Source organism: Silene latifolia, chromosome 9, assembly GCF_048544455.1.
Source record: "Silene latifolia isolate original U9 population chromosome 9, ASM4854445v1, whole genome shotgun sequence".
NCBI lineage: Eukaryota > Viridiplantae > Streptophyta > Magnoliopsida > Caryophyllales > Caryophyllaceae > Silene > Silene latifolia.
Window position 1 is genome coordinate 138,893,794 of NC_133534.1, and position 72,089 is coordinate 138,965,882.

A 72,089-nucleotide genomic window follows, 5' to 3' on the forward strand; every position below is an offset into this window, starting at 1 on the left:
TTAATTAGCAAGGCTTAGGCAAAAACAAATGCAAATGCAATGTCATCATGGAAATACTACCGTTCTGACTCGACCTATATGCTAAAATAAACGTGCATTTTTGTTTGAATTTTTTCAATTTTTTCAATTTTTTTTGATTTTATGATATATATGAAGAAATAAACAATGCAAGGCAATAATGTAAACGTGAATGCAAGCAAATGATATGCGACGCAAAACCCTTCCCCAAACCAAATCGCACAATGTCCCCATTGTGCAAAATCATGTAATGAAATAAAAGAGAAACGGGAATTTGCGATAAAATCAAATAGATAAAAATGACATGAAGTGGAAATCGGGAACTCACAAGACTTTAAGTGCAGCAAAGGAAACCTCCCCAAACCAGCGTGAGCTAGGAGGTTTCAGTAGCCAGCAGTGCTACTAATAAGTACCTGAAAGTCAAAACAAAACCCACGCATAAAATCGAGAAGACAATTTTAAAGCGGTAAAATTGTGCACAATTAAGAAAATAGAAGAAATAAATAAAATGACGGAAAATAAATTGGGGTAGAAAACTCCCTTAATTCCGCAAATCGACCAAACATAGCAGGAGAGAGGCCGTGAACAGGTACAGCAGTGCAGTGCGGTCGATCGACCACACCACTCAGTCGATCGACCAAGTGAACAGGAATAGAAGCTCCTGGAAACCGCAGACTAGTCGATCGACCAACCAGACCAGTCGATCGACTGGAAATACTGCTGTAACTTCTTATTTCTTCGTATTCGCTCAATTTCTTGAGCTAATGAGGTCTAAAAACCTGCAAGTGCGCAATAATACGCGCCCAAAATTGCGCAAAACCCAAAGTAAAGTCTAAAGCATATAAAATCCTAAGAAAGCAAAATAAAATGCGAAGTTTCGCGCACACAAAAGCAATAAAAAGTGTTTAAAAACAATAAAATGTTTGATAAGCAATGTGACCAACTAGTAGTTGATAAAAAACGGCCACGGTATGGCCCACTTCGTCGGCTTCTGGCTACTAGAGGTAGCCTCAACTGTGCTTATCTTGTCATCTGCACCCTTCTTAGCTTCCATGTCCGTATGGCTCAATGGATCAACACTTTCATCATCTCCCCAGTAAATGATCTCTTCAGACTCGTCAGAATCCAAATCGGACTTTCTTGCCTTGACCGGCTCGTCATCAACTTCCTCATCGGTGGCATAGCTAAGGCAACCAAGACCTCCTCGTGAGATGATTGGCTTCTTCGCAGCTAGAGTGACTTGCAGCTCTTCCTTCCCCAAACCAGCTCCTGCAATATCAGAAATAGACAAATCTTCCTCCAATTTGCTCCCAATCTGGGGCGGAGGGGTTACAACAGGAATAGAGATAGGCATATCTGAAGGAAATGTAGATCCATATACATATATAAACATACTCATATATGTCTAAATAATTTGTCATAAAATTACAACGGATTTTATGCATGCAAACATTAATAAAATAGAAGAGAAATAATGTCCTTACATTCAATATTTCGGCTATATTGGGCACAAGAGAGATCACCTTTCTCTTCTTGTTCTTGAGCTATTCCAATGGATGAACAAGATCTAAGAATAAGATCTCTCCCTAAGCTTTATACCCAAGGCTTTCACTTAATCTAATTAATATTACAATACTAGTATAATATTAATCTTAGTAGAAAATTGAACCAAAACTTTTATAAAACTCTTATGAGTTTCGGTTTTGAAGAGAGATAAAGAGAGGATTTTATTTCTCTAGAACTTGTGTTTTTGGATGAGTGAATGAATGAGAAAATAATACACTAGCTTTTAGTATATTACTTGGTAAAATTATAAGAAAAACAATGACATATTGCCTTCCCCAAAACCGTGTAAGAGGAGGCTTATTGGGGAGCCAATGCATGAAAAATTTGTTCTTCACAAGGAACAATAGGCATGCATGGCTAGGTTGCTTTATCATCATTGTGTTTTTCCACTAATTGCACACAACTTATAATTAGCTAAAACACCTTCTAATTTTCGGCCCTTTGCATAATATGGTGTCCATATTATTTTTGTCAATTGTCTATATGTTACATGTCACATGTCACATATATTTGTTATGTATTTTTAACATATTAAAAATCAACGTATTAATAAAAATACGTCACATACAAAAATTGACTTAGTAATTTCATAATTACTTGTGCCAAAAATATTTTACCATTTATAAATCACAACAGATTGTATTTATAACAGTTCATTCAAATTTAATTGTTACATTAAACAATTTATTTCATCCGAGTAATTATACAATTTAATTACTCAGACCGTATCTTATTTAATCACATTTCAATATGATACGTAAATTTTACTTCCAAAATCGTCCGTCAATTTTCAAGTAATTTAATTAACTCGTAACATTATACGATTAATTAAATAATCAATTAAGAGTATTGCCCTTTAGGTATGACCTAGGGGGTCAACTGATCACCACCGTCACACGACAGTAACGTCAAACTCTAGTCAGCCAATCATTACCGATATATGTTGACCAGTTGACAGTAACAATATTACTTCCCAATTGTATTCTTAAAATGAGATTTAATAATGATATTTAAATCATGTGATCGCACTATTGTTGAGGACACATTTCCCAACAATCTCCCACTTGTCCTCGACAAGTGTGCGTCACCAATTCTCTTGTCCTATTACTATCTCCCACTCAATGCAAGGTGTCTTTCGGGTCGTACTTGCAAGTGATCATATCGAGAGTGGTTTCCTCGATCTGGAGAATAACTGATTGACCGGATTTATCCACTCTGGATACCTTCCGAGCGTGGCCACGCATTTACAGTTCATTACTCCTCGAGTGGCCCTGAGATATTGTTACAACCCTGACAAGGGGATGGACAATTCCTATCGCACTCATTCCCTTCGACTAGCCACAGCCATCATAACCCAAAATATGCCCATTTGACCCCATTTACGAAGGTCGTAGTAACACAAATCAAAGTTAATCTGAAACTGTGCCATCTTAGGTGAATAGTCTTTAGTCAAAAGAATCGACTCATTAGAGTACTATAGCAGCTCTCGCCACGACCAGGCTATATAAATTTGCCAGAACTCTATAAGCGGTCATTAGGCCCGACAAAAAGTTCCTAACAGTCTGCCTATGTGATCGACTAGTCATCTCACATGACTCTATGGCATTTGAACTTGCCATCAATCGCATCACACTCTAGTCACTTCGAGACGTCACCTCATATAAGTGACTATGGGCGAATACAATGTTAATCCGTGTTCACTTTAACGGGGTTCAATTGTCTCCACAACCCGTTTTGATGTAACAAAGTATAATAAAAGAGTTTTAAAGTAAAACTCGAACGACAAATGCGATTATCACATATGAATAGTCAATACCTGATTACTATTTCATGTTCTATAATCTAATTTGATCTTGTACGTAGTTGTTCATTTCAATTCAATTGAAATGACATGACTCATCATGTTTAGCCTTTGAGAAGGCTTTGGTTAGTAGGTTTTATCAATTTCTTGTACCTTACTCAACCTTACTACATACTTATTTTCCTTTGTAATGTATACATTTGCATCACAAAAACTTTAAGTACGTGTCGAGATCCAATCAAGACATAGGCCCTCTTAGCCTAAGAATAGCTCCCACTTTGTTTTCACAAAGTGTCCGGGACTCATCCTCTTGCACATCTCATGATTGCAAGTGTACTCAATTTCCGTTATAAATATCTCTCATTGTTCTTTATTGCCTAGAACGATTCTAGAAAATCTACTTCTTAATTAACATTGCCACAATGGTATCTTAACCATCCTAATGTGTTTTGATTATGGTTTTGTCGGAAACCATGCGCAATCTCAATTGTCAATTGTCACTTGTGTAACGCCCTTACACAAAATTGCATCATAAACACTTTGCTTTACTTCCTTAATGCTTCTGCAAGCACTTAAGGGTAATCTTTATATACTAGGTAAAGATTACTTAAATTCGATTTTGAAAACAATTCATCATACTCAAAGCATATGAAGTGTTATACATCATTTCTCATTTAATTGATCCGGCAGCGGAAGCAAATGGAATCAATCAAATATGTTCAATTTAATTGAACTGGTCATGAATCTTATCAACATAAGACTTCTTACTGACGCTAATATCATGTGGATTTATCTTCATAAATCTGGATATTAAAGATGTATTATAATACTCCAAAAGTCTTAAATCATTCTCAATGATCAATATGTCATCCACATATCGGACTAATTAAAATTTCCGTAACTCCCACTAAACTCCATGTATAAACACAACTTCTTGACTTATCGAGAAATGTTTTATCACATGAATAAAATGTTGATTACAACTCATTGATGTTCTACTTAAGACTCTCTCTTAAGTTTCACATTATCTTAGGATTGCAAGAATCTACAAAACTCAAGACATGTATTGAATACATCACTTCTAATTGAAGAAGTGGGTTTTAGATTCACTCGCTATGTATTTCATAATAATGAAACACAATCCCTAAGAAGATCCAAATAGACTTAAGCATTTCAATTGGTGTAAAAACCCTTTACAACCAATCAACCTTGAAATCTCACTTTATTAGTGCAAAACCCTTTGCAACTAATCAAGCCTTGAAATCTCTCTTTATCGATGCAAAACCCTTTGCAACTAATCAAGCCTTTTTATTTCGGATTTTCATGGCTCTAAGCCTTAGTATTGAGTTGTGACTTAAACACTCTTATGTAAGTCATTTGTTGATTACCTTCTAGAAGTAATCAACTTGAATCAAACAATTTCTTTTGTAAGTTATAAGCTCTTTACTTTCTTAAAAGTAGCATGAATTCATCATCTTTAACAAGTGACGAATTTAACCTCCTAGGTTTTAAAGAAACAACGTCTTACACAAAACGTCTCATGTAGTCAAGAAAGTCCAGTTTCTCGCGACATAACATTCTTTGTGGCTCTTGAATAAATTCTCCCACTCTGTCTTCTAGAAATAAACTTGTATTTTAGAAAGACAAATTCACGAGCCGCAAAACCCGTCGTACTCGTGGTAATTGAAAAGGGAAAAATGAGCATTTGTTTCTTGTGAAAACTTACAAACATGGTACCCTTACCATTTCATATCTCATATGATTCGATTTAGTGGAAAAATAATTTAGACAAAAATGATAAAATCCCCAAAAGGATCAAGTAACTCAAAGTAACTTGATTGAAATCCAAACCATATCGAATAGCGTTTGAATACTTATCCAATCATACATTATCCCATAATGCGTGCTAAGAGAGATTAACTTATGATACTATATCACATTTGCTTTGGCTTATATCAAAGTCTTCACTTTGATAATCCCATCACGACTAAATCGTGATTCCTTGAACTTTTGAACTTCTTCAAAAATTTCCCTATTTACCTTATTAAGTGAACACACTAGTGTCAACTTAAATCGTTGGTAAAAAAAATGATCAACCTATTTTGGATCAATGATTTACAACCTCGATCTCCTTTTCAACCAAAAGGCACGAGACATCTTGCTTTGAATACAAGATACGCATATACCATTAACAATCTAATGGTTTCAAGAGTACTCGATAACTCTTTGCGTTCATCATTCCAAAATTTAAGGTTTAATCTTGGGTTACCAATTTGAATCTTACATCATCTACATGATATATCATTCTAGTTTGGTTTTGAATATAATCACCTTGATGATGGGCTAGCCATACATCAAATCATGGTGTATAGGGTCACAAAAGTGAAAACCTCTTTTGTATCTTAACAAGTTTATATTCTTATTTAGAGTTTATGCACTTAATAGTCATAACTAAGTACAACTTTAAATCCAAAACTAGATCGAGTACACAATTACTCTATCTCTCGACATTATTGTTGCTAGTCGTCATATTCTAATCATCCTATGTATCAAGTACAATGATGAAAACCTCCATTGGTTTCTAATATTGACGAAGTAGTACTAGCAAAATTTATGTTTAATCAAATAAACATTTAAAGAAGAAGGTCCCATTAGATGTCCCACAACTAACTTGTTGATTCTTCAATAATTTGGGGTAGTTTCCTTTCTCGTGTCCAACATTTAAGACAATGGAAACTATATCGGTCGGGATTGATAGGTTTAGCATCGTCACTCTCAACAACTTTACCTTTAACATTACCTTGTATCAATTCCTTTTACTTCTTGCACCTCGTCCTCATCTTAACAGTTTAAGAGAATGCTCCCACTTATTTCAATGAGTCTTTGCTTTGAGAAGCAAAATTGAATTCACGAAGATCACTCTTCATTTGTTCGTTTTAGTCTTAAAACTTTCATTGAAGTGGTTGCGTTATTTTGGTCAATTACGAATTCTGAAAATCTAATCACCAAAATAATTTATCGTTTCAAGGTACTTAATTCAATTAAGTATATGAATAACAATCCATTGCAAGTAGATGTGTTAGTCAAGAATCAAAAACCTGTTTGATAATGAATAACTTTAATCTATACTCTTTACAAGAGATCCTTAGCAATGGTTCATTTGAGGTTTTTAGAAGCAAATTCATATTTGTCTTTAGTTACGATGTTTTAATGGAGATTTGAATCAAAAACGAAATGATATCGTATATGAATTGTGGTAAAGAAATAGAACAATATGATAACGGAATAGTGGAAAACAAAACATTCATCGTTATATTAATACTTGTAAACAAGTATAGCATTTACATAGTGACCTCTACCCAACTATGATAAATGATTCCAAGATCCAAATTCATATTAACTTGGGCACGGGGTAGCCGATGAAACCCTTATCAATATAACTCGGTGGATTAACTCTTTAATCGATTCTACTTTTAGAACTCTCGGTCGATAAAATTACTCTAATATTTATCTATAGCCCAAAACACATCAACAAGGGCACGGGGTAGCCGATGAAACCCTTATCAATTACTTTTGTTGAGTTCAATCCAAATTTCGAATAAATGTGTCCATTATCCAAACCCACATTAACTTAGGCACGGGGTAGCCGATGAAACCCTCATCAACATGAATTCGGTGGATTAACATTTATCACCCACTTCCCCTACGTAACAAGGTTTGTACCCCGGGGTAGCCGAGTGCACTCCCTCGCGAAATAGGTTTTCATGGTTTCTACTATTTGGTAAGGCTATGTCTCAATTGTTTATTTTAGCGAGAGGTCATGTCAATTTATTATCTATCACGTTTTAAGTGAACTAAAGCGGTGAACTACGATAATTAAAATTGACACGGTCGATAAACTCGATAAAAACAATGCATGTTTAGTTATGGCGATTTAGCGATGCATGTGACATAAAATAAAATGCAAGCATAAAATAAATATCCTAGTATGGCCTTTCCTAAAATAGAAAAACTATTAATCTATTACATATTCGGAAACCAACTCCATTGGTCCCTTGAACTTCGGTTGTGACACGCATCTCGAGGTAACACCGTCTTTATGTATCGCCATTCTTGAAGTAATCCGTCTTTTGGAACTCCTAATAAATAAAATTACATAATAAATTACATAATTTCCTATTATACATTTGTAACTAAAATAAAATAAATCTATTAAATTACAAAACGGTGATACGAGATCACAATAAAATTACAACCGAATCGATATTCCCATACATTTCGGGAAATATCAATTAAAATCTAAGGCCATACTAAGTAAAATTACATAATCCGAAATTACATAAATTAAAATTATGACAATCATAAAGAAAAATGCAGCATTATAATATGTATGAACATGCTCAATTTTTATGCTAAATCGCCTTTTAATTAGCCAATATCGTATATTACTCGGTTTTTACGGATTTGCGTGATTTCAACATTTTATAATCACAAAAAATGCACAAACTCATATTTATGCATAAGTTAATTACCCTAACCTCTTAGGACTCAAAATATAGTCTCCACTAGTAATTTGACCATAATTAACTTTTATTTACAAAATTGTTCATAAATGGACAAAAATTACAAAAATAAGCTATTAAACTTCAAATAAATCACAAAAATTTCAAATAAATTCAAAATTTGAAATTTAAATTCATGAACATTCTGGAAAAAAAATCCATGACACTCATAATGTTCAAAATCTTAGGTTAAAAATTTCGAAAAATTTTTCGGAAAACAATGTTGCGGTTTATCGATATTTAATAAAATAATCATAAAAACATGGAAAAATTATTTTCATTAACTTTTCAATTTTAGATCTGAAAAATATAATAAAATGCAACATTAGACGTTTTTCCCAAGTCATAGATTATGTTTTATTAATTTTCACTAATAATATCACTATTTATGTCATTTTTCTTCAAAAATTCATAAATCATGCTAAAAGACTTCTTTATAGCCAATTATTTTACACACATCTTGTAAAATTGCATGTGACAACATATAAATTTTCTATGACCAGATTCGAAATTTAACTCATATTAACCTATTTTTCTCTTAAATCCGAATTTAATAATGAAAAATTCATTTTTCGAGCATAACAAGTGCAAAAATTATGAAAATTTACAGGTTATCTCAAAATAATATATGTAACAACATATCCAAAAACCAAGTGAAAATTCGAAGTATAGCTAATTTTCGACCAAAAATGACATTTTTACTCATAAAATCACATTTAAATGTCATTATTATTAAATATGAACAATAAAAATCCGAAAAATTAACCAAAAATTCCTAAAACACTTTAGGACCAGAAATATTATCATGCATGTAATTATTTCGTGATATATCATAATAACACAAATTTTACAAGTTTTATTTTGTTATTCATATAACTCGGAAAAACTTTTAACCAATTTGCATGCAAACAACCGTGGCTCATGATACCGATTGAAGGAAATGTAGATCCATATACATATATAAACATACTCATATATGTCTAAATAATTTGTCATAAAATTACAACGGATTTTATGCATGCAAACATTAATAAAATAGAAGAGAAATAATGTCCTTACATTCAATATTTCGGCTATATTGGGCACAAGAGAGATCACCTTTCTCTTCTTGTTCTTGAGCTATTCCAATGGATGAACAAGATCTAAGAATAAGATCTCTCCCTAAGCTTTATACCCAAGGCTTTCACTTAATCTAATTAATATTACAATACTAGTATAATATTAATCTTAGTAGAAAATTGAACCAAAACTTTTATAAAACTCTTATGAGTTTCGGTTTTGAAGAGAGATAAAGAGAGGATTTTATTTCTCTAGAACTTGTGTTTTTGGATGAGTGAATGAATGAGAAAATAATACACTAGCTTTTAGTATATTACTTGGTAAAATTATAAGAAAAACAATGACATATTGCCTTCCCCAAAACCGTGTAAGAGGAGGCTTATTGGGGAGCCAATGCATGAAAAATTTGTTCTTCACAAGGAACAATAGGCATGCATGGCTAGGTTGCTTTATCATCATTGTGTTTTTCCACTAATTGCACACAACTTATAATTAGCTAAAACACCTTCTAATTTTCGGCCCTTTGCATAATATGGTGTCCATATTATTTTTGTCAATTGTCTATATGTTACATGTCACATGTCACATATATTTGTTATGTATTTTTAACATATTAAAAATCAACGTATTAATAAAAATACGTCACATACAAAAATTGACTTAGTAATTTCATAATTACTTGTGCCAAAAATATTTTACCATTTATAAATCACAACAGATTGTATTTATAACAGTTCATTCAAATTTAATTGTTACATTAAACAATTTATTTCATCCGAGTAATTATACAATTTAATTACTCAGACCGTATCTTATTTAATCACATTTCAATATGATACGTAAATTTTACTTCCAAAATCGTCCGTCAATTTTCAAGTAATTTAATTAACTCGTAACATTATACGATTAATTAAATAATCAATTAAGAGTATTGCCCTTTAGGTATGACCTAGGGGGTCAACTGATCACCACCGTCACACGACAGTAACGTCAAACTCTAGTCAGCCAATCATTACCGATATATGTTGACCAGTTGACAGTAACAATATTACTTCCCAATTGTATTCTTAAAATGAGATTTAATAATGATATTTAAATCATGTGATCGCACTATTGTTGAGGACACATTTCCCAACAATATCAGGAAGCACAAAGTACGATTTCTTGTCAGAAACCGTATTACAAGTCACAAGCCACATGGGGTCCTTTTTCTTAGACGGCTGGGCAAAGACAATAGAATGCTTGCCCATTTTGAAGGTCAAGGTTTCTAGACCAACATCTATGACTGCACCAGCAGTGTGCAGAAATGGCCTACCCAAAATAATGGGAATATGGGCATCCTCAGGCATGTCAAGTACAACGAAGTCGACGAGGAAGAAAAACATCCCTATTTGGACAGGAATGTCCTCTAAGACTCCTATTGGCTGGACCGCAGATCGATCAGCCATCTATACTGTCATATCTGTCACTGCGAACCTAGTCAGTTTGAGCTTCCTAGCTAGACTCAGGGGCATGACACTTATACTAGCTCCTAAGTCACATAATGCCTTCTCAATAGAGAAGGTGCCTATATTGCAAGGAACAGAAAAGCTACCCGTGTCCTCTAGCTTATGGGGTGTAGTGTGGGACAAATAAGAGCATGACTCTTTGGTTAATGCGACAGTATGCACATTTTCAAGTGACTTTTTCTTAGACAAGAGTTGTTTCATGAATTTAGTGTAGGCAGGCACTTGATTGACCAACTCAAGGAAAGGAACTTGTACATTCAAACTACGAATAACCTTTTCAAATTTATTGAAAGATACCTGTTCCTTTGTCGGCACTAGTCTCTCTGGATATGGGGCTGAGAGAAGTACCTTAGCCCTCTCTTCTAAGTCTCGCATGCCGGCATCCGTGGACTTAGGCTGAAAGTCCACCACCTTCTCCTTATTGAAGCTTGAACTCTTCTCAGATTGCTCAAATGTGAGCCATTGACCGACATTGGGTCGAACTTCGGAATCGGGACGGACCCATCAGCACTCGGGTCTTGCCCCAATACTTTCGGAGTTGTCGTGCCCCGGAACAAATGGTCTCTCAAGTTATCGGGCATCGGAGGACGGAAAATCTCACTATCAGCAGCGATCTCAGTCGATCGACCAGTGATGTCAGTCGATCGACTGAGTTGAACAGGACCAGAAGCTTTTGTAACCCGCACTTCAGTAGATCGACTGGGTATATCAGTCGATCGACTGATATACCTGGTAGACGCCTTTTTCTTTCCTTTGCTCGTTCCAGCTTTGTTTTGACTCGGTTTCGCCTCATCTTTTGCAGCATCATCCTCGACCATGGCAGGCCCCTCCAGGGTGGACCCACTCCTCAAAGTAATGGCATTTAGGGTCTCTTTCTGGTCAGTTTGGGTTGGTAAGTGTCCGGGAGCCCGAGTGGTACTCTTACTAGCCAATTGAGCAATTTGGCTCTCTAGTAGCTTCATCGCGGCTTCTCTAGCTTGGGACTCCTTCAGCAACAAGTTTTTAAACTCAGTAAAATCAGAATTTTGAGTTTGTTGCTGCTGCGGCACATAGGGAGGTTTTTGATACTGTTGTTGCTTATGAGGAGGCACATAAGCTTGCTGCTGCTGCTGTTGTGGAGGTTGAGTCGGATTCAAGACATTCTGGCTACTCCACCTCAAGTTGGGGTGGACATTCGGCTCATAGTACGTATTTGTCTGCCTATAGTGTTGAAAGGCAGCACAAGATTCAAAGGGGGCAGAACAATTCTCTGAGACATGCCCCTCAGCTCCACATCTTCTACAGACGAAAGGACCGTCTGAAACAGCGTTAACATGGTACATCCCTCCTTTAGAAGCTCCTCCCAACTCATATTTGTCAAACCTCGCAGTGAGAGCTTCTAATGCAGCTACAGAGGAAGATTCAGCAGCTCTCCTCTGGTTTCCTCTCAAGTTCCCATATTCAGCCTTATGAGTGGCCAAATCATCGATGATCTTCCACCCCTTAGTCTCTCCTATATTCTCAGCAAATTGGCCATTGGCTGCAGCATCCAAAATGGCCCTCTGATCGTCATACAGCCCATTGTAGAACTGGTTGCAAAGACTCCATTTTTCGAACCCGTGGTGCGGTATGGTTCGCACCAGCTTCTTGAAACGGACCCATGCTTCATGAAAGTTCTCATCTGGCCCTTGCTTAAAGCTCGTGATCTGAGCTCTAATGGCATTAGTCTTCGAGGCAGAGAAGTACTTTTTGTAGAATGCCAATGCCAAAGAATTCCAGTCGGTGATCCCGTGAGCAGTTCGATCCAGATCTCTGTACCACTCCCTCGCAGCATCGCGGAGTGAGAATATAAACATAGTTTCTTTTATCCGGTCCTGGTCACACCGGTCGGCGGGGTATAGAGCAGCAATAATCGATAAATATTTCTATATGCTTGGCTGCATCTTCAGTTGCAGCTCCCCCGAATTGGTTTTTCTCAACCAAACTGATATAAGAAGGCTTCGGTTCGAATTTCCTATCAGCTCCAGGTAATTCGAACCCCTTGTATAGATTTGCAGCTGTCGGCTCAGAATGACTTGCTATAGATGCTTCTTCAGCCATGACTGGAATTTCTGGAGAAGTGATTGTCTCACCTGAAGAATTAGAAACAGGAGATGTAGGTGGGTCTTCTTCGAACAGAGCGTTCTCGTAATAACTTGGCAGAGTACTCAGCTTTTCCTATGTCGGCAATACCCTTTGTGATCGTCTCAACTCGCGCAAAGATTTCTCAATCTCGATTGAACGGTACTAGTTCACCACCCCGTGACTGCGCAAAAGAAGAAACTACAAAAAGAATATAAGAAAAGTCTAAGGAACGGATGTTCCTTAAACTAAGAAAGACTAAAATAAAACAACTAAAAATTAGAACAATTGCCTCCCCGGCAACGGCGCCAAAATTTGATACCCGTCGTGAGGTGTCAAAAATAAATTTATAATCTCCAACTACAACTATAGCTAGCGGCAGTCGGGTCGAACCACAGAGAGGCAGACGTAATTTCTAGTTGTTTAAATTCGGTCTAAGGTAACAAAAGGTGGGGGTTTGATTGGATTTGGTCTATAGCTAATAACAATAAAAGAAAAGTAAACTAACGAAATATATAGAATCAAATATAAAAAGAGGTACTAGGATGGTCGGTTCACTATAGTTTCGGCGGCAGCATACTAAACAGGTCTAAATCAAACACATGAGGCAGGAAATAAAGAGGTCCTCTCGGTCCACTCTTAACAAATAGCATCTTTCGATCTCGCTATAGGTCCCTAATATCACTAATACTAACTTTCGTCCTGAAAAGTGACTAACGGTCTAAACTTTACCTATCTTTCGATCTCAGCATAGTTTAGTCATTTTAATTGGTGATCTAACAACTGTCCCTATCTCTCGATCTAATGGGTCAGTCATATCCTAAACATTTAACTAGTCGTGTGCACTCGATTCGTCGAATAAAGAATTAAAACAATTAAAACGAAAATAAAACCTCACGTGGTCAGTCGATCGACCGGTTAGGGTGGTCGATCGACCAACACGCGAATCAGGTCGTGTTCATTATATTGCCGCCTACACTACAATTCCCCTACATCCTAGCACAATTGATTTAACTACTCATACTAATGATGATAACAACAATGAAATGAACGAAATAGACAGAAGATTTCATGCTTAAAACGAATGAACAAACAATTAACAACAAGGATAATTCGGTTTCGGGAGACTAACTAACAATTTCCATACTATCAATGCAGTAAAGATGAACTGAAAATAGAGCAAGTGAATACCGAAATTGCAGAAGGATCGTAACGGAATGATTGAAAGCACGACGAAAATCCAATGCAAAATAGTTTCCCAAACCCTAATTATTTCTAAAGAACTGTATGTAAAACTTAATGTGAAAAACTTGATGATAAACTGATGTTTCTAGGTTACGTTATATATAAAATATACGTAACAATTACTATCCAAACCTAAACTCAATGGGCTTGCGTTTCCTCGATCTTTTAATTCTCGTCTGGGATAGCGGCTTGGTCGATCGACTGCTAGGACTGGTCGATCGACTTAATAGCAATGAACAGTAGCTTCTGGAACCCGATGGTTGGTCGATCGACTGAAGGTAGTGGTCGATCGACCGAATGAGCTGCTACTTGACTTTTATACTCTCTCGTGGATTTGTCTTTTGGGCCTTGGAATGCGCACCAAGCCTGTTCCTTAAGTGAATTCTTCACGTCAAAATGCAATGCAGGATACTCGGGGATGGATTTAGCTTGATTTCCGCTGGATTCTTCACATTTCTGCAATAAAGTACAAAAACACGAAAGTAGACGGAAATGGGGGAAATGGTAGCTTAAACTACACAAATGAGCTCTGAAATGCGTGTAAAATGAGGTGCAAAACATCATATAAATGACACGCATCATGGAGCTAAATAAACAGTTGAATGATTTGGTGGATAAGGGATACATTAGATCAAGTGTATCGCCGTGGGGTGCACCAGTCTTGTTTATGAAGAAGAAAGATGGCAGCTTGAGGTTGTGTATAGACTACAGGGAGTTGAACCGTGTCATAGTAAAGAACAATTATCCTTTACCAAGGATAGATGATCTTTTTGACCAGTTGAGTGGAGCAGGTGTCTTTTCAAAGATTCATCTAAGGTCGGGGTACCATCAGGTTTGGATTCGGGATGAAGACATACCAAAGACAGCTTTTCGATCGAGGTATGGTCAATATGAGTATGCGGTGATGCCGTTTGGGTTGACTAATGCGCCAGCAGTGTTTATGGATCTGATGAACCAGGTTTTTAGCCAGTACTTAGATCGGTTTATGGTGGTGTTTATAGATGATATCTTAGTCTAATCCAAGACTAAGGAGGCGCATTTAAGATTGGTGTTGCAAACTCTCCGTGACAACAATTGTATGCTAAGTTATCTAAGTGTGAGTTCTGGTTAGAGAAAGTGGCTTTTCTGGGTCATGTGATCTCTAAAGAGGGTGTAGTTGTGGATCCTTGCAAGATTGAGGCGGTGTCTAACTGGGAGGCACCAAAGAATGTTGCCGAGATCAGGAGTTTCTTGGGTCTGGCAGGGTACTATCGACGGTTCGTGAAAGACTTTTCCAAGATCTCCAGACCTATGACAGCGTTGATGAGGAAAGAGAACAGGTTTCGTTGGGATGAAAGTTGTGAGACGGCGTTCCAAACATTAAAGGAGCGTTTGACCACAGCTCCAGTCTTAGCTTTACCTGAAGGGAGTGAGAACTTCGAGGTGTCTACAGATGCTTCGAAGAACGGGTTGGGTTGTGTATTGATGCAAAACGGGAAAGTCATTGCCTATGCTTCTTGGCAATTAAAGTCTTATGAGGAGAAATATCCATCCCACGCATGATCTAAAGTTGGGTGCAGTTGTGTTTGCTCTCAAGATTTGGAGACACTATCTTTCTGAGCCAACCTTAAAGGTGTTTTCTGATCACAAGAGTCTCAAGGACATCTTTACTCAAAAGGAGTTGAACATGAGACAGAGGAGGTGGATGGAGCTTATAGGAGACTATGACATGGATATCATATACCATGAAGGAAAGGCTAATGTTGTGGCCGATGCATTGATCAGGAAGAGCGTGTATTCTCTATGCACAGATATGTCACTGATGAGGCTGAAAGATTAATTGACCAATATGGGAATACATGTGATCCAGAAAAGGGATGCTAGAGGTGATTTGACAGTTCAGCCGAATCTTTATGATGATATTCGTAGGAAATAGGCTCTTGATACCAAGATTCAGAAGTGGCGAGCTGGAGTAGAGAAAGGGACTCTGTCTTGGTTCTCTATTCATTCTGATGGGAGTGTTCGATTTGATAGGAGATGGTGTGTACCTAAGGATGAGCTGTGGAAAAAGATAATCATGACAGAAGCTCATTGCACACCGTATTCAGTACATCCAGACGGTGACAAGCTTTATAGAGTTCTTAAGAACATGTTTTGGTGGCCTGGGATGAAGAGGGAGAGAGCTGAGTTTGTGGCTAGATGTTTGACTTGCCAGAGAGTTAAGGGGGAGCAGCGAAGACCGGAAGGTAAGATTCAGTCTCTTCAGGTACCTGAGTGGAAATGGGAATCTATCTCCATGGATTTCATCGTGGGTTTACCATGGAGCCAGCAAGGTAATAACATGATATGGGTGATCGTAGATTGTTTGACAAAGTCAGCTCATTTTATTCCCATGAAAGATACGTGGAGTAAGGTGCAGTTGGCAAATGGCTACAGGAAGAATGTAGTAAGATTACATGGAGTGCCAAAGGACATTTTGTCAGATCGAGATGCGAGGTTTATTTCTTGGGTTTGGCAAGAGTTGAAGGAATTAATGGGGACTACCTTGAAGATGAGTACTGCTTTTCATCTTGCAACAGATGGGCAGACAGAGAGGACAATCAAGACCTTGGAAGACATGTTGAGGGCTTGTGTGATGGAGTTTGGTTGTAGCTGGGAAGACAGGTTGGATCTGATAGAGTTTTCTTACAACAACAGTTAGCACACGAGTATTGGGATGGCTCCGTTTGAGGCTTTGTATGGGAGGAGATGCAGGAGTCCGATTTGCTGGGCTGATAGCACTGAGGTAGTGGTTTTAGGTCCACAAATGGTACAGGATATGGTTGAACATGTGAAGTTGATTCAACAAAAGATGAAAGCAGCACAAGATCGACAAAAGAGTTATGCAGACTTACATCGTCGGGACATTGAGTTCCAAGTTGGGGACAAGGTTCTTTTGAAAGTGTCACCTATGTGTGGGGTGATGCGATTTGGTAAGAAAGGGAAGCTAAGCCAAAAGTTCATTGGTCCTTATGAGATTTTGGATCGTGTGGGAGAGGTTGCTTATCGGTTAGCTTTACCACCAGTTTTGGATCGGGTACATAATGTGTTTCATGTGTCTCAACTACGGAAGTATGTGAGTGACCCTTCTCATGTGCTAGAGGTTTAGAACATTGAGTTGGATGAATCCTTGTCTTACCTTGAAGTGCCAAAAGGGATCCTAGATTGCAAGGTTTGCAAGACTTGAACTGGGGAAACAGTGTTGCTAAAGGTTTTATGGTCCAATCACAACATTGAGGAAGCAACTTGGGAGGCGGAGGAAGCTATGAAGTAACGCTGCCCGTCTCTTTTTGATCATGTATGTGTAGTTACGGGGATGTAACCATGTTTCTTTTAGGGGGGGGGGGGGTAGGAGATGATCGCATAAGGTTTTGGTACGGTTTTCTATAAGTTTTGGTAAAGTTAGTGTTTGTTTTGGGTCATAGTGGACTGTGTTTGAGTTTTGTTTTTGAGTTTTAGTTATGTTGTTGTGTTATAGTTGAGTTAGCAAGTTTGTGTTTTGGTATGGGTTTGAACTTCGGGGACGAAGTTCATTTTTAAGGAGGGAAGACTGTAATACCTCGGATTTATGAGCTGTTGGTTACTCTATAGAGAAGTGCTTACTTTGTCGGGTAAGTTAGATTGGCATTCTGAAGTACGTTCTTCCTGATGGGTACTCGATCGAGTAGGGGTAACTCGATCGAGTAGGCAATACTCGATCGAGTACCTCAGTTACTCGATCGAGTAAGTCGGGTTATACGAGTTTTTGGCCGGATTTGATAGCAACACGTGAAATGTTATATAAAGTATTTCCGTCAGTTCTTTTTACTTTTTAACTAAATTATAAACCTTTTTACAAAGAAAGCAAACAACGTAAGTTCTCTTCTCGCATTGCTATCAAATTCAAGGGCTAGAGTTGTCGAAATTCGGAGTTCTTTATACAGTTGAGATCGTCGTTTTGTGGGTAAGATCCTTGTACCGTTTTTATGTCGATTTGTTAGTTTTGTTTAAACCCTAATTGGGTGAATTGGGGATTATTGGGGGTTATTGTTGATTATAGATTGTAATTGAATGATTATGTGATTATAGGAGGTGATTTCGTAGAGGAACGCTTTTGATCCGCTGCTTGTGATTGTTGATTGGTGATTTCATTCCAGGTAGGGTTTCCCTACTCAGTTAATGTGTAAATTGTATAAGATGGTTGTTGGTTGATTGGCATGTGATTATATCGTTATTGGTTTTTGGCATTGTGTTACATTGATATTGTAATTGGTTGTTGTTGATTGGCTGTGGTTCGCGAGGTCCGCTCTCGGCTGAGTGGAGTCACTTGCGGGAGTGGCTACACGCCCTTGATCTGCCCCTTGTGGTTCCCATCACAAGGAGGATGTGCACATTAAGGAACATGGATTATTCGTTCAATGGAGATGAGCGGGGCTTAGGTGGGTACGGCTGCGGTCCCCCACTGGCGGTGTGAAATATCTGTTGCGATGGATATTCTGGCAGGGCTACACACTTTAGTGTGTAGTTAGATGATTGGTGATGTGACGGTGTTGGAGGATTGTGATTGTGTTTCTGTTTGTTGCATTATCTTGTAATGTTTATGCAGTAACTGACGCCACTAAATGTTTGAAAACTGTGGTGATCTATTCGGGGATGGTGAGCAGTTGTTTAGCAGGTATCTCTCAGATATGCGCGGGAATGGCTGGGGATGGAGTCACCACGGGTCAGATAGTAGTCTTCCGCTGTTGTGTTATGACATTTTATTTATTTAGTTTGGAACAGTTGTATCATACTTCTCAGTTTTGGTTTTGATGTAAACACTTTAAATTTATTTACTTAAAGTACGTTTCTTGATGGTCACTTTTGATTATTATGCCTCGGGTAACCGAGATGGTAGCATTCTCATGCACTAGGTGGTCTTGGTAAGGCACCTTGGTGTATGGGGGTGTTACAATGCTGCTCGGCATTTTGAGGCGGTCACAAAGGGTTAATTCTTCACTAATATGATGGAAAAGGCTAAGAGTGAAATTGAGCCACTGAATAAGGATCAGCCACTGCACGCGATATGTGATGTTGGGGATGTGCTGAAAAAGATATTGGTTAGTGCGGACAGGCACACAAGGCATAGTATGATCATGGTATGTCGTGCTTAGGCTTTTTGGTTGTTACCATCCGGTCCTGGGAGATTAAAGCAAGTATACAAGCTAAGCGACAACTTCAATTGGGGGGGGGGGGGTGAAGTGGACTCCAAATGGGTCGATCATCATGGCCTACATGGGTTGTGGGCCCATAGCGTCATAGATGTTAAAAAGGACGAGCTTATTGGCGTTCCTAATAGAAGGATTGTATGGTCCAAGTACGATTCACAATCATAATCCCATTGAGTTCGAATGGAATCAGGTAGTGGATGAAGCTGATGACATTCCGGAAGAAACGGAACAGGATAATAATTCTATAGGTCACGTCGTTGAGTATGACAGCGATAGAGACGAAATTCTAAGGCAAGAGGATGTTTAGGCTTGACGTTGCAATAAGATGACGACAACAAGCCATATTTTGGATAATAATGTTTATCTCATTTTGCATCAGGCGTGGTAGAAGGATGTTTTGCCATGCTTGTGGTATTTTCATTTGATATGTGACAGTGATAAATTGTCGCATTTTTAATGTTTTATAGTATTATGTTGCAATTATAAGTTGTTACATACTGACTATGTTAATATTTTATTTTAATGATTATAAGTTATCAAATTTCCTTTTCTCGCACTTAATGAAGTATTTGTATTTCCTAGTGCAAATTCAGTAATATTCATAATTTAGCATTGATAAAAAAAACACTCTATAAATTGGTAACTCGCCCTTGCATAAACAAAGGGAATTGAAACAATGAATGAAATAGTCTAATCGTTGAACCAGCGCTGAATGGATATTGCAAAGCAATAAAACCCTTCTTTTTGAAGAAATCTAAAAGGGAACGTTTGGAATAAACTAAATAGTAAGGGGTACACCCCACTTGCCCACTTGCACGTCTCTTCGAATATGTTGAGACAGTTGGGTGACTGATTAGACTTATTGAAAGTCATGGCAGTTGTAGCATACAAACCGCCGCCTAGGATTAATGATTATTCTCAGTAAGACGTGGGGGTATCCTTATTTGTTAATCTTGCACAGTTAACAAAAAGAAACGTTTACCATTTCATTTCCTTTATATTTTAATAGAAAAGAAAAGAATTCTTATTTCTTATTTCATTAAAAGAATTCAAAAAGTCTTCCTTTTCTAAAAAGAGAATTAGGTCAGAAATTGAACACCAATGTCAATTTGATGACGACAATAAAACAGCTGACAAAATAATATTCGCAAGAGAATTCATATGAGAAAGATTGCGAATCCTTAGAGCTTCATCTCACATTATAAGGGCGAGATCTAGGCCTTTTTTCAACGAGGCGTTGGAAGTAAAGATAATTATGAAGAGGGTCTTTACAAATTGCCCCTTCAATTGAAATTGGCAGTAATAAGGATTGGCCATTCCTGGACTTGGATGTTTGTGTTTGACCCTAAAAGCCCTGGGGTGAGTTGGGCTTATGAATCAAGCTTAACTTATGAGCAAGACGTTGCTTAGCCATGGAAGATCAAAACCATAATGAGAAATGGAAAGGAAATAGCCACGAATTGCGGTTGTCTTCACTTCCGGAATTTTGAGGAAAGAGCGCTCTACCACGCGGAGTTTTGAGATAAATGTCCAGAAGGAGACAGTGAGTCTACGCCCATTGTGATTGACAGTTCTAATGAGGATGTAGACGAGGATGAGCTACAACAACCTGTTTTGGAAGGTTATAGATCACAAAACCCTAACGCTGGGGGAAGTTCCTGAACTTCATTCAATTCACCACAAACATAATAAATGTATAAGGTTCGTAATGGCATAAATTCCTTCATTTAATGTAATGATGATGAGATTGGTTCTGTGTATATACGGATTCAAGAAAAGGAGGGTACCAGAATTTTCAGAGCACTGAAGAATTTGGCATATGAAGGGGTGGATATGACAAAATGGTTATTTGCACCACGACTCTAAGACGGTTGAGTATCCTAAAATGTGTATAAATTCGTTTTTTTGCTCTAAGGTAAGAAGTCATTCTTACTTTTCTCAAACCGCGCATCAAAAACACAATGGCTGGAGAAATTGATTCAAGAAAGCGTACAAGGAGTATGCAAGAAGATGAGGTTTTGAAGCCCTGTCAAGACAACAAAGAGGATTTGAGTCCTTTGTTTTTGTTAGGGTCTCATGAGTCCTTTATGATTCTCCAAATCCTTTCCAAATTAAAGTGGAAGAGTTTGATGGTATGCACTGGAGTTTGCAAAGCATGGCAACAATGGATAAAGAGTTGGGATTTCTGGCATGGAAGGCCTAAATCGGTGAAGCGCTTAGCCTAGAGAAAAGTTCAGTGTCCAACAGTTTAGAATCAAAATAAACCCTTGAACGCTGGGGGTATTTGTTGGCGCTTAATTTAGTTAAGGTACTAAATCCATTACTTTAAGGGTATGTGGGCTCATACGCTGAAGAATAAGTTATTGGGCCTAAGTCATATTAATCCATATTGAAGATAAACAAAGTCCAAGAAGAAGCACGTTGGGCTAGGGGAAGTTATATCAAGCGTCTAGATGAAGTTTGCAGAAAACTCGGCGGTTATTCAACAGCCCCCCCCCCCCCCCCCCACTAAGGAGTGGTTATCAGGAAGCAGGGTATTTGCCTATATATACAAGATCCATTCATCTAAATGAAAGGACTCAAACAACTAAAACAACAACTACAACATAGTGTGTCTTTAGATCGTAGATTCGTAGGATTAGATTAGATTAGCATAGCTTTAGACATAGCACGGCGAGCCCATCCGATAATGGAGGTAATCATCCATTTATCCCTTCGTTTGTAATTTAGTAATCCACAAATAATTTTGTGAAGACTCGGTTGATGTTGTGTTATCGGATTTTTCTTGATATATCAGTATCGTTAGAAATTTCTGTGTGTAAATTTCAGAATTATATCATTCATCTTTGAGCGCTAAAATATCATAAGTAATTTAGCGTTGTTTATTAGATTGCGCATCTACAACCGTGACACAAACCTTTGCATTATGTAACAACCCGGATTATAAAACAAAGGAAAAACGTATATTAAATGATTTATCAGAGTATTAGAATGATAATAGGGTCAAGGTGGCGGAAACACCTGACCAAACCGGATCGATACTAAATCCAAAACCAACTATTACATCATTCAAGGTTCTCAAAACATAAAATCGAACTCCTAATTTATTATTCGTCTCGCCCCTCGATGCATCCCAAGCAACATCATCCAAAACAGCGACGAGCAGTCAACCTGAAAGTGGGGGTCGACAATTAGTCGGGAGTAACTAGATGCTCTCCCAGTCATGTTTCAACAATTGAATATAACCAACATTATTAACATTGAAATGCAAAATCAGTAAACATGTGAGACCATCTACACTCATGAGAACTTGACAACAACTCACTACCAAACAATGACAAAAGGAGATAATTATACGAAATTTTGACTCCAAGTCAAACAACATGTGACGACGCATAACACAAACCACATTACGACATCATGCACATCATAGAACCACCGTGACCACGTATCATGTGACCAAACCAAAAACCTACTAGAGCATATAACAACTGGCTCTAGTTACAAGCATACTGTATAAAATGAATGCCGTTAGAGCGTATAACAACTGCCTCTAACTGTCAGAGCGTATAAAAACTGCATCTGAACTGACGGAGCGTATAACAACTGCCTCCATTAGTGTGGACCGTATAACAACTGCATCCAAGGTACTATGTATAGCGTATAACCACTGCCTATATGTCTAAGACCTGGCCAGACTCTCGGTGCAATAATTGTACACCGAACGACACTCGGGGAATAGAGCGTATAACAACTGCCTCCATTACCCCCCCGACCATAGACCATACACCAGACCCCGAAGGGTTGCAATAGTTTATTCTGTTCGGTATATAACTGATACCTCACGTCATCTATACAACCAGCCCACAAATAATGCACAGTATAACTGACCACACATACACGTGGATAACATCACTATTAAACCGTAGGATAATATAACTGACTATCCTACAATCATATGAACAAGAGTAACCAAAGACAAATGCAAAACAAGGACATAAAACGTTGAACACAAGACAACATATGAAACAAGTATACGCAACCAATGTTATAGTAACTTCAGCTATAACATTAACAATAACCTTACCTCGTAACCCAATGTTATATTAGCTTTAGCTATAACATTGACTTCATTAGCCTAATGTTACATTAGCATTAGCTACAACATCGACATGTGACTTAAGTTATAGTAGCCCAGCTATAACGTTGAGCTATAATCTCAAAGTCATACGGCTTCACCTATAACTTTATCACAACCTCGGAGTTGTACCAACCCAGCTATAACAATGAGCCATAATCTCACGGTTATACTAGTTTAGCTATAACTCTAGGCCTTCTCATAAACACCCACCAAGCCGCCACTAGGGTTTCCATTGGGAACCCTAGCCGCATGCCCAAAACACCCAAAACGGAGCATAGGCAAGAAACATTATGCAAATAAAACAATAAAACGAACACGTAAATACACACACACAATTAAACATGAAAATAAACAATCAAACATGTACTAATTACACAAATCAATTATTAAATCATGTAAATTACATCCAATTGGCATAAACACAATTAAAGGAAAACACCTAGTTACCTTTTTAGCAATTAACGAAAACCATCGTAAAGAATACGACCAACAAAGTCTTGTCTCCAACACGTGTCAACGTCCCCAAAATTAACAGTAACAATACCCGAATCCAAATCCATGAATTCACCATAAAAGACTCTTCTTCTTCATTACCCATAAAAATAAGAGACCCAAAACATAGGTCTAAAGGTCCATACAAATAATCCCCATAAAATTATTTAGAGATAATTATGTTGTTGAGATAAGAGCAAGGATTGTCACTACAAGAAAACACGTTAAAGGCGTCTAAAGTAGGCGACTGTAAGACTAGTCGCCAATTTGGCGACAGAAAAAAAATCGGGCGACGGAAAACAGTCGCCAAATTGGCGACTGTAGCATCTTATCCCAAAATCCGCAGGAAATCCAAGGGCGACGGAATAATATCCAAATTGGTGACGGAAAACAGTCGCTAAATTGGCGACTGAAAACGGTCGCCAATTTGGCGACTGATGACGGTGGCCAATCATCTGATATGTTTTTTTCCTCCTTCCTTCTTTCACCCGTCATTCATTTAACATATCATTCTTAAAAAAAAAAAATCGTCCACACACCCGACGCCACCACCATCTACCACCACCACCGGATCGAAGAGGCAACACATCCACCGTAGGCACCAACACCACCGACCACCAGAGTTTCCTTCACTGTTCTTCGTTTTTTCTAAAGGTTTTTTTTTTACTCAAATTGATTTAATTACTTCAATCCTTCATATTTTTTTTAATTTGTGATGCTTATTTAGTATCTAGTTGTAATTTATACATTAGTTATGCCTAACAATGTATGTAGTTGTAATTTAATTAGGATTTTTCTTAATTAATTTTAGTTAGGGTTAGAAATTGGGGGTTTTGTTAAATTAGCAATGTCATATGATTAGGGGATGTAATTGAAGGTTATCTTGATAATATTAGTATTATTGAAGGTAGTAACTTAGTTTTAGTAATATTGAAGTTAGTATAGTGTTAGTATTGTTGAAAGTAGTTTAGTGTTATGAAGGTAGTATAATGTTAGTATTGTTGAAGGTAGTATATAATGTTAGTATTGTTGAAGGTAGTATAATGTTAGTATTGTTGAAGGTAGTATAATGTTAGTATTGTCAATTTTTTTCATACTTTAGTTATAAAACAAATTTGCCTTATAATTGACGAAATTAAGTTAGAATGAGCATGATGTATAAATTGTATTTTTCAAAGTTTTATTTAAATTTTTGACAACTTGTTTAATATATAATGACCTCGTACCCGTTCAAGAATTACTCATTAGGAGCAATTCTTGAATAGTTCCCATTTTGGGACTGTCTTTGTACGTTTCAAGTCGCTTAGGTAGTAAACACATAGTTGTGATTTTATTAATGAGAAAAGAGTTTTGTTGCAATTTCTTCAATGTTCTCTGAATACATATGTGGAATATAAATCTATTCCACATTGTGTATTTGGAGAACTAAGGTGAATTGTTGCCGAATTTTTTTTCTCATTAATAAATCACAAATGTGTGTTTGCTAGTGACTCGAAACGTACATTGATGGGTTTAGGTTGGAGTGATAAGGACTCAATTGAAATCTTGAAGTTAGCATAAAATGGAGGATGAGATAACCATTGTTGATGTACTATAATGTGATAAGTTAGTACAAATTTAAAGTAAAATTTTTTTGTCGAAATTAAATATTATTTAAAATGGTTAGTTTGCTATATATTGTCTAGATTAAAATGAAGAGATCTGAACGTAGCTGGATGTACGAAGAAAGAGTAGATAAGAAGAAACGTCTTATCGCTAGATTTGTAAAGGGAGTTCGTGGATTTATTGAATTTGCTAGATGTCAAGATTCATATGATTTGGAACAACATAAACTTAGGTGTCCTTGTACTAAATGTAAAAACTTAAAATATTTATTTGACATTGAAGTAGAAGAGCATCTTGTTACAAATGGTTTTTTTCCAAACTACTACAATTGGATCTCCCATGGAGAAAAATATTATCCCGAAGAGCCTCAAATCCAACAAAATGAGAACCTATATAGAGATATGGTACTTGATGGCTTTCAGTCTAATGATTTCATTAATGACGACCGTGTACCAATGATTGATGAAGAACTACCAACCCCAAAAGCAAAAGCCTTTTTTTGACATGCTAAGTGCTTCCGAAAAACCTTATATGAGGGGAGCAGAATGACATTGTTACAAGTTGCATCCAGGATAGTTGCTTTAAAATGTGAGTATAATATGCCATTTAAAGCCGTTGATAGTATTTCTACGTTGGTTGAGGATGTTATACCGGATGTTATGACCCAAAATTTCTACAATACCAAGAAAGTGGTTAAAGGTCTTAAGCTTCCACATGAAAAGATTGATGCATGTCCTAAAGGATGTATGCTTTTTTGGAAAGATGATGCTTTGCTTGACAAATGTAATAAATGTCAAAGGGATAGATATGAGACAAGTGAGGGAAATATTATTTTGAAGGGGATGAAGGGTAATAAGAGGAGTGGAAAGAGGAGTGGAAAGATAAAGAAACCAATATCAGTAAACACAATAATTTATTTTCCATTTGCTCCAAGACTTCAAAGAATGTATGCCACGAAAAATCTTGCCAACCAAATGAGATGGCACAAAGAAAATCCTCGTACACCAGGAAAGATGTGTCATCCGAGTGACGGAGAGGAGTGGAAGTGTTTTGATAGGTTATATCTTGATTTTGCCAAGGAACCTCGCAATGTGAGACTTGGCTTGTGTACGAATGAGTTTGACCCTTTTGGTCAGTTTGGTAGAAATTACTCGTGTTAGCCGGTAATGACCACACCGTACAAATTACCTCCTTGGCTTTGTCTGAAAAGACAATTTATTTTCCTCTCTTTACTTATCATCGGTCCTGATAACCCAAAAACCCATCTGGATGTTTATTTACAACCGTTGGTGGAAGAACTGAAGTATTTGTGGGAAGTTGGTGTAGAAACATTTGATGTGTCGAAGAAGCAAAATTTCCAACTAAGAGCTTCATTGTTATGGACTACAAATGATTTTCCCGCATATGGTATGCTATCAGGATGGGCAACTGCTGGGCAAAAGGCATGTCCTTATTGCATGGATAGGAGTAAAGCATTTTATCTTCCTAATTCCAAAAAAATTAGTTGGTTTGATTGTCATAGGTGTTTCTTACCGGATAGACATATCCATAGAAAGAACAAGAAATCTTTCTTAAAAGGTAAGGAGGTGCGTGACAATGCTCCGGTTCGACTCCAAGGGGATGAGGTATGGGAGGCTGTACGTGATTTGCCATCAACTGTCAATGGGACTGAAGAAGAGTTTAAAGAGTTGAAAAAATGGTTGGTTTAAAAGAAGTATTTTTTGGGAGTTTCCCTACTGGAAAACAATGCCGATCAGACACAATTTGGATGTGATGCACATAAAGAAGAACTTCTTTGAGCTACTTATTCATACGATTATGGATGTAAAAGGAAAGACACGTGATGATATTAATTCAAGAATAGAATTGAAGAAATTTTGTGATCGTCCTAAACTTCATATTCGTAAGGATGGGGCTAAACCAAAAGCCATATTTGCTCTTGACAAAGCTCAAAGAAAGGTATTGTGCGATTGGATAGGAAACTTGAAGTTTCCCGATGGATATGCATCCGATTTGAGCCGTTGTGTTGATTTGAAGGAACTGAAGTTGAAAGGGTTGAAAAGTCGTGATTGTCATGTTTTCATGAAGCTCTTATTACCCGTGGCTTTTAAAAATTTACTCCCGAGTACCGTTTGGAATGCAGTTACAGAAATAAGTTAATTTTTTAGAGATTTATGTTCCTCCACGATATCAGTTGAGGACATGAGTCGTTTAGAAGAGTAAATACCAGAAATTTTGTGTAAACTTGAGATGATATTTCCGCCTTCTTTTTTCAATTCGATGGAGTATCTACCTATCCATTTGCCATATGAAGCTAAAGTTGGTGGAACCGTCCAATATAGGTGGATGTATCCTTTCGAAAGGTTTCTTAATCATGCGAAGACAAAAATTGGTAATAAAGCTCGTGTGGAAGGTTCTATATGCAATGCCTACCGAACGGAAGAGATTGCCAATTTTTGCTCTCTTTACTTTGAAAAACATATTGAGACCAAAGCAAAAAACTTGAATATTGATGAAGCGGATGAACTAGACACAAGTATACACAAGTGTTTCCAAATGGAAGATGAAATAGGGTGTTCATCAGCTGGGGGAACAAGATTTCTGGATGACAAGGAGTATAACCGTGCCCACCTTTATGTGCTATCTAATTGTGAGGTTTTAGAGCCATATGAAGCTCAATTTGTGACAGATTTCATTAAAGAACACCCTAATGTGAACAGAGAGGATGTTTGGAGTAAGCATGAGGATCAATTTCCAGCCTGGTTTCGGAAGCATGTATGTGAGCTAAATATTCAAGATGATGTGATAAGAAGCTTGGCTTTGGGTCCTTCTCGAAAGGTTGTAACGTGGAATCGATATTCAGTTAATGGGTTTAAGTTTCAAACATTTGACTATGGGAAAAGTAAGGCTAGATGCAACTACGGCGTTACTATTTCTTCTCTTTATGGCAATGAATATTATGGCATATTAGAGGATATCTTTGAGTTGTGCTACAATGGCCGTGATCGGGGTTATAAAACTGTCTTATTCAAGTGTCAATGGAGGGATAATTCCGTAGCTGGAACGAGAGTCCATGATCGTTACAAACTCGTGGAAGTGAATCATACTCGAACCTACTCTAAATATGACCCATTTATACTTGCACAACAAGCTCATCAAGTTTATTTTGCATCTTTTCCGAGCACAAGTAATGATAGACAACAAAAGCAATGGTGGGCGATTTTTAAAACAAAGGCACGATCAGAAGTTGATACATCTTTTTTCCAAGAAGAAGTTGTATCAGAAACAGTTTTGTCCCCGGTTGATCATGATGAAATTATTTATGCAAATGAGATAGAAGCGGAGGAGGAGTTAGAAAAGGAAGAAGAAAAAGAGAATGATGAGGAGAGGGATGAGATAAAAGAGGAGGAAGAAGAACAGAATGATGAGGAGGGGGAGGAAGAAGAAGAAGAAGAAGAAGAAGAAGAAGAAGAAGAAGAAGAAGAAGAAGAAGAAGAAGAAGAAGAAGAAGAAGAAGAAGAAGAAGAAGAAGAAGAAGAAGAAGAAGAAGAAGAAGAAGAAGAAGAAGAAGAAGAAGATGATGATGATGATGATGATGATAAGTAAGAGAAGGTATTGAAAATATACATATCAAAATTTGGAAACAATTATTAGCGTTTTATCTTCTTCTTTTATATCTGTTTATTAGGTTTTATTTTTTTGTATCTTATAATAATTATCCTGTAATATCTGCTAACACTTTTTCTTCAATTGTAGTGCACATGGCTCGTGGAGGAGGTAGGCAGCGGGGTGGCTCTAGTGGGGGAGGTAGTAGCTCCCGAGAGCAGGAGGAGGACGTTGACCGTTCTTTGGAGGAGTTGAGTGAGGAGGAGGAGGAGGAGGTCATTATACCCCGCCATACTGACGGCAGGATGATCCTTGATCCGACCGGTCTTTGGTAATTTTTTATTCATCCTAGTTTGTAATTTTTTATTTAGTAACAAATGAGTTTTTTTAGACATATGTTATACATTATTTTTTTCCCCATATAATTATGTTTTTAACATGTTTGATTTGAGGTTTAAGAGTCAAACGGTTGTTCGTGGAGTGACTACTAGCACCCAAGAGAACATGACGCACGGCGTCACTTGTTGGAGTAACTCTAGTGATGAAAATAAGGAGATGTGGTTCAACAACTTCCGGGTATCTATTTATAAAATATATATTATTAGATATAATTTTATTTATTCTAATTTTCTTATTATTGATTTGTTTCTCATGAGTTTGTTTACTTTTTTGTAGCGTGTGTTCTATTGCCCAACCGACCTTGAGCGCCTACTTTGGCAAAGGTATAATGACATCGGCAAGAAGAGGCTAAGGGATAACATGTATAAGGTGTCTAGGAGGAAGAAGGCGCCATCTTTCATGAAAGGTATTTAGTTCCTTTTAATACCCGTAATTAGTTAAAATTCTTTACATATTTTGAATCTATATTAATATTTAATATTTTATTGATTATAGGTGCGTCATATGAGGAATTTACCAAGTACCGGAACAGTCCCGAGTTCAAGGAAGGATCGGCCCGGAATAAAATCAACAAGAGAGGAGGAGAAAAGGACGCGGAAGTTGAGCCTACTCATTACGGAGGGTCTCAATCTTTCCACGATCGAGTGTTGTCAAGTGTAAGTTATTAGTCTTAGCTTTTAATTTAATAGTCTTCTAATTTAGTCTTATTAGTTATCATATTTGAGTAACAATTCCTTGTTTTTTTTTTCCGGAAGGCCAAGAAGAATAAGGGCAAGATGCCCACGATTGTAGATCTCTTTGTTGACACTCACACAAAGAAGACAAGCAAGGGCAAGTTGATCTTCAGGAAGGCAAAAGATCAAGACTTATATGTAAGTGTCAAAAAAACATTTCTAAATGTGTTAAGTATATGTTTTATCAATTTTTAGACAAGTAACCTCTAACCATTAACGTTTTATCAATTTTATAGGATCGATTCCTTGTCCGAAAGAAGAATAACCCGGACATTGACGACAACGAGCTATGGTTTGATCTTGTTGAGGGGTTCCAAAGAGGAGATGTGTACGGAGCCGGGACGGCAAAGGAGCTTTACTATGATCCTCCAGCAAGAAGAGGGCCTTCCTCCCAACAACAATCTTATACCCCGGGTATCGTAAGTCAGCTCTAAGCTCAATTAGCCGCCAAAGACAAGCGGGATGCCGAGAGAGATGAAGAAATAAGGAGGAAATGGATAGGATGAACTCCTTTTTCGCCAATTGCAACAGTGGGTGGCGCCCGCAAGACAAGGATCCTAGAGATCCTAATTATGGAGGTAGTAGTGGAGCGGGAGCAAGTTTCCCGGTTATGTAGTTTTTTAGAGAAAACGTTATTGCCAGATGATGTTAGAGCACCAAAACTCGTACTTGTGTGTATGAAACATGATTTTATTTATAAAATTTGGTCGTGTTTGCCTTCCCTTGTGTTCTCTGATGGTGGTGTTGGTTTATTTGCAGGTTTTTACGTATTTGGCTAGGTCAAAAACGATTTTTAGGCTAAAAAACATGTAGAATTGGCGACTGAAACTGAGCAAATGGCGACGGATATCCGTTGCCAACCATCTGATCTGAAAATTAATTTGGCAACAAATTGGCGACTGAACATAGTCGCCAAATTGGCGACTGAAAACCGTCGCCAAATTGGCGACTGATGTCCGTCGTCAATTTCCCCTATCTGGAGGTGACGTGGCCAGTTATTGGCGACGGATGACAGTCGCCAAATTGGCAACTGAAGAGAAAAATCAGTCGCCAATTTTGCGACGGTTGTCTGTCGCCCGCTTTTAAAAAATCAGTCGCCAAATTTGGCGACTATGACCCGTCGCCAAAAGCGACTAAACCTTGCTACCAAGTGCGGGCGACGGTTCTTAGTCGCTGTATTTATAATGGCGACTGAGAACAATCGCCTTCTATGGTCGCCTTTGTCCTTATTTGTTGTAGTGTGTTGAAATATAATTTGTGTATGAGTTTGGAGGAAAGAAAGATATTCAACAATGGAGTCAAAGGAAGAAAAGAAGAACAAAAGAGAGAAATAAAGGAAGAGGCGCGGGAGGTTTCACGTGAAAAAGAGAATGAGCAACCTAGTTGCTAGCTTAGGGTTTTCTTTTATAAGAGGATTAACAATTGGGCTTTGGGTCCATTAGCTCATACAATGGATTATCTGATTACAAATCAGGTTGGACCATATTAAAACGCTTGGAGAGTTTATATAAGAAAAGTAATTATTAAATTAAAATAGTAAAATCGTGCACAGATATTTTAACCCAATCAAAAGTAGATTAAAACCACAAATAATAAAATAGAGGACGGAAGCTTATAAATATATATTTCCAAAATACATTAATAAACTTCCAAATAATTAATTTAATAAAATACTTTTATAATAAAATATTATTATAAAATAAGGGGTGTTACAATCCAACCCCCTAAAAAGAAGTTTCGTCCTCGAAACTTGAAACTCAAAGATAAGATCAAAAGAAGGTAAGAATTACAGGTGATCATCAACAAAAGTCATCTTGGAATCCTAACCGCTGCGCACTCTGATCCATCAACGCTTAAACCAAAAAAAGATATCTCAAATCCTCAATGTTATCATCATCTTCACACACTCTACAACCTCAAAAGTTATATCAGACTCCAACCATCGCAACCTAAAATGATCATTAAGCCAACATCTAATCCTCATATTTCAAACACTCATCCAACTACCTTTAACCATCATTCAAAAACATATATGACCTCTAAAAACTGTGAACTCGTTACTATTACTCCAAATCCACATAACCTTTAACAAATGCTCCATTTCAAGTTTACCAGTCACCACAAGATCTGACATTAACCAAAACCCTAAACAGATAATCTCTAAACAAAAAGTATCTTTCGAATCATAATACTCTTTCACTCACGAGTGCCATTAGAATCACTCCCACTCTAATATCCCGAAAGCGAGTAGTGCTTACTATCATTCACAACTCTTAAGATCAAAAGGCTTTAATAAATCTATGTCCTTCAAAAATCACTCATACTCTTAAAGAAACACTTTTAACCCAGATAGAACAAACAAACATCTGTATACCCTCAAAGTAAAAACATCCTCTAACATTCAAAGCTCATATAAGACCTTTAATACTCATTCTCCAAAACTCTATATGTTATCCCACTTCACACTCACATCCAACTGTGTTACTATGTTCTCAACCTCAAATAACCAAACGTCAAACTCGAAGTATCTGACATCGCTTGCCAAAGGATCCAAGCTTCCACTACGAGATGATCAGAAATAGCTCTAAAGAGATTTGAAACATTTTCAAGTTGCCATGAAAGAATAAATAACGTGCGAACCAAAACAAAACATTTTTGTGCAATACCACAAAGCAAAAGAACATATTCTTTTGGGGAGTAAAATCTTAGAGAGAAATCAATGTGAAAAGGATAATTATAAAAGTTCAAAGAAGAAGGAACTGAAGTTGAAATAAAGAACAAATAGAGAGTAACGATAGATGAAACAGACAGAGGACAAAGATAAAAGAAACTTTTGGTCTGAAGGCTCAAATAGAAGAGGTATGGTTAACACGTGCAAGGATGACATGAATAGACGACTCCAAAAACTCATTCATCTACCCGAAGACGATACCTTAAGATAAAATAAAAAAAGCAGATAACCAGGGTCTTACAATTCTTGTACAATCATCACTTAAGGTAACAACGTCTCGTAACATCCTTTCATCATATCTCCATAATACCTCAGGACCACAAAATCTCTATATAACTGTCCCTTTACAAACACTATATCCTCAGATTATCAACTCTCAAGATTATAAACTCTGACGACCATCAACTCTCAAGAACTCAATCTAATCACACTTAATGAATCAATCCATAGCAATCTCTATACCCTCTTACATTATAATAATTGTCAACATGGTCGTTCACAAGTCAACGCTAGAACACTTTAACATAACATCTAACGAGTCCACAAATTACAGTTCGTCTCTCTCAATCAATCCATTAAAAGGTACGATCAGTAAATAACTCCTCAATGGATAAATCATAAAATCTTTCATAACTCGCCAATAGTCATTAACGATTCTTACTCCTCAAATATGGTATTTTAATAAAATACGAGCATAGTCTCCAAAATTCCCAATGTGCTCAATCTAAAGTCCACGATAACTCTTAATTCATTTCCATTATTCTATTCTCGATCCATAAATAACTCGTATAACTTTTCCTTTAACACAAGACAAAAATCTAATAACTCCAACGATTAAGAGCATGAGTCAAGATATTCCCAAATAATACCATAAGAGAAATATACTTATTATCCCACTCACTTCTTGTGAAACTGTCAAACCACAATCATACATCTTATGACAAATATCACCACCCTTTATCATCAAAAGGATTTCCTCAAGCACATAAAAGAACTTAACAACCACTAATACCAAAGGAAACTCCATCTTAACAACCTCTAATCCCAAAGTAAACTTCATCTCAAAAACCTCTAATCCCAAAGTAAACTTATTCGTTACCAAACTCATAATAATAAACGCACATCTCTTTCATACTTCAACATCCCAGCCTGCCAACAATCCTATCTTGATGCCTCAAGAAACCATAAGGGAATCAACCTCGAAATCGCCTCAAACAAGGACAACATCCCCAAATGATCCAAAAGGATGAAAGTACGATAAGAGTAAATCTCGGGTTATCAAGGATTAAAAGTTTTTGACCGACATATAGCCAAAATGCATGACACGTAACATGCAAAGGACATTTTCAAAATTGACCATCTTTAAAATCAACAAAGCATGCTCGAAAAACTCATACATGAACAACAAATTTTATACAATTAATGACGAAACAAAACATCAAGCTATAAACAGCATAATACATAAACTATTCATTTAATACAATTAATAATGATAAACATTAAGACATAAATAAACAAATACATGAACAAAACATGTAATACAATTAATAACGATGCGAAACATTAAGGCATAAACAAACAAGTCCTTAATTGTTTCTACCCCATTTACTCTCACTCATTTACAATGTCATTCTATTTTAGTCATAAACTACACGAAAGTTGGGAGCGTGTTCTCTCTGATACCAACTGTAACAACCCGGATTATAAAACAAAGGAAAAATGTATATTAAATTATTTATCAGAGTATTACAATGATAATAGGGTCAAGGTGGCGGAAACACCTGACCAATCCTGATCGATACTAAATCCAAAACAAACTATTACATTATTCAAGGTTCTGAAAACATAAAATCAAACTCCTAATTTATTATTTGTCTTGCCCCTCGATGCATCCCAAGCAACATCATCCAAAACAGCGACGAGCATTCAACCTGAAAGTGGGGGTCGACAATCAGTCGGGAATAACTAGATGCTCTCCCAGTCATGTTTACAACAATTGAATATGACCAACAATTATTAACATTGAAATGCAAAATCAGTAAACATGTGAGACCATCTATACTCATGAGAACTTGACAACAACTCACTACCAAACAATGACATAAGGAGATAATTATACGAAATATTGACTCCAAGTCAAACAACATGTGAGGACGCATAACTCAAACCACATTACGACATCATGCACATCATAGAACCATCGTGACCACGTATCATGTGACCAAACCAACAACCTACTAGAGCGTATAACAACTGCCTCTATTTACAAGCACAGTGTATAAAATGAACGCCGTTAGAGCGTATAACAACTGCCTCTAACTGTTAGAGCGTATAACAACTGCCTCTGAACTGACGGAGCGTATAACAATTACCTCCATCGGTGTGGACCGTATAACAACTACATTCAAGGTATTATGTATAGCGTATAACCACTGCATATATGTGTAAGACCTGACCAAACTCTCGGTGCAATAACTGTACACCGAATGACACTCGGGGAATAGAGCGTATAACAACTGCCTCCATTACCCCCCCCCCCCCCGCCGCCCCCCCGGACCATAGACCATACACCAAACCCTGAAGGGTTGCATTAGTTCATTTCCGTTCGGTATATAACTGATACCTCACGTCATCTATACAACCAGCCCAGAAATAATGCACAGTATAACTGACCGTAGGATAATATAACTGACTATCCTACAATCATATGAACAAGCATAACCAAAGCCATATGCAACACAAGGACATAACACGTTGAACACAATACAACATATGAAACAAGTATACGCAACCAATGTTATAGTAACTTCAGCTATAACATTAACAATAACCTTACCTCGTAACCCAATGTTATATTAGCTTTAGCTATAACATTGACTTCATTAGCCTAATGTTACATTAGCATTAGCTATAACATCGACATGTGACTTAAGTTATAGTAGCCCAGCTATAACATTAAGCTATAATCTCAAAGTTATACAGATTCACCTATAACTTTATCACAACCTCAGAGTTGTACCAACCCAGCTATAACATTGAGCCATAATCTCAAGGTTATACTAGTTTAGCTATAACTCTAGGCCTTCTCATAAACACCCATCAAGCCGCCACTAGGGTTTCCATTGGGAACCCTAGCCGCACGCGCAAAACACACAAAACGGAGCATAAGCAAGAAACATTATGCAAATAAAACAATAAAACGCATACGTAGATACACAAACACAATTAAACATGAAAATAAACAATCAAACATGTACTAATTACACAATCAATTATTAAATCATGTAAATTACATCTAATTGGCATAAACACAATTAAAGGAAAACACCTAGTTACCTTTTTAGCAATTAACGAAAACCTTCATAAAGAATACGACCAACAAAGTCCTGTCTCCAACACGTGTCAACGTCCCCAAAATTAAAATTAAGAATACCCGAATCCAAATCCATGAATTCACCATAAAAGACTCTTCTTCTTCTTTACCCATAAAAATAAGAGACCCAAAACGTAGGTCTAAAGGTCCATACAAATAATCCCCATAAAATTATTTGGAGATAATTATGTTGTTGAGATAAGAGCAAGGATTGTGGAAATATAATTTGTGAATGAGTTTGGAGGAAAGAAAGATATTCAACAATGGAGTCAAATGGAGAAAAGAAGAACAAAACAGAGAAATAGAGGAAGAGGCGCGGCAGGTTTCACGTGAAAAAAGAAAATAAGCAACCTAGTTACTAGCTTAGGGTTTTCTTTTATAAGAGGATTAACAATTGGGCTTTGGGTCCATTAGCTCATACAATGGATTATCTGATTACAAATCAAGTTGGACCATATTAAAACGCTTGGAGAGCTTATGTAAGAAAAGTAATTATTAAATTAAAATAGTAAAATCGTGCACAGATATTTTAACCCAATCAAAAGTAGATTAAAACCACAAATAATAAAATAGAGGACGGACGCTTATAAATATATATTTTCAAAATACATTAATAAACTTTCAAATAATTATTTTAATAAAATACTTTTATAATAAAAGATTATTATAAAATACGGGGTGTTACACATTAAAGGGTAGATCACAAAGTGTAGGAGGGTAGTTACGACCTCCAAGGTACGTTAAGGTACTGTGCTTGTTTCGACACAAAAAAGTTGCAACTTGCAAGTAGAGCTGGCAAGTCTGGCTCGATCCAAACACGAGCAAACCCGATTTGATAGAACCCGAGAATTTTGCGACCCGAAACCCGACACGGCCCGATAATCAGTGACTCGATCCCGAACCGAACCCGACCCAATATTGACCAGATTAAATTGATGACCCGACAATTATTTAGCTTATCATTGATCAAAATGAAAGTGATTTAGTGTTTAGATTGATATGTTTTACTTAATAATGAAGTAACTAAACCAAAAATTGGTTAAAAACTTTATTAATGGTTTGAAGTAATGCGATAAAGTAATCGGACCCGATAATGACCCGACCCGACCCAAACCCGACCCGACCGAATACATCATTTGACCTGAAATTACCCGACCCGATAACGATCCAATCTGTAATCCCTTATAAAATCTAGTACAAAACAGTGGCGGAAACACTGTCGAATGGGATTATATCACAGTAATAAATACTAAATGAAATCAAACTCGGATTAAAATAAAATAATCCTCGGGTACATTCTCAAAAGGTAAGTCGATACAATTGCCACTTTTGCTAAAAGGGGCTAAAAATTATAACCTCAAAAGTGTGTAACAAATCCAACATAAATAAAATAAAAGAGTAGGATCTACTACTCGCTAACACTCACTTGAACCCCGGCAAAATCCAACACCTGTCATGTTATATATGATACCCGTCGTTGTGAGTACCAAAGATAAAATTTATAATCCAACTACAACTATAGATAGCGGTAGCAGGGTCGAACCACAGAGAGGCAGATGTAACTTCTAGTTGTCTTAATTTCGGTCTTAAGGTAACAATGATGTGGGGGTTTTGATCTGATTTGGTCTACAGCTAAAGGCAATAAGAGACAATAAACTAAATAAACGGATAAAACAGGTATTAAAAGGGTGCAAGGATGTCCGGTTCACTATAGTTTCGGCGGCAGCAAACTAGATAGATCTAAAACAATCACGTGAGACGGGAAAATAAGAGGTCCTTTCGGTCCACTCTCACAGGTAGCGTCTTTCGATTTCGCAACAGGTCCCTAATACCACTAATACTGACTTTCGTCCTGAAAAGTGACTAAAGGTCTAAATTAATCTATCTTTCGATCTAATTAATCTAGTCGTCTTAATTAAGCAGGCTATCTCCCTTCCCTATCTTTCGATCTTTATTGGGTCGGTCAAATCCTAGGTATTCAACTGGTCGCGTGCACTCGATTCGTCAAACACAACAATTAAAACAATTAAAACGAAACAATCTCAGCGTGGCCAGTCGATCGACCAGGGTGTGCGGTCGATCGACCGACATGCGTTAATTCTAATGCCGCCTAACCTACAATTCCCCTACATCCTAGCACAATTAATTTAGCTACTCATACTAGGATTGATAACAACAATGAAATTAACGAAATTTACTACTGAATTCATGCTTAAATTAACGGAATAAAAGGCTAGCATAAAACGATAATTATGGCTTCGGGAAACTAACTAACAATTCTATACTATGAACGATAAAGTAATGAAACTGAAAATAAGCAGAGGAATACCGAATGAATTTGCAGAAGAAAGATCCGAAAACCGAATTGTATTGAATACCCAACAATATTAAGAACCCTAATGAATTAACAAAGCTAATGAAAACTGAATGAAACTGAAAGTATAAAACTCTCGATCAATGTCTCTGTAAAAAGGTTATGTTATATAGCAAACTCACGTAACTTTATTCCTAAACCTAATATAGCTTTGGGCTTTGGATTTCTCGTTCTATATGTTTAATCTGCGTATCAGCTCGTAACTTGGTCGATCGACCACTGTGATCGGTCGATCGACTGAGTGGCTCTGAACAGTGTCTTCTGTAACTCGTGCTCAGGTCGATCGACTAATGAGACCAGTCGATCGACTGCTTTAGCTGGTAGTTGACTTCAATCTTCTCGTGGATTTGTCTTTCGGGCCTCGGAATGCGCACCAAGCTCGTTCCTTGAGTAAATACTTCACGTCAAATGCAGTGCAAGGTACTCGGGGACGGATTTAGCTCAATATCTACTCATTTCCGCATAAATCTGCAATATTACATAAAAATACGAAAGTAGACGAAATGGGGCAAATAGTAGCATAAAACTACACAATTGAGCTCTGAAATGCATGTAAAATGGGGTGTAAAACATCATATTTAGGACACGCATCAAACTTCCCCAAACCAAACCCTTGCTTGTCCCCAAGCAAGAACTAGACTCGATCCTAAAAACCTAATGGAACGAGGTCAATCCCAGAGCGAAATGCAAACTGAATAGCCTAAACCAATTTAATGCACAACCAACAATCAATTAGTAGTATGCATCATGCAAACGAGTTATGCAGTCGTCAAAACTGCTGAACCGTTGACTATAGAGACTTATCAAATTGGACTCTCACGGGTCGCTCAAATCACTCAAATAAGCACAAGGTGAATTTGTGTAAAAGATAGAAAGAATTCATTTTGTTAGTAACAGTCACCTAACTACGACCTATAAGAACATGCCTGCAATATAATATGAACGTAATCTCTAAAACCGTACATATGCATTCCAACCAAACAAATGACCATGACACATGCCGAGGTATATATGGGATATGTGAGGTAATGGGCAGGAAAGGCAAAGCATTTATGGGAACGTGGGGGTACAGGTGATCAAGCTAGTATTGTAACAAAACCATATGACAATATCCACTTCTTGTTCAAACTTCAATTGACACGGTGCTATAGAAAGCACAAAACTCACAATCTCCGAAATAATCAACTCCCCATAAGATACAAATGAAACATGGGAGCAAAAATCGCCATATAATAAAGACTTTGAATATGCGAATTGATTTTCTTTTTGTTTTTTTTCTCGGGCCCTAGTCGATCGACCGATGATGCCAGTCGATCGACTGCTTCAAACAGTACAGCGCTCTTTTTTCCTTTCTTTTTCGATTCATTTTTTCTCTCTCTTTTTTTTTTCTTCTTTCTTTGTTTCCTTCTTTCAATTTCCCAACATCATCTCAAAATGAGCATATCTACCAAAAACGAAATAACAATCCCAGAACATAAACTACTAGCTTGACAAGGGCAGGCTAAATGTAGGATGTAGTAACGGGACAAAAAGGCTGTTTTTGGCAGTGTGGAGCTTATGGGTAAAATGAACGAAGGAAGACCTCTACCACATGTGTCAACTAACCACAAACCGAATGCATACAAGTATTAAGCAGATTAAGTTCATATTTATGCACATTTATGTAACATGCCTCATAAGGAGTAACTACTCACATCCTAGATAAACCGGTCATAGATGTCACCAGTTATAGGCTCTAAATCTCAGAAATATGATGTCGCTTGCCAAAAATCAAAGTCAAGTCTAAGGTCCAGCAAAATAATTTAACGAAAACTCGTAGACTATGCAAATGATTCTACTAAAAACATGTCGATTAGCAAGGCTTAGGCAAAAACAGATGCAAATGTAATGTCATCATCGAAATATTACCGTTCCGACTCGACCTATATGCTAAAATAAAAGTGCATTTTTTTTTGAAATTTTTTGAAATTTTCAATTTTTTTGAATTTTCTGTATATATGAGAAAGTAAACGACAATGCAAGACAAAATATAAATGTGAATGCAAGCAATTGAAGTGCAACGCAAAACCCTTCCCCAAACCAAATCGCACAATGTCCCCATTGCGCAAAATCATGTAATGAAGAAAAGGAAAACGGGAATTGCGAGAAAAACTATAAAGGACATGAAGTAAGGCTTAGAAACTCACAAGACTTTAAGCGCAGCAAAAGGAAACCTCCCCAAACCAGCATGAGCTAGGCGGTTTCAGTAGCCAGCAGTGCTACCAATAGGTACCTGAAAAGACAACAATACCACGCATAAAACCGAGAAAGCAATGTTGAAGCGGTAATTATGTGCAAAATTTAAGAAGATGGAAGAAATCAAATATATGACGGAAAATAAAGTGGAGTAGAAAACTCCCTTAATTCCGCAAATCGACCAAACACAGCAGGGGAGTGATCGTAAACAGTATGCAATGACGTCCTCGGTCGATCGACCACATTACTCGGTCGATCGACCAATGTGTCGAAACAAAGCTCCTGAATCGTGCGGCTCGATTGATCGACCATAAGGGTCGATCGATCGATCGGAATAACTACTGTAACTTTCTGATTTCTTCGAATTAGCTCAATAACTTGAGCTAATGAGGTCTAAAATCCTGCAAATGCACAATAATACGCGCCCAAAATTGCGCAAAACCCAAAGTAACCATCTAAAGTGTTTAAAATGCTAATAAAAGTTAAAATGCGAAGTCTTGCGCACACAAAAGCAATAAATAAAAAGGTCCAGCAAATAAAATGTATAGTTTGTGAAAAAGTCTCAATCAACTAATAGTTGATCAAGAATGGCCATGGAATGGCCCACTTGACTGGCTTCTGGCTACAAGAGGTAGCCTCAACAAAGGTGCTCATCTTTTTTTGCACTCTTCTCAACTTCATCATCCGTCAAGCTCAACGGATCAACATGTCGGACATCTTCCCACTCAATGACCTCCTCGACTCGTCGGAATCCGATCGACTCCGTTGCTTTGACTGCTCATCTTCGGCTCCTCATCGCTGCCATAGCTAAGGCATCCTAGACCACCTCTTTGAATGATCGGCTCCTTCACAAACTTGAGCAACATGTGGCTCTTCCTTCCCCAAACCAGCTCTCCCGCAATATCTAAAACAAAGAGAATCTTCCTCCACTTTGCTCTCAATCTAGGGCGGACGTGTCACAACAGGAGTAGGAATAGAGACAGGAATATCAGGAAGTATAAAATAAGATTTCTTTTCAGAAACCGTATTACAAGTGACAGGCCACATGGGGTCTTTCTTCCTAGCTGTATGGGCAAAGACAATGGAATGCTTGCCTACCTTAAAGGTCAAAGTACCTGAACCAACATCAATAACTGCACCAGCAGTGTGCAGGAATGGTCTACCCAAAATAATGGGAATGTGGGCATCTTCGGGCATATCTAGTACTACGAAGTCAACAGGGAAAAAGAACTTCCCTATTTGCACGGGAATGTCCTCTAAGACTCATATAGGCTGGACCGCAGAGCAATCAGCCATCTGTACTGTCATGTTGGTTACTGCAAACCTAGTCAATTTGAGCTTCCTAGCAAGACTCAAGGGCATTACACTAATACTGGCTCCTAGGTCACATAAGGCTTTCTCTATAGGAAAGGTGCCAATATTACATGGGACAGAAAAACTACCCGGGTCTTCTAGCTTAAGGGGTGCAGTATGGGTCAAATAAGAGCATGTCTCCTCAGTTAGTGTGACAGTATGCACAGTTTCAAGTGACTTCTTTTTAGACAGTAATTGCTTCATAAATTTCATATAAGCAGGCACTTGATTGACTAATTCAAGGAAAGGTACTTGTACGTTTAAACTACGAACAACATTTTCAAACTTATTAAACGATACTTGTTCCTTCGTCGGCACCAATCTCTCCGGATAGGGGGCTGAAAGTAGCAACTTAGCCCTCTCCTCTAAATCTCTCATGCCGGCATCGGTGGACTTAGGCTGGAAGTCCACAACCTTCTCCTTGTTGTAGCTCGACCCTTCTTCGACCCGTCTCAAATGTGAACCATTAATTGACAAAGGGTCGTGCCGAACCGAACGGACCCATCAAAGCATTCGGTCTCTGTCCTTAATATTTTCGGGGCAGTAGTACCCCGAAACAAGTGATCCCTCGGGTTATCGGGCATTGGAGGACAAAAAGAATCACCTTCAGCAGCAATCTCAGTCGATCGACCAGGTTGGTCAGTCGATCAACTGACTTCAACAGGACCAGAAGCTACTGTTTGTCATACTTCAGTCGATCGACCGGGTATGTCAGTCTATCGACTGACATACCTGCTGATCGTCTTTTTCTTGTTTTTATTCGCCAACGCCTTCTTCTTGCTTGTTTTCCGCCTCATCTTTTTCAAAGGGCATCCTCAACCATAATGGGCCCATCAAGGGTAGACCCACTCCTCAAGGTAATGGCATTAAGGGTCTCCTTTTGATCAGTTTGAGTCGGTAAATGTCCCGGAGCTCGAGTTGTATTCTTGCTAGCCAATTGGGCAATTTGGCTCTCCAACATCTTCATCCCGGCCTCTCTAGCCTGGGATTCTTTCAGCAACAAATTCTTTAACTCATTGAAATCGAACCTTGGGTTTGTTGATGTCTTCTTGTGGGACATACGGAGGCTTTTTGAACTGTTGTTGCTTATGAGGGGGCACATAGTTCTGCTGCTGCTTCGCTTTGGGAGGGTTGAGTCGGATTCAAGACATTTTGGCTACTCCACCTCAAGTTTGGGTGGACATTCGGCTCATAGTATGTGTTTGTCTCGCCTATAATGTTGAAAGGCGGACAAGACTCAAAGGGACTAGGACAATTGTCTCAAACATGTCCCTCACTCCACATCTTTTACGACGAAAGGACTGTCAAAACAAAGATTTACATGGTAAATCCCCCCTTTTGAAGCTCCTCCCAACTCGTACTTGTCAAATCTCGCCGTGAGAGCTTCTAATGCAGCTACCGAAGGAGATTCAGCAGCTCTCCTTTAATTTCCCCTAGAATTCCCATACTCAGCTTTGTGGGTGGCCAAGTCATCAATGATCTTCCACCCCTTAGTCTCCCCCGTATTCTCCTAGAATCTACCATTAGCTGCCGCATCCAAGATAGCCCTCTGATCGTCATAGAGCCCATTGTAGAACTGATTGCATAGGCTCCACTTCTCAAACCCTTGATGCGGGATGGTTCGCACCAGCTTCTTGAAACGGACCCATTCCTCATGAAAGTTCTCATCAGGCCCCTGTTTAAAGCTCGTGATTTGAGCTCTAATAGCATTCGTCTTCGAGGCAGAAAAGTACTTCTTGTAGAATGCCAAGGCCGAAGAATTCTAGTCGGTGATCCCATTATCAGCTCGGTCCAGATCTCTGTACCACTCCCTTGCAGCATCGCGGAGTGAAAATATAAACATAGTCTCCTTTATCTCGGTCCTGGTCACACCGGTCGGCGGGGGTATAGAGCAAAGAATAATCAATAAATATCTCCATATGCTTGGCTGCATCTTCATTTGCAGCTCCCCCGAACTGGTTCCTCTCAACCAAGTTGATATAAGAAGGCTTCGGTTCGAATTTTCTACCAGTTCCCGGTAATTCGAACCCCTTGTATAGATTTTCAGCTGTCGGCTCAGAGTGACTTGCTATAGTTGCTTCTTCAGCCATGACTGGAAATTACGGAGATGTAACTGTCTCAGCTGAAGAAGTGGAAATGGGTGATGAAGGTGGATCCTCCTCGTATAGCTCGTTCTCGTAGTAACTAGACAGAGTACTCGGCTCTTCCTCTGTCGGCAGAACTCTAGATGAACGTCTCAACTCACGCAGGTCTTCTCAATCTCGGATTGAAAGGTACTAATTCACCACCCCGTGACTGCGCGCATAAGAAGAAACTACAAAAAGAATATGAGAATAGTTTAAGGAACGAATGTCCCTTAAACTAAGAAACAGACTAAAATAAAACAACTAAAAATTAGAACAATTGCCTCCCCGGCAACGGCGCCAAAATTTGATACCCGTCGTTGTGAGTACCAAAGATAAAATTTATAATCCAACTACAACTATAGATAGCGGTAGCAGGGTCGAACCACAGAGAGGCAGATGTAACTTCTAGTTGTCTTAATTTCGGTCTTAAGGTAACAATGATGTGGGGGTTTTGATCTGATTTGGTCTACAGCTAAAGGCAATAAGAGACAATAAACTAAATAAACGGATAAAACAGGTATTAAAAGGGTGCAAGGATGGTCGGTTCACTATAGTTTCGGCGGCAGCAAACTAGATAGATCTAAAACAATCACGTGAGACGGGAAAATAAGAGGTCCTTTCGGTCCACTCTCACAGGTAGCATCTTTCGATCTCGCTACAGGTCCCTAATACCACTAATACTGACTTTCGTCCTGAAAAGTGACTAAAGGTCTAAATTAAACTATCTTTCGATCTAATTAATCTAGTCGTCTTAATTAAGCAGGCTATCTTCCTTCCCTATCTTTCGATCTTTATTGGGTCGGTCAAATCCTAGGTATTCAACTGGTCGCGTGCACTCGATTCGTCAAACACAACAATTAAAACAATTAAAACGAAACAATCTCAGCGTGGCCAGTCGATCGACCAGGGTGTGCGGTCGATCGAACGACATGCGTTAATTCTAATGCCGCCTAACCTACAATTCCCCTACATCCTAGCACAATTAATTTAGCTACTCATACTAGGATTGATAACAACAATGAAATTAACGAAATTTACTACTGAATTCATGCTTAAATTAACGGAATAAAAGGCTAGCATAAAACGATAATTATGGCTTCGGGAAACTAACTAACAATTCTATACTATGAACGATAAAGTAATGAAACTGAAAATAAGCAGAGGAATACCAAATGAATTTGCAGAAGAAAGATCCGAAAACCGAATTGCATTGAATACCCAACAATATTAAAAACCCTAATGAATTAACAAAGCTAATGAAAACTGAATGAAACTGAATGTATAAAACTCTCGATCAATGTCTCTGTAAACTAGGTTACGTTATATAGCAAACTCACGTAACTTTATTCCTAAACCTAACATAGCTTTGGGCTTTGGATTTCTCGTTCTATATGTTTAATCTGCGTATCAGCTCGTAACTTGATCGATCGACCACTGTGACCGGTCGATCGACTGAGTGGCTCTGAACAGTGTCTTCTGTAACTCGTGCTCAGGTCGATCGACTAATGAGACCAGTCGATCGACTGCTTTAGCTGGTAGTTGACTTCAATCTTCTCGTGGATTTGTCTTTCGGGCCTCGGAATGCGCACCAAGCTCGTTCCTTGAGTAAATACTTCACGTCAAATGCAGTGCAAAGTACTCGGGGACGGATTTAGCTCAATATCTACTCATTTCCGCATAAATCTGCAATATTACATAAAAATACGAAAGTAGACGAAATGGAGCAAATAGTAGCATAAAACTACACAATTGAGCTCTGATATGCGTGTAAAATGGGGTGTAAAACATCATATTTAGGACACGCATCAATATACATAACAACCACAATCAGTGGGGAGTAACTCGGGCGTTCTCCCATCAAGTTGAATAAGTAATGCTAATATATCAAAGTAATTATAAACTTAAAACAATAATATATCAATATAAGTTAAAACATGAATAAGTAATAAATATTTCAAACTCATTAATTAAAAAGTAAAGTAAGCAAAGTGAAACAATATCTCAATTCTTCTTGTGGAAATTAGCTTAGTGACTTAGTCTAGATTTTCACTCGGGATATACTAAAGTACCGAAGTACCAAACTAGCTTCGGGAACCCAGTGTTACGCCGTCGGTGACCAACTCCAAGTTTTTGAGGCTTAGTGTTACGCCGTCGGTAACCAACTCCAAGTTCTCTAACTAGGCTACTCAACTATAGTAGAAGGTCGTGTTACCACATAGTGCGGAGTTCTAGTCTAAGATATATATATATCTCCCGGGATACCCTGACACCCAGTTCAACCACTAATCCCCCGCAGAAGATCAGTTCTATAGCTGATCGCAAAACCGTATACCTAAGCTTATTATTCTAAACCTTACACCTTAATCCCCTATCTACTAAAAGAATAGGTGATCTCTATTATTTTCCAGCCAAAAAGCATATTCTCAAAAAAAGAAACTAATGATAATTATGTTCATTCACTAAATAAGGAAACTAACAATTACAATTTAATTCATCTATAATATTTTCATTAAAATTAATCTTTTCATCAAATTATATTTTTTTCAGTAAACTCTAAATTATAATATTTTAATTAAAATAAAATAAAATTTATTTAAAAAACTATAAATTGCTAAATCTTTTATTAATCCTATTATTAGATAATGAGTTGACCTATATTCTATATAAAACCAAAACTAGAAATCGTTGTTATTACTTTCGTGACAAAAAAAAAATATAAATTGAAACTCATTAACTTTATGCTATAAAAATATTTTCATTAAAATATATTTCAACTCATTACTCAATTCTCTTAACTAAGTTTTAGTTCTAGCTTTTATTTATCAAAGCAAAATACAATAAAGATAAATGTAAACAATTATAAGGTACCAATATTATATAACTAATTTTATAAAAATATTAAACTTTAGGTACCGTGCATAAAATGCATGGGATCTAAACTAGTTATTCCATAAGTTTTTTAAATCCATTTCAAATAGTGTTCATTATTCAAATTCCTTAAAAGAAAACTTCCCAAAAATAGTAACTTCTAAATATAGTAACTTTCTCGAAACAGAAACTTTCCTAATATAGAAATATTCTTAGAATATAACATTCTTAAAATAGAAACATCATGCAAATAGTAACATTTTAACAATAGAAACTTGCTAAATAAAGAAGGTTACTAAAAGTAGTAATATACTAAAAATATTAATTAATAAAAATAGAAACCGTTAAAATACTTAATATATCAAAATAGCTAATAATGATTCGGGATGAATATAACAAATTCCATAAAGACATTTCATAAATACTTTTCATTAACTTAGTCGTCAATAAAGTAGTAATAGTTATTTTTTTTTTTTTTGAAATAACCCCAAATGCGGGATTACGAACTTATCATTAAATCGGCTTTCGCAACATCCACGATGTGACGAGGAACGTCAAAGCATCGAAGAAATTACTACCATCCAAAGTACAAGAATGAGCTAATAAATGAGCAGCTCTATTATGTTTTCTAGTAATACGCGACCAAGAAACCGAACAAATACTACTGGACAGCAATAAGATCTGTTTAGTAATCAAATGAAAATCTGTACGACCTTCTTTCCGACTTTACAACGCTTCAATGACCTCCATGCAGTCCCCTTCCATGCAGATATATTGATGGTTCATCCGCCTTGCAATCCTAAGCCCCTGAAGGATGGCTTCTGCTTCAGCTATGCGAACTTCGAACTCCGCTTGTCTCCTCTCCTCCCAACTCCACAGCACATCTCCCTTATCATCCCTACAAATTACCCCAATGCCCATCCCCTTCCCTTCCTTCACCCCAGCATCCACACTAATCCTAACACTTCCTTGACACGGCCTGCGGTCCCTTGTTTGCATCAAGCTCACCCCTGCGTCCTTAGTATAATGACCCAGCCCTCCCTTCTCCTCGCCTTGCTGCACCTCCACCATCTCCTTTAGTAAATCCGACACTCTCCTCACAACTCGTTCCACCCTTGGCATCTCATATTCAAACACAACCCGATTTCTCCTCTCCCATAAAGCCCACACCCCTGTTATAAACCGCTCCACATCATCGCGCTCTATCTCTCTGATAACATCTTCTACCCACTCCCTCACCCGCTCATACCCCATAGCCGACCGCAACTCCGAACCCAGCCCAGCACAAACCCCATCTGACCCCCTGCAACCCCGTGCAAGGTGGAGACAAGTCTCCACCTCACTCAATCAAATCGGACAGACCTTATTCGAGGACTTAATTCGGGATGCTATATTACGCTTTGTGGCTATCGTGTCATTACAAAACTGCCAGAAAAAAAATTTTGATACGAGGTAAAGAACGAGAGCTCCAAATTCTCCTCCACAGCCACATATCATTGCGCCTATCATACTGCCCGTCCTCCTCCACAAAGTCGCCCATCAGCTCCTTGTATGCGGACTTCACAAAATACACTCCACTTTTCTCTAGCTCCCACATCCAATCATCCTCCATATCGCCTTGCCCAGTCACACGCATATTCAAAATACGGGATTGATCAAATGGTAGGAACAAACTTCGCACCTTCGTAGTATCCCAACCACTGCCATCCAGCCGGATCAGCTCTGCCACAAGCATATTTTCATCACCACCACCTCTCGAAGACAAAGCCATTCGTGTTCTAGTCCTCGCAATCCAGGGATCTTGCCACAACTTGGTACTTAGCCCATTCCCAATCCGCCTCTGCAACCCCTTCATAAGAACCTCTCGAGCTTCCAAGATACCTTTCCAAGTATAGCTTGGGTTCGAGCCTAGCTCGACTTTCATAAAGGATCTATTGGGATAGTATTTACCCCCTAAAACACGAACCATCAAACAGTCCCGGTCCGTTATCATCCTCCAAGCTTGCTTCCAAGTAGACCTAGGTTGAACTCATGATAATTCCGAAACCCCAGTCCTCCTAAGCACTTTGGTCGACACAGCTGGGACCAAGCAATCCACGTGATTATCTTTTTTTCCGCCATCCGAAACCCACCAGAAACGGGACACCAACGCACGAAGTTCGTCACAAAAATTGAAGGGAAGCTTGAAGACACTCATCGCATAGGTGGGAATAGATTGGGCTACGGCCTTTATCAAAATTTCCCTCCCTGCCTTCGATAGAAGCATTCCTTTCCAACCTTGCAACTTACGACATAATTTATCCCGAATCACACGAGCTACTACCTGTTTCGAATGCCCAACCACAGTAGGTAAACCCAAGTACTTATCGCGCTCCTCAACCGCTGTCACTCCCAGCCAATTAGCAATTGGGTTCTATCTTCCCTCCGGGGTGCATTTACTAAACGACACTGTCATTTAATTGTAGTTGACAAGTTGCCCTGAAGCCGATTCATAGCTCGTTAAAATCTCCTTCACTTTCCTAACCTCTGCCTCATTAGCTCGCACAAATAATATGCTATCGTCTGCAAATAAAAGATGCGAAACCGCCGGTGAACCTGCAGCAACTCTCACCCCCCTAATGGCCTCATCCTCCACGGCTTTCCTCAACTGTCCAGAGATCACTTCCGCACATAAGATAAACAAATACGGCGATAGAGGGTCCCCTTGATGGAGTCCCTTATTAGGTCGAAATTATTCAGTCAATTTATTGTTCACCTTGATAGTAAAAGACACGGATGACACACACTTCATAACATTTGTAGTCCACCCACTGTCAAAGCCCATACGAGTCAAGACCCGCCCCAAAAAAGACCATTCAATTCTATCGTATGCCTTAGCCATGTCTAATTTAAGTGCCATGTGACCCATCCTCGACCTTGTATTCTTCATGTGATGGAAAAGTTCGAAAGCTACAAGGATATTATCGAAAATCAGTCGACCCGGGGTAAAGGCCGACTGGTTCTCCGACACTATGGCACCCAGAAAAACCTTCAACCTATTGGCTAGCACTTTGGACACGAGCTTATACACGGAATTACATAAGCTAATGGGTCGAAAATCAACAATTTTGTCCGGGGCCTTTTTCTTCGGTATCAACACAATCTGGGTTTCATTCATGCTATAGGGGATTGGCTGACCCCGAAGTATATTAAGAACAGTTCTCACAACCAACGGACTGACAATGTGCCAATAAGTTTGGAAAAAGATTCCATTCATACCGTCTGGTCCCGGCGCCTTCAGTGGGTGCATTTTGTTGAGAGCCATGACAACTTCCTCCTCCCTATAATCGGCCCTTAAGGATTCGTTCATTTCATCAGTCACCCTATTCGCCACAACATCTAGTATATCCTCCCGTATAACTGGGTCATCCGAGGTGAACAATTTCTGAAAATAGTCCTTAGCTACAGTAGCCACTGCATCAGTCCCGGCTTGCACTTGGCCATTATCATCAATCAGCTGAGCTATGTGATTCTTTTGCTTTCGTTGGTTCGCCTTCCTGTGAAAGAATTTTGTATTCTTATCTCCTTCCTTTAACTAGACAGCTCGCGATCTCTGACGCCAAAATAATTCCTCATGTTTTAGAAGCAAAGCAATCTCCTTCACAAGCTGTTTCCGTTCCTTAAGCTCTCGGGCAGACCACCCTCCTTCATTAAGGCACTTGAGTCGTCTACGCTTTTTCTGAACATCCCATAAAATTTTGCCAATACTAATACCCTTCCACTTTTAAAGCTCTTCAGAGCACGCTGCAATTGTATCGACAAGCTCCTCATTGCCCATTTCCCAAGCATTCCGAATAGTTTTCTCGCACCCATCTTCGCTCACCCAAATATGCTCGAACCGGAATAACCTCCCTGACCCCATATCACGATCCACCCTAGGCTGCAAAATTACTTTAATAGGGGCATGGTCGGACCTTTCCCTATCCATATGAAACAACTTGGCCCTCGGAAACATGTCGAACCACTCCGCATTCCCCATAGCTCGGTCGATTATTGATTTCCTATTATCACCGTCCTCCTGCCTATTATCGTAAGTAAACTCGTATCCCTCAAACCCGATAACCTTGAGCCCACAATCATCGACTGCCTCTCGGAAATTATTCATTTGCCACTGTGGATGATTACCCCCTTTCATCTCAGTAGCAAATAAAATTTCATTAAAGTCTCCTATACACAACCACGGAGACGCCCCATTCTCCGCCCCTAAAACACGCAGCAATTCCCAAGAGAGATGACGATCACTCACCATCGGCCATCCATAGAAACCCGTAACCCGCCAAATTATTCCCTCCCCACTCACATCGAAATCCATATAATGTACATATGCTAACCTAAAACTACACGAAACAGCTTTTCGCCATAGAAACGCCAGACCCCGTGACCTACCTACACTATCAACTTCCATGTCTTCATAATCAGTAAGACACGGTCGCACTCTTCTAAACTCACTCCCACTCAGCTTAGTCTCACATAAGAAGACTAAGTCTGGGGCCTCCCTCCGTAATAAATTACGGAGCCCTCCTACTGCATCGGGGTTGCCTAGCCCCATACAATTAAGGCTCAAGAGTTTCATGATGCCCGGCGGGGTTGAGTCATCTCAACCTCCGCCTCAGGTGAAGTTACACCCATCGAAAATCGAACCTTCTTAACAGCCCTATCACTATTTCCCATATCCGCCCTTTGAACCACACTCTCCTCCTTCTTACGTTTCTTTTCCACAAACATCCTCTCCCCATCTGCCCCAACACTCTCCTTTTAATCCCTCACTCGCCTAATCCATTTCCTTGCCCCGCCAGGAGAGACAGTCAAAGTAGCACTCTCCGTTTCCATAAGACCCTCCTGCACTTCCACCCCTTCCACCACTGCAGCATCCCCCACTCCACTCTTACAGCCGTCATCATACACTCTCACATCCACATCCCTTCCATCTCCCTCTACAGAGTGAGTACTCGGGAATAGCTCCCTCCTCTCCTCACTAGCGTGCCCTGGTTCCTCCCTATGCTCCACTACCACCATTTCTTTCGCTTTCACCATATCCCACCCCTGCCCTTTCCTCCCTTATACTTAATGGCAATGCCTTTCAGTTTGTCAATCATATCTTCCACCACGACCTCCTCTCTTCTTTTATGCTCCTGTTCGAAAGCTACGTTTAAGGATCTCGCACCTCTCCCCTTAGTCTCAGTGACAGTCTTAAACACCTTCCATGGGGAAGCACGTAACGCTTCACTGAACTGCAACTCACCATCTTCATAGGGACCATCATCGCAATCTTTTTCGCCATGCCCTAATATACCGCAACCATAGCAGAAAGTCGGGAGTCGCTCATATTTTACTTCGAACTCTACCAAACCACCACTGGGCATTCTCACCCCCAACACTCGATTTAAGAGGTTTACGCACGTCATGAACTATTCGAATACGTATAGCTCTCTCCATTTCAGGGAAAGGCGTTATATCCGCCATAATGAACTGCCCTAACTGCATTCCCAACCTACGAACATTCTCCCTGTTTGACCTCACTTTAATCGGCAAGTCGTAAACCCTCGCCCACAGCGGAACAAGGAATAGAGGTGTATCTGATAACTTCCCATCCTCACATGGATCATTAAAGCTCCAAATGAATTTGTCAAAATGCCATGGTTGTCCCTCAATAAATAGAGGTGTATCTGATAACTTTCCATCCTCACATGGATCATTAAAGCTCCAAATGAATTTGTCAAAATGCCATGGTTGTCCCTCAATAACTCTCTCCTTATCCTTACCATCCGCAAAATTAAAGACAAAAATTTTATTCTTAGTGTCGATCAAATTGCCAGAAACCGTACCTTTAGTATTCCATAGCTTCGTCATGGATTCGATGGCTGCCCTAGCGTTAATAGCCTTCGAGGTCCAAATGCGGCCAACCAGCATGTGCTTCTCCTGCCCTACCTCTGTCGAACTCCCACCCACGTCCCACACAAAGATATCATCCTCATTCTCCATAATCCTCTTCCCCTTATCCCTCCTCGTGTGATTCTGATCTCCCATCGCAATACAAAACCCTACCAACACTCATAGATCGTAAAAGAAAAAGTGGTTATGAAAACTGAGAAAACAAGAGTCCCTTGTATAGAATCGAAGGGAGGAACCTTCATAAACAAGGAACCGAACGGCGACTAAGCAAAGACAGACATCCTCATAGAAACCCTAGAGGAGACTTGTTGTCAACAAAAGGTTTTAGGTCTAATTGTTTTTTCTTTTTTAGTAATAGTTATTTTTAGGAAAGATATAAATAGTAAGTTATTAATAGCTTATTTCTAAATCGGGTAAACTTAATTTAATACTAAACCATTTATTTAATCAATAAAATTATTTTAGTCAATTATTTATATCAAAATAGGATTAATAAATATTCTGGAAATATATGTTAAATAACCAAATTGCCATTTTCTAAAAATTAGGTTTTGATTAGTCGGTTTTACCATATATGTTAAATACTTTATAAAATCGATTTAAACTCCGATAGTTACGAAATTTTAATTGAGTACTTTTAATATCCTCCTACGCTAGCCTACTAAATTTCATAAATAGAATACTTCATTTGATAATTAAAACGTATTAAAAACCGTTAAATCGATAAAACCGCAAAACACGATTTAAACAACTAAAAATACTTTTCGACCATAATAATTTACACAAAAATTTAAGTCATTCTAAAATTAATTATCAGAGTCAAAAATATAGTTTTCATAATTTATAAGTCACGAAAATAAATTAAAGCATAATAAGTTTATTTAAGCCAAAAAAATGAAATATAAAGAACAAACCCTAATAAAGTTTAAGAACATGAAATTTATTATCTAACATCTCAAATCCATCCAAAGGACCAGAATATCATATTATTAAAATTTTCAAAATTGATTTATAATAATAATTCAATTGGGCCAAAATAGAACAATAACAACATTAATAAAAACGATATCATTTGTAAAATATGTGAATATGATAAATCTGAAAAATCACATGATATTAAAGATAAATCAATATCAGAAATTAACATATCAATTTGAAAAGTTTTTGAAATCATAGTAGACATTAAAATCATAATAAACTATAAAAAAAACCACATAATACATGCGACAACTCATAAAACCTAATGAAATGTCGAGGCCATCACGTGTTACCTCTAATTGCAATATGAGTCAATAAGGTATTCGCTCTTGTATGGATCTCCTTTGTAACCTACAAAAACATTATGAATATATGGTGAAAACCATATAAAACGTTAATTAAAAAGAGGGATTAAAGAGTAATCGTCTTACCCTTGAACTAAAGATGAATAATGGATGAATCAAGGTAGAAAAATTGGAGACAAGTAATATTGTTAGCACTTGACTAGTACGGCCAAAGAGGAAGAAAAGATGGAACGATTTTTTAAAATAATGTTCAAAAATAAAATATTTATCGTTTTGGGTTGGTTTTGAAACTATTTGTCAAAATGATGTCCACGTAGGCTCGGAAAATACTGAACCTGGAACACGAGATAGACACGCCATTTGGAATGGCGTGTTTAGTGTCAAAACTGAAATTTTTTTTTAAAAAAAATTTGGAGGTAGACACGCCATTGCATATGGTGTGTATCAAATGTGAACAAATTAAGTACAATAGCTCCAAATTAGCTGCTCTCTCTCTCAAAATTAAAAAAAGAAAACCCTAACTTTGTCTCACTGCTCCACCGTCTCCACCATCCAAGCTGACCTCCCTCCGTCTTCCCCTACTCAATCGTCGGGGATGGGTCCGTCCCTTTGCCTATCCTCGGCGATTCGACACATCTCATATATTTTAACCCCTTTTTCTAACCTTATATCCTTCGCATTTGATGTACAACCGCCGCCGCCACCTCGGCGCTGCTCCGTCGCCTGGGAAGTGTTTGCACTGACCTATTTCCGGTGATCGGCCCTTCCCTTTTATATTTTATTCCCCTGATCTTCTCCTCCACTGAATTGATGTGACGCGACTTTTTTGGTCCTTCGGTTGGACCGTCGGCGGTCCGGCCTGTTGAAGCCTCTCGTGGTATCTGGGTTTCTGTTCCTTTTCTTGCTTCATGGTTGGAGCTAGATTTTTATCTCGTTGTTGATTCCGTCTACCCGTTTGTTTCGTCTGTCGGGATGTTGTTCCCTCCTTATCGTTCCAGTCCCGTTGGTACCTTGTCCTGTCACCGTCGTTTTCCGCTTTCAATCAAGGGGTGATCCCCCCATTCCCCCCACCCCTGGGTTGTCTACCTAGTATTAAAGTTGTCTGGTTGTGTCGATGAGTTAACTCATTTGTCTCTGCTGCTTCGTCCTTAGTGGCTGCCTTTTGGGTCCGATACGGTGATCCCCCCATTTCCCCTACCTGTTGTGCCCTCTGTTTTTTAATTTGTTTTCGACCAGTATTGTTCCTTTTAAGTCTGTTTGTTTGTTTGCTTGGCGGTGGTCCTGGGAGGTGTCTCTTGGTGATTTGGGTTGTTTTGTTGTGGTTTGATCTGTCTTGTTGTCTTTTGGAGGGTCTTTGATGGTTTCGTGCCAGTCATGTTGTCGAGTTGTCTGAGGTAGGTTTGTTTAACAGGTTTGGTGTAAGTGGCACTTGTTGTTTTTGGGGATCTTCTGGTGCTAATTGGGTCTTTTTCGTCTTTTCGGATTGAGGAGTCTGGATGATGGGGTTTTTCTTGTCTTGTGTGCGGCTTTGCCTTGGGTGCTTCGGTTGGGTTTATTGACCCGGAGGTGGTGGTCTTGCTGGTGTCTGTTTTAAGGTTGAAGGGTTTTCGTATGAGATGTGCTTGGTAGGGTGAAGTCGGGGTTTGGCTCTGCTGTTGGGTGGCCCGGATGCGGTGGTCTCAACTTCTCTTGTCTCCATGAAAGGGTTGGCTTGGAATTGTAGGGATCTTAATGATACGCTTGCCCCTTCAATCCCTAAAATTAGAGCAATTTGTAGGTCGTTTCATAATAATTTAGACTTTGTTTTCCTTTCTGAAACTAAGTGTGATGTACGATCAGTTGATTTTCTTTTGCGCCCTATGGGTTTTCTCGAGTCTGCCGGGTGTGATGCTGATGGTTTAAAAGGGGGCCTGTGGGTTGGATGGAAAAGTAGTTGTAAATTAGAATGTATCTTTTCCAGTCGCAATCTTATTATCCTCTCGGTTAATCAATGTAAAGGTAGTTTGTGGTATTTATGTTGTGTTTACGGTGAACCTGATCATTCTAAGCGGGGCGCTGTATGGGAATCTTTTACTTGCCATCTTAATTCCTTGGACAAACCTTTCCTGCTTTTTGGTGACTTCAACCAAGTTGAATTCTCGTCTGATAAGTTAGGTGGTAGTGAAAAATTAATTAGAGGGGCAAACTTATTTTCCTACTGGAAGAATTTACACTGTCTGATAGATATCTCTTTCAAGGGACCTAGATTCACTTGGTGTAATAATAGGGAACATCCTTATCAAATTTATGAAAAGCTTGATAAGGGTTTTGCTTCTAATGATTGGCTCTCTCTATTCCCTAATACTTTTATTAAACACCTGCCTATTCAAATTTTGGATCATGCACCTATTATCCTTGATACAAATATGATTCTCCATACCAAGAAGAAAATCTACAGACTAGAGGCATGGTGTTTTGACCATGCTGAATGCAGTGGCCTGGTTAAAGATAACTGGGGAAGGACAGATAAGGGTGATGTTTCTCATGTTCTTTTGTCAAAATTACGTCGTATAAACAATGCTTTCAGAGTATGGGCTTATAACAAAAAAGAAGAATGGGGTCTAAAGTGGAGTGCATTTGATCAAGACCTGGAGTCCTTTCTTTTGGATATTGAGAATGGTGGTGACACTATTAACTACGAGTTATGTCATAAAAGGCTGATAGAATTCTCTATTGCCACGGGCACTTATTGGCGTCAACGTACCAAATTGAAATGGAATTGTGAGGGTGACACGTACACTAAATATTTTTTCAATTGGGTTAAAGGACGATCTGGTGCTAATCTTATATTGGGTATTAAAAAAGACTCTAATGAATGGACTTTTGATATGAAGGAGATTGGTGGATTATTTAATATATACTTCTCTAATATCTTTAAGTCTGATGCTGAGCCTGAGTGTTTTGAAGATTACATAAATAATTACGGTTATTTATTTGATAATCTTAAGCGTAAAGTGGGTATGGAGGAGAGAGCCAAGTTGGGCCGTTTATACTCGAAAAATGAAGTTCGCCAGGCTGTGTTCCAATTGGGACCCCTAAAATCTCCGGGTCCTGACGGGATTCCTGCAGCTTTCTACCAGAAGTATTGGTCTATTGTTAAGAATTATGTTATTAGTGGAGCTCTCAATATCCTCAATTCGGGTACTGTTCTTAAGGATTTTAATAAAACCTTTATTGTCCTTATTCCAAAAAATGATTGCCTTGAGAGAGTTGGGGATTTTTGGCCGATTAGCCTCTGCAATGTTATTATGAAAATTGTCACAAAGTGTATTGCTAATAGATTAAAAGGGGTTATGGATGACCTGGTTAGTCCATTTCAAAGTGCCTTTGGTCCTAATAGAAGTATTGCGGATAATATTGTTATTGCTCAAGAAATTCTTCACGTCATCAACTATAGGAGTTATGGTGAGAAGGGTATGATGGCATTAAAGGCTTATATGAGTAAAGCTTATGATAGACTGAACTGGAATTTTATAAGAGGGGTGCTTTCTTACTTGAATTTGCCAGACTCTATGGTTCATCTCATTATGAGTACTATTGAAACTGTTTCCTATGAAATCCTAATTAATGGTGCTCCTATGGAAAATGTTGAACCTTGCTTTGGGATTAGGCAAGGTGATCCTTTGTCCCCTTATATTTTCGCGCTGTGTACCGAAGTCCTATCCCAAATGATTATCTATGCCCAAGATAGTAATCTCATTAAGGATATTAAGATATGTAAGAACGGTCCGTAAATCTCCCACCTTTTGTTTGCAGATGATTCACTCTTCTTTTTACGTGGTGACTATGGGGATATGGACTTTCTTATGAACCTTATCGATGAATATTGTGCTGCCTCTGGACAATGCCTTAATAAAGATAAGTCCTCTATTCTTTTCAGTCCAAATTGCTCACTCATGATGGTCAAAAAGTGCTTGACTGACTTTAAATTTGCTCCTAAGCATGATATTGGTAACTATCTTGGCTTACCAACGAGTATTGGGTCTTCTAAGAGAGAGCTTTTTAAATTTCTTGTCGACAAAACTAAAAGAAGGCTATCCTCCTGGAATAATATTCTTCTTTCTTCGGCTGGTAAACTAACTCTTATTCGTTCTGTTCTCTCTTCACTATCCCTTTTCTCTCTATCGGTATTTCGCATACCGGTAAGTGTAACATCAAAACTTCAGTCTTTGATGGTGCATTTTTGGTGGAGTGGAACTAGAACTAATAAGTCTATTCATTGGTGTAGTAAAGACTTTCTTAGTAGGCATGTGGGAGAAGGGGGCCTTGGTCTTCGCAATATTGTTTGCTTTAATCAAGCCCTCCTTGCTAAATCTGCTTGGAGAATTTTATGTGATCCGGGAAGTCTTATTAGTATGGTGATTGGTCCCAAGCTTGGTATCCAAGATGATATTTTTTTCCAAAATCGTTGGAAGGCTCCCAATGCATCGTGGGATCTTTCCTCTCTTGGTTTCGATCCGGGTGAGGAAGTTACAAAGAAAATCCTCACAACTTATATCCCGTGTCAACCTTCGGATGACTCCTTCTATTGGAAATTTTCTAAACATGGTGTCTACACTATCAAGTCGGGTTACTATGTTGCTAAGGCCTTATCTGATGGACCTACCACGGGTGCTGATCGCTCTAGAATGCCTCCAACCATTGTGGCCTTCTGCAAATCAAAGCTGTGGAAGTTGCCTATTTCTAACAAACTAAGGGTGTTTTTATGGAAATTTATGGCTAATGCCCTTCCCGTGGGGTCTGAATTTCTTAAACGCAAGATGAGTTGGCGCTCCTCTTGTACTCTCTGCGATGGCTTACCTACTTGTGTGGAATATATCTCTCACCTTTTCAGAGATTGTAGCTTTGCAAAAGCTCTTTGGTTCGGCTGCCCTTTAGGAATTAGAATCACTGGGGGGGTGGATATTGATGTCAGGATTTGGGTCATAAACTGGGTCAAGTATTTCTTAATTTGCCAGATCCTACCTCCCTCCTTTTTCCCCTTATCGCTACCCTTTGGAGAATTTAGTGTTGCAGGAATGATATGGTCTTCAGGAGTCGTCGCCCTTAGCCTCTGGGTGCCCTCAATTCTATTCTTGGTGACATTCAGTGTATGAATGAGGTTGTGTGCAATAAGGATGCTTGCCTCCTTCAAGTGTCTTTGTTGGACTTCTCTTCTGATTTTGAACTAGCAAAGAGAATTAGAAACTCATTTCCCTATTGGATTGTTGGTGGACCCGTGTGCGGAAATGTTTGTACTGTTAAGTGTGATGCTGCTTAGAGGGCTGATAGTGTTGGAATATGTGTCCTCCGACAATAATGCGATCACAACTGTCGATCATGATGATCACATGTTTAAGTCTCATTTTAAGAATACATGTGGGATGTAATATTTTACAATGTCAACTGGTCCACACATATCGGTAATGATTGGCTGACTAGAGTTTGACATTACTGTCGTGAGACGGTGGTGACCAGTTGATCCCCTTAGGTCATACCTAAAGGGTAACACACTTAATTGATCATTTAATTGATCGTATGACGATACGAGTTAATTAAATTACTTAAAATTGACGGACGATTTTGGAAGTAATATTTACGTGTCTCATTGAAATTTGATTAAATAAGATACGGTCTAAGTAATCGAATTGTTTCATTACTTAGATGAAATTATTGTTTAAGGAAACAATTGCATTTGAATGAATAAATTATTATAAATACAAGATGTTGTGATTTATAAATTGGTAAAATTTTTGGTACAAGTAATTATGAATTACTAAGTCGATTTTGTTTATGACGTATTTTTGTTAATACGTTGATTTTTAACATGTTAAAATATACATAACAATTTTATGTGACATGTGACATATGACAAATTGACAAATTGACAAAGATAAAATGGAATCCATTTTGTCTCATTTGGACCGAAAATTAGGAGGGAGTATGGTGTTTAAATTATGTTATATTTTTGAGTGGAAAACAATATAATTACACCTAGCCATAGCCATGCAAGCCTATGTTTTCTTGGATAAAAAAACTTCACCATGCATTGGCTCCCTCCCTCTCCTTCCCACCGGTTTTCCAAGGGCCAAATAGAGAGTTTTTCTCTATCTTTTTCATTCATACTTTTGCATAATATTTTTCTAGAGTAAGAATTAGAAAATACTCTCTACATCTTATGAAATTATAGAGATAAAAACTCCAAAAATGCTTCTTCTCTATACCGAAATTATAGAGTGCAAAATAATATTTTGGGTCAATTTTTGGTAAGATTAATATTGTTCTAGATCTAATAATGTTAGTCTTTTAAGTGGTTACCTTGGGTATTATTCCTTAAGAGGGATTCTATACTTGAATCCTTGTTCTTCCATTTAGGAGTGCTCAAGAACTAACAAGAAGGAGATCTTGTTGGTGCCCATTTGACCGAATTTCATATGGTGAGAAAATGATTTCTTCACTTATCTATTTTAGTTTGCATGCATAAGATTTGCAATTTATTTTATGACTAAATAAATTTGAAACATATAAGAATATGTTAAACATAAGATATAAATTTCTAACAAGTGGTATCAGAGCACAAGGTTGTTTGCATGCAAATCGGTTATTGTTTTTCCGAGTTATATGATTAACAAACAAAACTTATAAATTTGTGTTTATTATGAAATATCACGAAATTTATTTTGCATGTTAAAGTTTCTGATCCTAAAATGTATTTAGGATACTTTGGTTAATTTATGGATTTTTATTGTTCATTTTATATAATATTAGCATTAAAATGTGATTTTTATGATAAAAATGTCATTTTTGGACGAAAATTAGCTAAACTTCGAATTTTCCAGTGGTTTTTGGATATGTTTTCACATATATTATTTTTAGATGATCTGGAAATTTTCATAATTTTATGAGTTATTATGCTCGAAATATGGATTTTTCATGTTAAAAATCGAATTTAGATGAAAAATAGGTTAATATGAGATAAGTTTCAAATCTGGTCATAGAATTTTAGTATGTTGTCACATGCAATTTTACAAGATGTGTGTAAAATAATAGGCTGTAATGAAGTCTTCATGCATGATTTATGGATTTTTGATGAAAAATAGCATAAATAGTGACTTAATTAGTGAAAAATTGCTAAAACGTACTTCATGACTAAGGAAAAACGTCACATGTTGCATTTTATTATCTTTTTCAGATCTAAAATTGAAAAGTTGATGAATATAATTTTTCTCATGTTTTTATGATTTTTATTGATAAATCCGATAAACCGCAACATAGTTTTTCCGATAATTTTACGAAATTTTAACTAAGTTTTTGAACATTATGAGTGTCATGGTATTTTTCCCGAATGTTCATAAGTTTAAATTTCAAATTTCAAATTTATTTGGAATTTTTGTGATTTATTTGAAGTTTATAGCATTTTTATTGTAATTTTGAGTCCTCTAATGAACAATTTTAAGAAATATAAGTTAATTATGGTCAAATAGTTAGTGGAGACTAATTTTGAGTCCTAAGAGGTTAGGGTAATTAACTTGTGCATAAATATGAATTTATGTAATTTTTGTGATTATAAAACGTTGAATCACGCAAATCCGTAAAAACCGTGTAATATATGATATTGGCTCCTTAAAGGCGATTTAGCATAAAATTGGGCATGTTCATACATATTATAATGCTGCATTTTATTTATGATTGTCATAATTTTATTTTATGTAATTTTTACTTAGTATGGCCTTAGTTTTAATTGATATTACCCGAAATGTATGGGAATATCGATTCGGTTGTAATTTATTGTGATCTCATATCACCGTTTTGTAATTTAGTAGATTTATTTTATTTTAATTATAAATGTATAATAGGAAATTATGTAATTTATTATGTAATTTATTTATTTCGGAGTTCCTTGAAGACGGTGTCACTCAAAAAGGCGATACATAAAGACGGCGTTACCTCGAGATGCGTGCCTCAACCGAAGTTCAAGGGACCAATGGAGTTGGTTTCCGAATATGTAATAGTTAATTAGATTTTCTATTTTAGGAAGGCCATACTAGGATTTATTTATTATGCTTTGCATTTTATTTATATGTTGCATGCATCGCTAAATCACCATAACTAAAACATGCATTATCATTATATCGAGTTTATCGACCGTGTCAATTATAATTATCGTAGTTCACCGCTTTAGTTCACTTAAAACGTGATAGATAATAAATTGACATGACCTCTCGCTAAAATAAACAATTGAGACTTAGCCTTACCAAAAATTAGAAACCCATGAAGTACCGGTTTACAAGGGAGTTGAGCTAAACTTTACCGTAAGACAAACCTTGTTACGTTGGTGAAGTGGGGTGATAAATGTCTATCCACCGAATTTATGTTAATGAAGGGTATTTCGGCACACCGTGCCCTAAGTTGATATGAGTTTGGATCATGGACACATTTATTCGAAATTTGGGTTGAACTCAACGAAAGTATTCACGACGTATTTCCGGATGTGTTTCGGGCTAAAGATAAATATTAATGTAATTTTATCGACCAAGAGTTCTAAAAGTAGAATCGATTAAAGAGTTAATCCACCGAGTTATATTCATGAGGGGTATTTCGGCACACCGTGCCCCAAGTTAATATGAATTTGGATCTTGGAATCATTTATCATAGTTGGGTAGAGGTCACTATGTAAATGCTTTACTTGTTATTTACAAGTATTAATAAAACGATAAATGTTAAATTTTCCACTATCATATTGTTCTATTTCTTCACCACAATTATTATACGATATCATTTCGATTCAAATCTACATTAAAACATCGTAACTAAAGACAAATATGAATTTGCTTCTAAAACCTCAAATGAACCATTGCTAAGGATCTCTTGTAAAGAGTATAGATTAAAGTTATTCATTATCAAACAGGTTTTTGATTCTTGACTAACACATCTACTTACAATGAATTGTTTCTAATTTTGGTAATTAGATTTGTTGGAAATCAAAATTGACCAAAGTATCGCAACCACTTCAATGAAAGTTTTAAGATTAAAATAAACGAATGAAGAGTAATCTTCATGAAATCCAATTTTGCTTCTCTAAGCAAAGACTCATTGAAATGAGTGGGAGCATTCTCTTAAACCGTTAAGATGGGATGAGGTTCAAAGAAGTAAAAATAGAATGGAATTGATACAAGGTAATGTTAAAAGTAACGTTATTGAGAATGACAATACTAAACCTATCAATCCCGACCGATAAAGTTCCCATTGTCTTAAATGTTGGACACTAGAGAGGAAACTACCTCAAATTATTGAAGAATCAACAAGTTAGTTGTGGGACATCTAATGGGACCTTCTTCTTTAAATGTTTATTTGATTAAACATACATTTTGCTAGTACTACTTCGTCAATATTAGAAACCAGTGGAGGTTTTCATCATTGTATGCGATACATAGAATGATTAGAATATGACGACTAGCAACAATGATATCGAGAGATAGAGTCATTGTGTAATAAATCTAGTTTTGGGTTTATAGTTGTACTTAACTATGACTATTAAGTACATAAACTCTAAATAAGAATATATACTTGTTAAGATACAAAAGAGGTTTCACTTTTGTGACCCTATACACCACGATTTGATGTATGGCTGGCCCATTATCAAGGTGATTATATTCTAAACCAAACTAGAATGATATATCATGAAGATGATGCAAGACTCAAATTGATAACCCAAGATTAAACCTTAAATTTTGGAATGATGAACGCAAAGAGTTATCGAGTACTCTTGAAACCATTAGATTGTTAATGGTATATGCGTATCTTGTATTCAAAGCAAGATGTCTCGTGCCTTTTGGTTGAAAAGGAGATCGACGTTGTAAATCATCGATCCAAAATAGGTTGATCATTTTCTTTTACCAACGATTTAAGTTGACGCTAATGTGTTCACTTAATAAGGTAAATAGAGAAATCTTTGAAGAAGTTCAAAAGTTCAAAGAAGCACGATTTAGTCGTGATGGGATTATCAAAGTGAAGACTTTGATATAAGCCAAAGGAAATGTGATATAGTATCACAAGTTAATCTCTCTTAGCACGCATTATTGAATAATGTGTGGTTGGATAAGAAATCAAACGCTATTCGATATGGTTTGGACTTCAATCAAGTTACTTTGAGTTACTTGATTCTTTTGGGGATTTTATCATTTTGTCTAAATTATTTTTCCACTAAATCTAAAACGAATCATATGAGATATGAAATGGTAGGTTACCATGTTTGTAAGTTTTCAAAAGAAACAAATGCTCATTTTTCCTTATTATAATCACAAGTACACTGGGTTTGTGGCTCGTGAAGCTGTCTTTCTAAAATACAAGTTTATTTCTAGAAGACAGAGTGGGAGAAAATTATTCAAGAGCCACAAAGAACGTTATGTCGCAAGAAATTGATCTTTCTTGGCTACATGAGACGTTTTGTGTAAGACGTTGTTTCTTTAAAACCTAGGAGGTTAAATTCGTCACTTGTGGAAGATGATGAATTCATGCTACTTTTAAGAAAGTAAAGAGCTTATAACTTACAAAAGAAATCGTTTGATTCAAAGTTGATTACTTCTAGAAAGTAATTAACATATGACTTACATGAGAGTGTTTAAAGTCACAACTCAATACAAGGCTTAGAGCCATGAAAATCCGAAACAAAAAGGCTTGATTAGTGACAAAGGGTTTTGCACTAATAAAGAGAAATTTCAAACCTTGATTGGTTGCAAAGGGTTTTGCACTAGTTGAAATGCTTAAGTCTATTTGGATCTTCTTAGGTATTGTGTTTCATTATGAGGATACACATACAGCAAGTGAATCTAACCCACTTCTTCAATTAGAAGGAATGTATTCAATACATGTCTTAAGTTTTGAAGATTCTTGCAATCCTAAGATAATGTGAAACTTAAGAAAGGGTCTTAAGTAGGACATCAATGAGTTGGAATCGACATTTTGATCATGTGATAAAATATTTCTCGATAAGTCGAGAAGTTGTGTTTATACATGAATTTTAGTGGGAGTTACGGAAATTTTAATTAGTCATATATGTGAATGACATATTGATCATTGAGAATGATTTAAGACTTTTGGAGTATTATAATACATCTTTAATATCCGGATTTATGAAGATAAATCCACATGATATTAGCGTCAATAAGAAGTCTTATGTTCATAAGATTCATGACTAAGTTCAATAAAATTGAACATATTTGATTGATTCCATTTGCTTCCGCTGCCGGATCAATTAAATGAGTAATGATGTATAACACTTCATATACTTTGAGTATGATGAATTGTTTTCAAAATCGAATTTAAGTAATCTTTACCAAGTAAGCCATAAAGATTACCCTTAAGTGCTTGCAGAAGCATTAAGGAAGTAAAGCAAAGTGTTTATGATGCAATTTTGTGTAAGGGTGTTACACAAGTGACAATTGACAATTGAGATTGCGCATGTTTTCCGACAAAACCATAATCAAAACACATTAGGATGGTTAAGACACCATTGTGGCTATGTTATTTAAGAAATAGATTTTCTAGAATCGTTCTAAGCAATAAAGAACAATGAGAGATATTTATAACGGAAATTGAGTACACTTGCAATCATGAGATGTGCAAGAGAATGAGTCCCGCACACTGTGAAAACAGTGGGAGCTATTCTTAGGCTAGAGGGCCTATGTCTTGATTGGATCTCGACAAGTGCTCAGAAAGTTTTGTAATGCAAATGTATACATTACAAAGGAAAACGAGTCATGTCATTTCAATTAAATTTAAATGAACAACTACATACAAGATCAAATTAGATTATAGAACATGAAATAGTAATCAGGCATTGACTATTCATATGTGATAATCGCATTTGTTGTTCGAGTTTTACTTTAAAACTCTTTTATTATACTTTGTTACATCCAAACGGGTTGTAGAGACAATTGAACCCCGTTAAAGTGAACACGGATTAGCATTGTATTCGCCCATAGTCACTTGTATGAGGTGACGTCTCGAAGTGACTAGAGTGTGATGCGATTGATGGCAAGTTCAAGTGCCATAGAGTCATGTGAGATGACTAGTCGATCACATAGGCAGACTGTTAGGAACACTTTGTCGGGCAGTGACCGCTTATAGAGTTCTGGCAAATTTATATAGCCTGGTCGTGGCGAGAGCTACTATAGTATTCTAATGAGTCGATTCTTTTGACTAAAGACTATTCACCTAAGATGTCACAGTTTCAGATTAACTTTGATTTGTGTTACTACGACCTTCGTAAATGGGGTCAAATGGGCATATTTTGGGTTATGATGGCTGTGACTAGTCGAAGGGAATGAGTGCGATAGGAATTGTCCACCCCTAGTCAGGGTTATAAAAATATCTCAGGGCCACTCGAGGAGTAATGAACTGGAAATGCGTGGCCACGCTCGGAATGGATCCATGGTGGATAAATCCGGTCAATCAGTTATTCTCCAGATCGAGGAAACCACTCACGATATGATCACTTGCATGTACGACCTGAAAGACACCTTGCATTGAGTGGGAGATAGTAATAGGACAAGAGAATTGGTGACGCACACTTGTCGAGGACAAGTGGGAGATTGTTGGAATATGTGTCCTCCGACAATAATGCGATCACAACTGTCGATCATGATGATCACATGTTTAAGTCTCATTTTAAGAATACATGTGGGATGTAATATTTTACAATGTCAACTGGTCCACACATATCGGTAATGATTGGCTGACTAGAGTTTGACATTACTGTCGTGAGACGGTGGTGACCAGTTGATCCCCTTTGGTCATACCTAAAGGGTATCACACTTAATTGATCATTTAATTGATCGTATGACGATACGGGTTAATTAAATTACTTAAAATTGACGGACGATTTTGGAAGTAATATTTACGTGTCTCATTGAAATTTGATTAAATAAGATACGGTCTAAGTAATCGAATTGTTTCATTACTTAGATGAAATTATTGTTTAAGGAAACAATTGCATTTGAATGAATAAATTATTATAAATACAAGATGTTGTGATTTATAAATTGGTAAAATTTTTGGTACAAGTAATTATGAATTACTAAGTCGATTTTTGTTTATGACGTATTTTTGTTAATACGTTGATTTTTAATATGTTAAAATATACATAACAATTTTATGTGACATGTGACATATGACAAATTGACAAATTGACAAAGATAAAATGGAATCCATTTTATCTCATTTGGACTGAAAATTAGGAGGGAGTATGGTGTTTAAATTATGTTATATTTTTGAGTGGAAAACAATATAATTACACCTAGCCATAGCCATGCAAGCCTATGTTTTCTTGGATAGAAAAACTTCACCATGCATTGGCTCCCTCCCTCTCCTTCCCACCGGTTTTCCAAGGGCCAAATAGAGAGTTTTTCTCTATCTTTTTCATTCATACTTTTGCATAATATTTTTCTAGAGTAAGAATTAGAAAATACTCTCTACATCTTATGAAATTAGAGAGATAAAAACTCCAAAAATGCTTCTTCTCTATACCGAAATTATAGAGTGCAAAATAATATTTTGGGTCTATTTTTGGTAAGATTAATATTGTTCTAGATCTAATAATGTTAGTCTTTTAAGTGGTTACCTTGGGTATTATTCCTTAGGAGGGATTCTATACTTGAATCCTTGTTCTTCCATTTAGGAGTGCTCAAGAACTAACAAGAAGGAGATCTTGTTGGTGCCCATTTGACCGAATTTCATATGGTGAGAAAATGATTTCTTCACTTATCTATTTTAGTTTGCATGCATAAGATTTGTAATTTATTTTATGACTAAATAAATTTGAAACATATAAGAATATGTTAAACATGAGATATAAATTTCTAACAGATAGAAGTTCTGGCATGGGGTGATGCTTGTTGGATGGTGATGGGATCTTAAGGAATTATGTGCATGCTTGCTCGTTTGCCTCTTCTGCCTTGCAAGATGAAGGTCAGGCTGCTATCAAGGCGCTAAAATGGGCCTTGGAGGAAGGGTATCTTCACGTTAGACTGGTTACGGATTGTCTTATCTTGGTTGTGCAGGTGGCCGGAGCGGATAAGCCTATTGCGTCTATTACTTGCATTATCCAGGATATTAAGTCTATTGCGTCTCGTTTTCACTGTTGCTCTCTTAGCTTCTGTCCTAGGGGAGTGAATAGGATAGCTCATAATCTTGCTCAGGAAGCTCTGGTGTAAGCTATGCTATTTGTTGCTATCAAAAAAAAATGTGAACAAATTAATTTCTTGCCTTTTCTTCGAACTTGATAGTTTCTTTCTCAATTTCTTCCATTATTAAATAGCCATCATCATCATCATGAACACCACCACAAGCACCACCTCTCCGGCACAACCTCACCACGACTCTCACTCCCCCTCCTCCCTCTCCTCTGACTACACCTTCCATGGATGCTCCGCTCTTATATGACACTGAGCTCCTTGAGCGGCGACGGCGACGTTGATCGGAAAAGATTAAATGGCGTGCTTGATAAACACCTTGTGCGAACTTCTTCGTCGGCTTCTCGAGGGCAATCTAACCGCAAAGATAAAGATAAGGCAGCGGCAACACGATAGTTATGCGAATCGTTTCAACTGAACTTGAGGTTGATTGGTTTTGGTGTCCTTTGAGGACATTAGTTGTTTATGCTATAGGTTTTGCGAACCTGGAACACGGAACATTAGTTGTTTAATTTGTAGACTGTAGGATAGTGAAGGAGCATTTGATTGTTTGTGAAGTGATAGAGTTAGAGTCTGATATTGCATAAAGGAAAGAGAAAGGGTAGGGAAAGAGACACCATTCCAAACGGCGTGTTCTCTTTATTTTTATTTTTTTTACAGTAAACACGTCACTCCAAACGGCGTGTCTATCCCGTGTTCTAGGTTCAGAATTTTTCGAGCTTGCATGGACACCATTTCGACAAATAATTTCAAAACCAACCCAAAACGATAAATATTTTATTTTTGAACATTATTTAAAAAAATCGTTCGAAAAGATGAGATACTTTCTTATTTTTTGTAAAGAGAATGTAAAAGCATAAGCAATTGTGAGAAAATGAATAAAGTAAAAATAATATGGCTTGTTCTCCTCAAGACTCACAGAGTCACGGCATATTCAAGGAGTAAGAGGGTGAATGTTTCCTTTATTAAAATGATCCAATATAAGTATAAGAGGAATGATTTGGCAATAGTATAATACTAGTATTGGTGTCCGGCTTCGCCCGGGCTACCTCTATTTAGCATTAATTTTTTTTTTCAATAAATAAATTTACTTAAAGTTGCATAACCCATAAATTTATCATTAATATATTTTTTATAACATATCCTAAAATTAAGATGAAATAAATTTTGAGACAAATTCACTACTCCCGCTATTAATTTTTTACTCTTATTAATAAAACAATAGTAATAACGTTTCATTACTTGCCCGTAATCATTGTTACTTTCACTACTCCCGCCGTAATTACTGTTACTGTCACTACTGCCACATTAATATTTATAATTTCACTACTCCCACCGTAGTTATTGTTACTTTCACTATTGCCGCATTAATATTGATTATTTCACTACTCCGTTATTGTTTCTACCACTCTCACTAATCTCGTTGATAATATTTTTACTTTTACTATTCAAATGAGTCATTACTATCACATAACTATATCCAATGTTACTACAATTCTTTTCTTTACTGATGAAATTACTTTTACTACTTAGGCATGCAATTTTAAGAGAATTATATATTTAAATAAATATATTACATATATGCATTCAATCAAATCGAAAGAATTATGCAATATTATATATTATGAAATCTAACTTGAATTATTTATAACCTACTTATTATATTTTTGTATGTTAAATAATTAACATCTCTATACATCTAATAAACGATAAAGTTTAATAAAATTGTATAGATTTTAAATTAATATATATTTATAACTTTCTTTAATTACATTGAAGTCCCTTGGTTTCTGGATTTAATATATAGTATTGATGTTCAAAATAAAAGTGTGAACAAATAAAGAGGAAATATGATAAGCATCACCAGATTGTCACGACAATAGCTTGAGCGCCAAGCCTTGGCATTTCGCAAATGTGATAAAAATTGACCATTTGAATAATAGTCGGTCCGTTACAGAAATCGGACTGAAATTCGACTAAGAACGGATTTAACTAAATCAAAACCGTAAATCAAAGAATAAAAATTTAAATCTCATTAATAAAATAAAATATACGAGATCAGAAGTTAATAAGAATAAAATGGGCTCAAGATAAACAAATTCTGAAGTTCAACGAATTAACTCGGAATAGAATAAGAAAGCATTAAACGAATAAATAAAACGAGGCGGAATAATTAGAAATAATATTAGTATACCTCGAAAATAAAGGAATATTCGAGGTATAAAAGAATTCAAGAATTTAAAGAAAGAAAAAAAGTTGCTCGCGACTAAATTCCGAGTTAAATTAGTTAAATTGTAATCGAAAATGAAAAACGATTACGAAAAACGATGAGAAAAATGGCGGGTGTTACACAATCCAAACCCGGCTCGACCCTCCTACATTTTGTGATCTATCCTAAACTGAAAGGGTTCGAGCCACAATTGTATATGCTTGATCTAAAAGACAATACTAAAATTATATAGTAATTTAGCATCAAAGGGTGAATGATATGATTCTTATATTCTAAACACATTAATCTTCAAATATACATATATATCATGAAAATACCGATTACACAACGTCAACAGAGTATTCACAAGCGTACTTGTGAATGTAAATTACAAACTAATGGATAGATGGCTAATTACCTTCATTGAATGAAGGCTTCACCGTGGTAATCTACGCTAAGATAGACTAAAATCTAAAATTTAATATCTAAAGATAAACTAAGTTGTAGTTGTTTGAGTTGTGTGTGTCCTACTCTGGCAAATGCTTCCTTATATAGGCATTTTTCACCGATTCCTTGCAACTACTTCCTTAGTGGAGAACGGTGTGATAACCGATGGCAACTCCCGTAATTCTACTTGAGTGCTTCTGAATCCTTCTGGACCAGCTCTCACCTCCTGGGCTTCTAATCTCCTTTTGTCCATCGAATATTTATGCAGACCCAACATCCGTTCTTTAGATAATTGACTCAATTACACCCTTAAAGTAATAAATTTAGTACCCTTACTAAATTAAGCGCTACCAAATACATACCCCCCCCCCCCCGTCTGCAGCGTTGTAAGGTTCTTAGTATAAGAATATTTAGACGTTGAACCATTTACTAAGAACCTTTGAACATTGAACCATCTTTCCGGGCCAAATACTTTACTGACATAGATTTATTATGCCAAAAGTTACATCCTTTGATCCAAAAATACTAAGCTCTGCAGACTCCAACACAACTCCAGCACATATTACTAGATCTCTCCATTTTAGTTTGAGAAAATTTGCAAAACCATAAAAGAGGCATCAGATCCTAGTGCAAACAAAGGACTGAGACGTTCCTTAACGAATCATAGATAGGAGCTTCACTCCTCTTCATCATCTCTCTCTCTCTCTCTCCACTACTTTAACACCCCCTTCTTACCGTGCCAAGATAATTAGGAAATATTACCGTCTCGGTTTCCCGAGGAAGTAAAATCGGAATTACAATTAAGAAACTCTTTAAATAAATAACAAGTTTAGTGATTACATAAACGTAAACAAATGATAAATATGAACTACACAATTTACAATTCGACTACCATCTATGTCATCT

General features: G+C 37.4%; 3 protein-coding genes across 3 annotated transcripts; 1 reads left to right on the top strand and 2 right to left on the bottom strand.

The window, feature by feature from the left end:
* The first annotated feature begins 24,213 nt into the window (after positions 1–24,213).
* Positions 24,214–30,755, top strand: LOC141598315 (uncharacterized). The gene is made up of 7 exons (XM_074418114.1): positions 24,214–24,353; positions 29,061–29,241; positions 29,363–29,486; positions 29,586–29,715; positions 29,805–29,965; positions 30,065–30,181; positions 30,280–30,755. The coding sequence occupies exons 2-7, from the start codon at positions 29,066–29,068 to the stop codon at positions 30,475–30,477; spliced, it is 906 nt and encodes a 301-aa protein (XP_074274215.1). The 5' UTR covers positions 24,214–24,353; positions 29,061–29,065; the 3' UTR covers positions 30,478–30,755.
* Positions 30,756–47,829: 17,074 nt separating this feature from the next.
* On the bottom strand, positions 47,830–49,072 carry LOC141601649 (uncharacterized). Its single transcript, XM_074421944.1, has 2 exons — positions 48,525–49,072; positions 47,830–48,406 (listed from the first exon to the last, which is right to left on the bottom strand). The coding sequence occupies exons 1-2, from the start codon at positions 49,070–49,072 to the stop codon at positions 47,830–47,832; spliced, it is 1,125 nt and encodes a 374-aa protein (XP_074278045.1).
* A 1,794-nt stretch (positions 49,073–50,866) lies between these two features.
* Positions 50,867–51,715, bottom strand: LOC141601650 (uncharacterized). Its single transcript, XM_074421946.1, has one exon. The coding sequence runs from the start codon at positions 51,713–51,715 to the stop codon at positions 50,867–50,869; it is 849 nt and encodes a 282-aa protein (XP_074278047.1).
* Positions 51,716–72,089: the final 20,374 nt, after the last annotated feature.

Bases quoted from the DNA above. Each gene is read 5' to 3' on its own strand.
- LOC141601650 (XM_074421946.1), bottom strand. From the start codon at position 51,715: ATGAAACTCTTGAGCCTTAATTGTATGGGGCTAGGCAACCCCGATGCA.
- LOC141601649 (XM_074421944.1), bottom strand. From the start codon at position 49,072: ATGGTTCGTGTTTTAGGGGGTAAATACTATCCCAATAGATCCTTTATG. The intron at 48,407-48,524 runs GTAATGACACGA...ACGGGGTTGCAG, and splicing joins ATTTTTTTTCTGGCAGTTTT to GGGGTCAGATGGGGTTTGTG.
- LOC141598315 (XM_074418114.1), top strand. From the start codon at position 29,066: ATGGCTCGTGGAGGAGGTAGGCAGCGGGGTGGCTCTAGTGGGGGAGGT. The intron at 29,242-29,362 runs GTAATTTTTTAT...GTTTGATTTGAG, and splicing joins CTTGATCCGACCGGTCTTTG to GTTTAAGAGTCAAACGGTTG. The intron at 29,487-29,585 runs GTATCTATTTAT...ACTTTTTTGTAG, and splicing joins TGTGGTTCAACAACTTCCGG to CGTGTGTTCTATTGCCCAAC.